Genomic DNA, 72,089 nt, shown 5'->3' on the forward strand with positions numbered 1-72,089 from the left:
AAATATTACTTCACAAAAGTCTAAGTACTCAAACACAGGATTTAAAGGGACTCAACGCTGGCAGACTCTGTGTGTGTTTGTGTGAATAGAATTCCCACTGGCCAGTGGTTAGCTAGAACCTACAATACCTAGGTAGGATCTTATAGTCAGTAATATCACTTTTGGGAAATTGTTGAACATTATTTTTGTATTGTATTGTATATTTTCGTTCACCACTCGTTCAGTGCATTTCAGGCAAGGCCTCCCACTGGCGGTTAAAGTGAATGAACACAAATCCTGTTTTCCTTTACTGAGCCGTTGTATTATATCATTGCATTTAATATTGGTATTCTGTTAATCAGTTTATCTCTTTTCAGGGCTTATTGCTAGTTCTAATAAAGCCAAGCTAAAAGTTTAAACAGTGTTTTGGTGTTACCTGGATCCAGGTGAGGGTGAGCCATCACTGGTGTGGGACAGAAGACCCGTATGTTACAGCAGCCCTTGCGGTGGTAACGCTAATGTGGGGGCTCATCCGGGAAACCTTCTGGTCCCTGTCACAGAGTGATGAATACCTCTACCAGCCAAGTCACCATGATGGACCCTGTCATTGCTGTCAAGTGGTGTGAAGAGTAAAATGGCAGGTTGGGGCTCTGTGTAATTATGAGTTTCACTGGTGCCACCTGGACTGAGAAACAGGTCCAGCAAGTAGTGTCGGCTTTGATGCCTGATCAGAAAAAATTCATATTGGACCTGAAGTTGATCAGACAGCCTCTCGCACCTATGCTTTGCTAGAATGGAAAAGAGGGATCCCGACCTGTTTCGAGGGAGTTAGCATACAGTTACCAGGGGATCTCAAAGCTCAACTTATACAGCCAAGTATGCTGGATGATCACCCTGAAAATGCTAGCTCAACATCAGGACCTGGTGTATCAGCTACTACTTCCACCTCAACTACAGGGTTCCCTCCTGCTACATTCTTTACCGATATGGGAAAGCTGGTGGAAACGTTGGCACAAAACTCAGCCACGTCTGCCAATTATGGATGTCGAAAGTTGTGCTTCTATTCCGGGAAGGTCCCTGTGCCATCTGGGGAAGAGGATTTCGAAACCTGGATAGATTAGGCAGTGCAGGCTGTGGAAGAATGGGAAGTCGCTGACACAGTAAAAAGACAAAGGTTAATCGTGAGCCTAAGAGCTCCTGCTTCAGATATAATCAGAAATCTAAAAAGGGACAAGCCAGGCTGCACAGCCACTGAGTGTATAGAAACTTTACGAGAGGTTTTTGGAGGGGTGGAGGATTGTGATGAGCTAATTTATATGTTCTCACACACCTATCAAAATGAAGGAGAAGAGTTATCCGCTTATGCCGGCGGCTGGATAAAATCCTTCATCAGGTCATTCTAAAAGGAGGCATGGAGCCGAGTCATGCAAGCAAAGCTTTGTTGGATCAAATTCTTAAAGGAGCACTCCCACTGGATCCCATAATGTTGAAATTTTGGACTAGAGACCAGAACAAGCCATTGACTTATTCCAAACTGGTCAACTATCTTAGAAGAAGAGGCTTTAATTAAGGCTAAAAAACCTGCTAGTGCTTCACATGCGGCTTTCACCGTAGAAGTAGGAACCATGGGCATAGTAGAAGTCCAGTCCGAAGTAATGGCTTTGAAAACTCAGATGTCACAGATGATGGAGTTGATGACATCGCTGTCTGCCAGAATTGCCATACCAGAGGGGGGAAAGACATTGAAACCAACCAGGGCAGAGGCAATAGAGAATGTTCCTGCTAGAGAACCCTTTAGTTCAGTGGTCTGCTATAATTGTGGGGGCATTGGTCACTATCAACGTGACTGTCCCAGCCCACCAAAGCCACGAAGAGTACATCATAAGCCAGCGGGAAACTCCAGAGGGCCCTGGTGAGGGAGCCAGCCGGGTGCCCATCTAAGTCAACTCGCTCCAGTTCACAATTCTTAAATGAGGGCGGGTAAGGCCTAAACCTTTGTACCAAGCCTTACCCAAAGCCTCAGTTAGGCTGCCCAAGCTGCTCTCAGAGTCGAGTCCCAGATCACGGGAGATCGGTGCACACCACAACCAAAACTGCCAGTCCAGACAACAACGGAAATGGGCCCAGGCCAAAAGAGGGATTCAAGCCCAAACAGCCGAGCAAGCTGCATCAAAACAGCCAAGCAAGTTCCCTGACAAGCTGGTGGGTCCTTCTCCTATAGTGCCAGTTCAGGTGGAAGGTGTATACACAAAAGCCCTTCTAGATTCTGGTGCCCAAGTGACTGTAAGTCACCGTGATTTCTATGATAAACACCCGAAACACCTGCCCTTGCAGAAGTTAGAAAGTCTAGAGATCTGGGGTATAGAAACTAAAAAGCTTGCCTATGACGGATATCTTCCAATCAAGCTTGAATATGGCCCATCTGTTGTAGGGCAGAAAGAGACTTCCAATACATTGGCCATTGTATGTCCTGGCCCCCCGGGGGCTAATCGGAGTTCCTTGATTGTGGGGACGAACACTGACTTGGTTCGACGGTTACTCACTCCTCAGGTCTCAGAGGGTGAGGATGCAGTTAAAAGTGTACATCCGATGTTGCGCTCAGTGTACCAGCGATTGGTCCAGGAACAAAAGGCCCCAACAGAAGGAGTGGGAAAATTGTGGAAGTTGGATAAGATGGAAAAGGTCTTGCAGCCAGGTGAAGTAGCATGTTTTCGGGCTTCAGTCAAACTGAATTGGGACCAACCTGGACCTTATGTTATCCTTGAAGGGGACCCACAGAAGACAAGTTCAGGTTTGGAACTGATTCCGGAAGTAATTTCTTTGAAGGCCTTACAGAGAACCCATGGAAAGGTTCCTGTCAGTGTTCGTAATGTTACTGATTCTCCAGTAACATTACGAACCCGAATGATGATAGGGCAGGTAAATTCAGCCACACCCAGCACACAACACGATGTAGTGGGGGAAGCCAAGGAAGAGTTACCAGAGGAGTATTTTTATCCAAAAGGCTCTCCTATGACATCTGAATGGAAAGAACGGGCAAAAACACAACTCTTAAAGTGGAGGAAAATTTTCTCTAAAAATGAGTTTGACGTGGGATGCGCAGAGAGTGCACAGCATCATATTTGTCTACAAGAGGATAGGCTATTTCGAGAAAGGTCTTGACGAATCCCATTAGTTGATTTAGATGACCTTAGAGAACATATACTGCGGAGTTGAAGAGGATGGGAATTATTCGGGAGTCCCGAAGTCCCTATGCTTCTCCCATTGTGGTGGTGAGGAAGAAAAATGGGTCATTACAGCTCTGTATCTATTATCTCACTCTCAACAAAAGAACCATCCCAGACCAGTACACCACTCCACAAATAGAAGATGCCCTGCAATGCCTTTCAGGAGCCAAATGGTTCAGCGTGTTAGACCTGAGAAGTGGGTACCATCAGATCCTGATGCATCCAGATGACCGGGAGAAAAAAGCTTTCATCTGCCCAGTGGGGTTCTTTGAGTTTGAACGGATGCCACAGGGTCTGTCTGGACCCCCTGCTACATTCCAATGCTTGATGGAACGGACTGCTGGTGATATGAACTTAATTAAAGTGTTATTGTACCTAGATGACATAATTGTCTTTGGACGGACTTTGGAAGAACATGAGGAGCTTCTAGAGAAGGTTCTGAAGCGACTCTATGAAGAGGAGTTGAAGCTGTCCCTTGAGAAGTGCCAGTTCTACCAGTCATCAGTCACTTACCTTGGGCAAGTTGTCTCAGCAGAGGGAGTGGCCACAAGAAGTTGGAAGCCGTTACCACTTGGCCCAGGCCCAGAAATGTGCAAGAGCTGAGATCTTTTCTTGGGTTCTGCTCCTACTACAGGAGGCTTGTGGAGGGGTTTGCTAAAATAGCCAGACCTCTCACTGAACTTTTGCAAGCTGGAGACGATGAAGGAGAGCAAGAAGTCTCAGAATTAGTCTGGCAAACTAGTGAAGTGAGAAAGTCTCGGGAGTCCATAGAGGGAGAGTGGTCTGATCAATGCCAACAACCTTTCCTTCAATTGAAACGGAGCTTGACCAATGCACCAGTTTTAGCCTACGCTTACAACCGCAAGCCCTATGAGGTCCACGTTGATGCCAGCAGAGAAGGACTAGGTGGTCTGTTTTACCAAGAACATGATGGACGTCTGAGACCTGTTGCCATGTGAGTCGAAGCCTTACTGTATCTGAGAGGAATTACCCTACCCACAAGTTGGAATTTTTGGCATTGAAATGGGCTGTCGTGGACAAGCTTAAAGAATACCTGTATGGTGCAGAATTCAAAGTCAAAACGGATAACTACCCACTCACATATGTCCTTAAAATGGCCAAGCTGGATTCCATGGCACATCGATGGTTGACAGCACTATCTGATTTCCATTTCAGCTTGAAGTACTGACCTGGAGTTGGAAATAGGGATGCCGATGCTCTGTCAAGGAGACCCTATGACCCGCTAACTCATAAGGAAGGGTGGACTCAACTGACGACAGAAGACATTCAGGCTTTGTGTCAAGGGATTGAGTACCAAGCCAGAGGAGCGACAGTGGCCGAAGTCATTGGAGTCACCACTGTTGAGATCCCAAAGCTCTACTATGACTTGACCCAAGTGAGGGATGAGGGACTGCCTACCCTTTCCAAGAAAGACTTGAGGAGGGATCAAACAGAAGATCCCCTTTGTTCCCTCAGTTTGAAAGCCTTGGAGAGTGGTTGCCCAAAACTTCTACTCACAGCAGACTTCCCAAAGGAGGTTTGATTGGTTCACAAGAAGTGGAATCGACTGCAGCTCTCAGATGGGGTGTTCTACCGAAGGGGCCCCTTGGATGATCCAGAGGAGAGTTGGCAGCTGTTCCTCCCGGAGAAGCATAGGGGGACAGTGCTGAATGCATTACATGATCAATATGGACACTTGGGACCTGATAGAGCATTTAAGTTATGGGGCGTACACACGGTCGGACTTTTCGGCTACAAAAGTCCGACAGCCCATCGACAAACATTCGACGGACTTTTGGCGGACTTGCGGCGGACTTTCTAACGAACGGACTTTCCTACATACGATCACACAAAAGTCCGACAGCCTAGTACGCGGTGACGTACACCAAGTCTGACGAGACTATAAAACGGAAGTTCAATAGCCCGTACGACACCCTTTGGGCTCCTTCTGCTAATCTCGTGTTTATCTCGTGTTAGTAGAAGTTTGGTGAGAGACGATTCGCGCTTGTGAGACTTGTATCTGCTTTTCAGTGCGTGTGGTCAGTTGGCATTGAGCAATCTTTGTCGCTCTTCACAGGCCTTGCTGTTCTTCAGTGCGTTCTGTTAAGTGCGTTCTGACCAGCCGACCGTTTTGAAGCCATGTTACGTGTACGTACTTGTCGTAGAGCTCGTGCATTGTATGTGCTTGGTGCTGTAGTTCATTCTTCAGTCCAAGACCAGTCCATGAACAGGGCGTGGAGGAGCTCATGGAGGAAGAATTGGTTGCTCCAGCGTGACCAATTCTGTCACATGCCATTGCTCGATGAGGTCCGTGAGAATAATCCTGAGGATTTCAGGAACATTCTCTGGATTACGGACCCCGTTTTTGACCGTTTGTTGGTTTTGCTCACCCCTTATATCAGCAGGCAGGATACCTGCATGAGGTAAGCCATCACTCCGGAGCAGAGGCTAGTCGCCACGTTGCGTTACTTGGCGACAGGGAGAAGCCTGCAGGACCTTAAGTTCTCGACAGGCATCTCCCCCCAGGCTCTGGGGATCATTATCCCTGAGACGTGTTCTGCCATCATTCAGGACCTGCAGAAGGACTATATTAAGGTAAGAATTTATATCCTTTATTAGCATCACATGTTATTTTATGTAATGTTTGATAATGTAATGTATTTCTTTACTCAAACACTACTTACCATCATTGCAATATAGTGTGAATGTCCCCTTTTTGTCCTCATGCATGCTGTAATTTTTTAATGCTCTTTTTTGTCCTGCATGCATATTTGCCTTCACTAACCTCCCCATCGTGCAATGCTGGGCCCATATCCACCTAGTCTACTCACTTTGAATGTATTTTGTCAGCTGCATTGTAGTTTTCTTCCCCTAAACTCCATCCAAATAGTGTGTGTGTCATTAACTCGATTTCCAATCCCCTCCCCCCCTAAACTCAATCCAAATAGTGTGTGTGTCATTAACTCAATTTCCAATCCCCCCCTAAACTCCATCCAAATAGTGTGTGTGTCATTAACTCGATTTCCAATCCCCTCCCCCTCCAAACTCCATCCAAATAGTGTGTGTGTCATTAACTCGATTTCCAATCCCCTCCCCCCCAAACTCCATCCAAATAGTGTGTGTGTCATTAACTCGATTTCCAATCCCCTCCCCCCCTAAACTCCATACAAATAGTGTGTGTGTCATTAACTCGATTTCCAATCCCCTCCCCCCCTAAACTCCATACAAATAGTGTGTGTGTCATTAACTCGATTTCCAATCCCCTCCCCCCCTCAACTCCATCCAAATAGTGTGTGTGTCATTAACTCAATTTCCAATCCCCCCCCTAAACTCCATCCAAATAGTGTGTGTGTCATTAACTCAATTTCCAATACCCTCCCCCCCTAAACTCCATCCAAATAGTGTGTGTGTAATTAACTCGATTTCCAATATCCCCCCCTAATAATTTGGTATAATGTTCTGTGGTGTTGATTTTAACAAAGCAAATATATGTTGCACTTTGCAAAATGCATTTGCACTCTGCAAGTGCATTTGCTCCAGGGCTTTAGTAAATGAGCAGAAGCTCTGCTGATTTCCATCATCCAATCATGTGCAAGCCACAAAGTTTTTGGATTAATTGCCCTTGCATGTGATTGGGTACTCCTTGCAACATGAAGCCTTTAACTTACCTCATTTACTAAGCAACTGCACTTGCAGAGTGCAACAACAGCACTTTTCAAACTGCCCAGTCTTGTAGCCTTTAGTAAATCAAACCCTGCGTGTCCTTAAACTTGATTTCTAATTTCACCACCCCCTAAAATGTAACAATGTGCCATCAGAGGGGGTGAGCAATCTGATAAGTGTGCCATTCAATATTATTTATTAAATAATATTTCAATTATTTAATGTTATACTGATGCTGGCCAATAATGTTTTTTAAGTGTAATGTTCTTGCAAAATTCTTTTCAAAATTACTGAGTTTTGGTTTCTTGTTTGATTCCCCAGTTTCCTTCAACACCACAGGAATGGCAGACTGTGGCATCCCATTTTGCCACCCGTTGGGACTTTCCCAACTGTGGAGGGGCTATAGATGGGAAACACATCCACATTGTGCCACTACCCCATTCGGGGTCATACTATTTTAATTATAAGGGGTTCCATAGTATTGTCTTAATGGCGGTGGTGTCGGCACAATATGACTTTCTGTATGTGGACGTGGGGAAGAATGGCCGGATGTCAGATGGAGGAGTATTTGCCCAGATGGAGTTCTACCAGCGTCTCCAGAGTGGTGGCCTGGGATTGCCACCTGATGCGGATAACGTGGAAGGACTTCCCTTTGTCTTCATAGCAGATGAAGCCTTCGCTCTGAGCATGCACCTCATGAGGCCATTCCCCCAAAGGAATGGAATGGAAATTAAAGGGTTTTTAATTTCTGGCTGGCCAGAGCAAGAAGAGTTGTTGAGAATGCTTTTGGAATTCTGGCCAGCCGGTTCCGCCTGTTTCAGACATCGATAAACCTTGCAAAATACAAACTTGATTACATAATTTTAGTGTGCTGCATCCTGCACAACTTTTTAAAGAAACATTCCCCAAATTATATTTTACCATTTGGGCCTGAGGTCGGAATTATTATTAGTGACAATCTGACGGGCCTGGATACTGTCCGTGCTGGCTTGGCCCCCCAAAGTGCCCATCAAGTTTGTAATCAATATGTCGATTATTTTATGGGTAGGGAGGCCATTGCAATGCCACAGAATATTTAATTTTTTAAAATAAAAAATCTTGATCAAATCTTGAATTATATTTATTGCTTGCCTTTCTTTTTGGCTTTCTCCGAGGTTATCGTAGAGCACTTGTAGTGCCAAGTGTATTTTCCTTTAGTAAATAAGCACCATTGCCACTGTAAACAACTATTACCTTTAAACAAACTGATAATGAGCACTGAAAGAAGAAGCCACACATTTTGTTCATTACTAAACAGATTTTTTAATATTCGGTGCACATTCACTTGTGCGTTTGTAAAAAATGGTCATAGTCAAAAATATATATATATTTAGAAATTTTCAACAATATAATTATGTTTTCTTTTTTTACATTATTTTATATTTTTTTGGTTTTAACAAACAGGCCTCAATATGATTATTTTTTTTTATTTTTTTTAAAAAGGCCTCTATGTTTTTTTAAAAAAATTTTTAAAACAGACCTCTATTTTATTTATTTATTTTTTTTGGAAAAACAGGCCTCTATTTTTTTTTATTTTTTTTAAAAAACGGGCCTCTGTATATTTTTTAGTTTTGTAATAAAAAAAAGCAGGCGTCCTTTTTTTTAATAAGTTTTTTTTTAAACAGACATATAATTTAAAGAATATAAAAGAGAAGGCCCAGAATGGGGTCAGCAAACAAGCAAATGAAGAACATGATCGATGTTTTTTTGGTTGAAAAAGGGCATTTAGATTCTCCCCAAAACATCGATCATGTTCTTCATTTCCTGCTGCATACGATCCAGCCGATTCCGCATTAAATCAATCTCCCTATTCCAGGCCATTATCTGACCAATTAGGCGTTGTGCACTGTCTGTGCTAAAAGGTTCACCCAGACCTAAAATTGAATGAAAAAAAGATGTGTTTAGAAATATGCAGCCATACATAGATTACCTTACCATAAGCTGGTGTGTCAGACACTGACCTGGTGGGGTGCCCATGTGCTTCATAAACATCCTCGGGGGTGGCGCTGTTGCTTGATTCAAGCACAACCAGATCACCTAAAATAGATGAGAAACATTTTTTAACAAAATATGCAGCCATACATAGATTACCATAAGCTGGTGGGGTGCCCACGTCGCCCAACTCTCTTTCCTCCACATCCTCTGTGGGGCTTGGGCTGACTTGAGCTGAGTCTTTTCTCCCCTATGTGAATGAAACAAAATATATACTTAGCATACAGATATTTTAGTACATGAATAGTAATCTTAAAACATTATAGTGAAGTGGTGTACAAATTGTCTGTTTGGGCAGAGTTCATAGTTGAAAACATAATAAAAATTCCTTTTGAAATATCTAGATAGATAGATATATCTACATCTATATATATATATAGAGAGAGAGATAGATCTCTCTCTCTCTCTCTCTCTCTCTCTCTCTCTCTCTCTATATATATATATATATATATATATATATATATATATATATATAGAGAGAGAGAGAGAGAGAGAGAGAGAGAGAGAGAGAGAGAGAGAGATAAAGATATAGATATCTATATCTATATCTATATCTATATCTATATATAGATATAGATTTATTTATAGATCTATCTATATATCTATAGATATATAGATAGATATATATCTATATCTATATAGATAGATAGATAGATAGATAGATAGATAGATAGATAGATAGATAGATAGATAGATAGATAGATAGATCTATATATAGATATAGATATAGATATAGATAGATATATATATATATATATATATATATATATATATATATTAAAATATATACATATATATAGATAGATAGATAGATTTAAAGATATAGGTGTGTATATATGTAACAATGTTTATTAAGATCGTTTCAAACGATATAAACTCGTACATTAAAGAAAAGCACATGGAGCAGTATACAAGGTAATAAACAGAATATGAACAAGTACTTACTTTTTTTCAGCACTTTACGGATCCGTCTGTACTGATCCGGCTTCCGGAGTTTGAGGTCGGACCATCTTTTCCGAATCTGATCTTTTGAGCATCATACCCCAAAAGAAAGATGCAATGTCTTCACCACCTTCGCCATTATTTTGGCTTTTCTAAAATTAGGCCGGGCGTACGGTCCATACTTCCCATCATAGTCATTTTTTCTCAGAATTGCCACCATTTCCACCATCTCTTTAAAGGACATATTGGAGGCCTTAAATCTCTGCTTCCCAGATCGGGACGTTCCGGGCTCCGGGCTTTCGTCGCTACCTGAGGTAGTACACACCTGCTGTGTCTCCGCCATTGTTCCTCCCACTACGCACCGTAGAAAGAAGGGGCGGAGAATATTCGTTAAAAAAGAACGTCAGGGGCGGGCGACGCAGGCGGAGTTTCACACATGCGCAGTGTATAAAGAGAGGTATTACGCATATGTCGTACGTACGTTCTGTGCGCAGAGACAAGGGGGCTGAAAATATGCGTAAAAAAAGAACGTCAGGGGCGGGCAAAGCAGGCGGAGTTTCACGCATGCGCAGTGTATAAAACGTTATTACGTATTGTGTCGTACGTACGTTCTGTGCGTAGATGATAGTGGACCGGGGCGCTATAAACGAAGGTAATGTAAAATTTTGTAATTTGGGAAAAACTTTGTAGCAAGCAGCCTATATGGCTTTACAGATTGATGAGGCCTATGTTAGGATAAGATGATGAGGGTTTAGCTGAAACATAAAGTGTTTTTTGTCTTGTGTCTTTATCTTTTACGGAAAATATGAATGCAAAATTTAAGGAGCCAGAATTTCTGTCGGCTTTTATTGATCAGTACAGGGAGATGAGGAATCTGTGGGAGGTCAAACACCCTCAATATTATCTAAAGCATGTAAGGAAGTCAACGCTGGAGAGACTTCTGACATTTGTGCAGACGTACATCCCAGAAGCAACGATGGAGATGTTGTTATCGAAAATTGGGATCTTGAGGAATATATATAAGAGAGAGCATAACAAGATCCAGAATTCCCTGAGATCAGGAGCATCAGCAGATGATGTATATGTACCCAGGCTGTGGTACTACAATAAACTACGTTTTCTTGATGACCAGACTGAAGCCAGGGCATCACTTTCAACCTTTACCTCCACCCTTCCATGCACTCTTCCATGCACCCTTCCCTCCACCCCAGCAGAGGCTGATGAGGACCAAGCTGGGTCTTCCATCCTGGATGTGACCATCTGGAGTCAGGTAAATTAATTTTATAAATATTTAGTGTCCTAATATTAAATGAAGTTAACTAGATGTTATAATTGATTCAAAGAATTTTATCCTTAAAATGATGTATACATATCAATTGACAGTAGTGGCCAAATATGTTTGTCACCTGCTTTAAAACATGATGGTGTCAGATTTCTATACTCTTTATTATTATATGTATTAACATTGGATTTGCAAGTCATGATAAGAAAATTGAGTGTCATTGATGAACTAAAAACAAACAACTAAAACTATGTCCCTTTTTTATACACAGGATGAGGTCAGCCAGGAGGAAAGTGGGGAAAGTGGCAGGCAGGAGGAGGCGGGGCCCAGGGACAGCCAGGAGGAAGCCGGACCCTGTGTCATCCAGGAGGAGGCCGGACTCTGTGTCATCCAGGAGGAGGCCGGACCCAGTGTCAGGCAGGAGGTGGCTGGGCCCAGTAGGCGCCTGACCCAATCCCAAGTGGCTCCCCTCCGCCTTCCCACAAAAAGGGCCAGGAAGGGGACGGTGACACAGGAGGCATCCCTGCGCCTCATGAGAGGCAACAAATTTTTTGAAGAGCCCCCCCGAAGCTGAAGAGGCCTATGGGTGTTATTTAGCCAGCAGGCTGCTTCAAATGGAGTGGGGCCCCAATGCCTCATTTGTGAAAAACTGTTTGCTGAAACTATACACAAGGGGCTGAAGGGCGAGCTAACTGCCAACACAAAAATAAATGAGGCAGCCCTCCTCCTCCTCCTCCTTCTCCTCCTGCCACAACTCAACCACCAGAGCCACAGCCTTCAAGGAAGGCTGCAGGGAAGGGTGCAGGGTAGCGTGGAGGGAAGGCTGCAGGGAAGAGAAGAAAGTGATGACCTGGGTTCAGTCTGGTCTGACAGAAGACGCAGGCTGTTGTAGTACCACAGTCTGGGGACATCTATGTCATCTGCTGCTGCTGTTGATCTCTGGGATTCCTGGACCAGATTGTGCTCCCTCTTATATGGACTTCTCAAGAACCCAATTTTCTTGTCCACAGACTTTTGCCAGCGTTGACTTCCTCTTTATTTTCTTTTTACCATAAATGAATGGATATTTCAGTTTATGAAAAGACTTTATGTGTTTTAATTAACATTATTTATTTAGAGACAATGTCAAATTAACAAGGGACAACAACCTCCTTTAGGTTGCAAAAACACTAAAAAAAAATATAATGTTCTAGTGGTAACTTTAACAAAATTAAAAAAAAAATAGATAACTAAAAAGGGTTCTTTGTGTTAACTTTATATACAAAGACAAATTAAAAATTTTAAAAAAAGTAATGGTTCTTTGTGGTAACTTTACAAAAAAAAATGTATTTGTGTTATATTTAGGAACTGCAAAATAAAAAATAAAAAAAAAAAATGGTTCTTTGTGGTAACTTTACAAACCAAAAAAATAAAATAATGTAGATAAAGATAAAATAATTTGGACAATAATCATAAAAAAAAATCTTGATGAAATCAAAAATAAAAGATGACTCCAAAAAAAAAATGTGTAAACATTAGTATGGAGATATAGCTTTTTAAAAAAATACTATATCATTCATGAGATCAAGAGAAATAATCCAGAAATCAGTTTGGGAGAACTCTGTGTGAATAGGAACAGCAAAACATCTTCGTTCTTATAGCATTATTAAAGAAGACATTAATGCACTGCATTCAACGATCACAGAATTTGCAGCGTGAGGAATGTGCTACCTAAAATACAAACACTAGTTTTACTAGACCGAGTGCTTCCGTTTAGTATTTGCTTCTGAGCATGCGTCGTTTTTTTGTCCGCCAAACTAGCATACAGACGAGCGGATTTCTGGGTCTGGCAGAGTTACGACGTAAAGATTTGAAGCAAGTTCCAAATCTAAAGTTGCAACTGGAAAAGTCCGCTGAGAGTCCGGGGAAGCCCACACATGATCGGATTGTCCACCGGATTTGGTCCGTCGACGTCCGTCGGACTTTTGTAGACAAAAAGTCCGACCATGTGTACACCCTATTAGTTAGGGATCGTTTCTACTGTCCGTGTATGCAAACTGAAATCGAAAGTTACTGTCACTCCTGCCTTCACTGCATCCAGAGAAAGACTTTGCCTTCCAGAGCTGCCCCAATGGGCCATCTACAGAGTTAAAGTCCTATGGATCTGGTGTGCATCGATTTCTTGTGTCTGGAACCCGACACGAGTGGTCAAGGGAATGTGTTGGTAGTGACTGATCATTTCACCCCGTTATGCCCAGGCTTATCCAACAAGAGATCAACAAGCTGCCACAGTCGCCAAAGTGTTAGTGGAGAAATTCTTTGTTCACTATGGATTACCTCAGAGAATTCACTCTGACCAAGTAAGAGACTTTGAAAGCAGGCTCATTAAACAGCTATTGGATCTTCGAGAATGACACCTTACCACTCTCAAGGGGATCCTCAACCAGAGAGGTTTAATCGTACCCTCCTTGACATGCTTGGAACCCTTCCATCTGACAGAATACAGAATTGGAGCAGGCACATTTCCGCTGTGGTTCATGCCTATAATAAACAATAGAAATGAACTCAGCGCTGACTCATTAATGGACAATGCAATGAGTAAATGCAAGCAAGCACAAAGGTAAATTCAACAAAGACCTCAAAAGATATATATATAAAGTGCTGCGCAAATAAATTGTCCTTAAATGATATAACAAGATTAAGCAGACGTAGACAGGAGATGGGGACACCAGTGGATAGTCAAAACGCCAGGGGTTGAATCAGGGGCGGACTGACCATTCGGTCACTCGGTCGCCGACCGAGGGCCCGACGTCAGGAGGGGCCCCATGAGCTGCTCAGTCAGCAGCGGAAAAAAGCCGCCCGTCGCACCGCACGAAACCCCCGTCCTCCCGGTCGCTGCGGCCAGCCCGCTGCCAGAGCAGACCTCGGCTTAGGATGAGAGAGGCTCTGTCAGCAGGGAGGGGCGGGGCAGGGAGCTCCACTGACGCTCTGGCCCTGCCCTGCCCCGCCCCTCCTCATGTAGTCTGAGTCTGTATAGAGCGTCTCTCCTGCACTTCTGAGAGCTCCGCTCTGGACCACAAAAATCCCCGCCCCTACCGACGAAAGCCCCGCCCCCTACCGACGAAAGCCCCGCCCCCTACTGACGAAAGCCCCTCCCCCGGACCTCTGAGAGCGGGAGGTGAGCCCGACTGGTCAGGTAGGTCCTTCTGCCTACCGTAGATACCCGGCCTGTAGACCCCTTTTTTTTTTGCTAAACCATCCCTGGAAATGTTGTTTATCCCCTGTATAGCTTTGCATTGCTGAAAGTTTGAATTTTAAAACTGGCTACCTGGTCATCTCCTGTAGTCTCATCCTCAGTCTGGTTATCTCCTATAGTCGCATTCGCAGTCTGGTTACTTCCTGTAGTCGCATTCGCAGTCTGGTTATCTCCTGTTGTCGCATTCGCAGTCTGGTTATCTCCTGTTGTTGCATTCGCAGTCTCTGGTTATCTCCTGTAGTCGCATTCACAGTCTCTGGTTATCTCCTGTAGACACATTCGCAGTCTGGTCATTTCCTGTAGTCGCATTGGCAGTCTGGTCATTTCCTGTAGTCGCATTCGCAGTCTATGGTTATCTCCTGTAGTCGCATTCGCAGTCTATGGTTATCTCCTGTAGTCGCATTCGCAGTCTCTGGTTATTTAATGTAGTCGCATTCGCAGTCTCTGGTTACTTCCTGTAGTTGCATTCGCAATCTGGTTATTTCCTGTAGTCGCATTCGCAGTCTGGTTACTTCCTGTAGTCGCATTCGCAGTCTGGTTATTTCCTGTAGTCGCATTCGCAGTCTCTGGTTATTTCTTGTAGTCGCATTCGCAGTCTGGTTATCTCCTGTAGTCGCATCCTCAGTCTCTGGTCATCTCCTGTAGTCGCATTCGCAGTCTGGTCATCTCCTGTAGTCGCATCCCCAGTCTCTGGTCATCTCCTGTAGTCGCATTCGCAGTCTCTGGTTATTTCCTGTAGTCGCATCCCCAGTCTCTGGTTATTTCCTGTAGTCGCATTCGCAGTCTGGTTATTTCCTGTAGTCGCATTCGCAGCCTCTGGTTATTTCCTGTTGTCGCATTCGCAGTCTGGTTATCTCCTGTAGTCGCATCCCTAGTCTCTGGTTATCTCCTGTAGTCGCATTCGCAGTCTGGTTATCTCCTGTAGTCGCATTCGCAGTCTGGTTATTTCCTGTAGTCGCATCCCCAGTCTGGTTATCTCCTGTAGTCGCATTCGTAGTTTGGTTATTTCCTGTAGTTGCATTCGCAGTCTCTGGTCATCTCCTGTAGTTGCATCCCCAGTCTCTGGTTATCTCCTGTAGTCGCATTCGCAGTCTGGTTATTTCCTGTAGTTGCATTCGCAGTCTCTGGTTATTTCCTGTAGTTGCATTCGCAGTCTCTGGTCATCTCCTGTAGTCGCATTCGCAGTCTCTGGTTATTTCCTGTAGTCGCATCCCCAGTCTCTGGTCATCTCCTGTTGTCGCATTCGCAGTCTCTGGTTATTTCCTGTAGTCGCATTCGCAGTCTGGTTATTTCCTGTAGTCGCATTCGCAGCCTCTGGTTATTTCCTGTAGACGCATTCGCAGTCTGGTTATTTTCTGTAGTTGCATTCGCAGTCTGGTTATTTTCTGTAGTTGCATTCGCAGTCTGGTTACCTCCTGTAGTCGCATCCCCAGACTGGTTATCTCCTGTAGTCGCATCCCCAGTCTGGTTATCTCCTGTAGTCGCATCCCTAGTCTCTGGTTATCTCCTGTAGTCGCATTCGCAGTCTGGTTGTTTCCTGTAGTCGCATTCGCAGTCTCTGGTTATTTCTTGTAGTCGCATTCGCAGTCTGGTTACTTCCTGTAGTCGCATTCGCAGTCTGGTTATTTCCTGTAGTCGCATTCGCAGTCTCTGGTTATTTCTTGTAGTCGCATTCGCAGTCTGGTTATCTCCTGTAGTCGCATCCTCAGTCTCTGGTCATCTCCTGTAGTCGCATTCGCAGTCTGGTCATCTCCTGTAGTCGCATCCCCAGTCTCTGGTCATCTCCTGTAGTCGCATTCGCAGTCTCTGGTTATTTCCTGTAGTCGCATCCCCAGTCTCTGGTTATTTCCTGTAGTCGCATTCGCAGTCTGGTTATTTCCTGTAGTCGCATTCGCAGTCTGGTTATTTCCTGTAGTCGCATTCGCAGCCTCTGGTTATTTCCTGTTGTCGCATTCGCAGTCTGGTTATCTCCTGTAGTCGAATCCCTAGTCTCTGGTTATCTCCTGTAGTCTCATCCTCAGTCTGGTTATCTCCTATAGTCGCATTCGCAGTCTGGTTACTTCCTGTAGTCGCATTCGCAGTCTGGTTATCTCCTGTTGTCGCATTCGCAGTCTGGTTATCTCCTGTTGTTGCATTCGCAGTCTCTGGTTATCTCCTGTAGTCGCATTCACAGTCTCTGGTTATCTCCTGTAGACACATTCGCAGTCTGGTCATTTCCTGTAGTCGCATTGGCAGTCTGGTCATTTCCTGTAGTCGCATTCGCAGTCTATGGTTATCTCCTGTAGTCGCATTCGCAGTCTATGGTTATCTCCTGTAGTCGCATTCGCAGTCTCTGGTTATTTAATGTAGTCGCATTCGCAGTCTCTGGTTACTTCCTGTAGTTGCATTCGCAATCTGGTTATTTCCTGTAGTCGCATTCGCAGTCTGGTTACTTCCTGTAGTCGCATTCGCAGTCTGGTTATTTCCTGTAGTCGCATTCGCAGTCTCTGGTTATTTCTTGTAGTCGCATTCGCAGTCTGGTTACTTCCTGTAGTCGCATTCGCAGTCTGGTTATTTCCTGTAGTCGCATTCGCAGTCTCTGGTTATTTCTTGTAGTCGCATTCGCAGTCTGGTTATCTCCTGTAGTCGCATCCTCAGTCTCTGGTCATCTCCTGTAGTCGCATTCGCAGTCTGGTCATCTCCTGTAGTCGCATCCCCAGTCTCTGGTCATCTCCTGTAGTCGCATTCGCAGTCTCTGGTTATTTCCTGTAGTCGCATCCCCAGTCTCTGGTTATTTCCTGTAGTCGCATTCGCAGTCTGGTTATTTCCTGTAGTCGCATTCGCAGCCTCTGGTTATTTCCTGTTGTCGCATTCGCAGTCTGGTTATCTCCTGTAGTCGCATCCCTAGTCTCTGGTTATCTCCTGTAGTCGCATTCGCAGTCTGGTTATCTCCTGTAGTCGCATTCGCAGTCTGGTTATTTCCTGTAGTCGCATCCCCAGTCTGGTTATCTCCTGTAGTCGCATTCGTAGTTTGGTTATTTCCTGTAGTTGCATTCGCAGTCTCTGGTCATCTCCTGTAGTTGCATCCCCAGTCTCTGGTTATCTCCTGTAGTCGCATTCGCAGTCTGGTTATTTCCTGTAGTTGCATTCGCAGTCTCTGGTTATTTCCTGTAGTTGCATTCGCAGTCTCTGGTCATCTCCTGTAGTCGCATTCGCAGTCTCTGGTTATTTCCTGTAGTCGCATCCCCAGTCTCTGGTCATCTCCTGTTGTCGCATTCGCAGTCTCTGGTTATTTCCTGTAGTCGCATTCGCAGTCTGGTTATTTCCTGTAGTCGCATTCGCAGCCTCTGGTTATTTCCTGTAGACGCATTCGCAGTCTGGTTATTTTCTGTAGTTGCATTCGCAGTCTGGTTATTTTCTGTAGTTGCATTCGCAGTCTGGTTACCTCCTGTAGTCGCATCCCCAGACTGGTTATCTCCTGTAGTCGCATCCCCAGTCTGGTTATCTCCTGTAGTCGCATCCCTAGTCTCTGGTTATCTCCTGTAGTCGCATTCGCAGTCTGGTTGTTTCCTGTAGTCGCATTCGCAGTCTCTGGTTATTTCTTGTAGTCGCATTCGCAGTCTGGTTACTTCCTGTAGTCGCATTCGCAGTCTGGTTATTTCCTGTAGTCGCATTCGCAGTCTCTGGTTATTTCTTGTAGTCGCATTCGCAGTCTGGTTATCTCCTGTAGTCGCATCCTCAGTCTCTGGTCATCTCCTGTAGTCGCATTCGCAGTCTGGTCATCTCCTGTAGTCGCATCCCCAGTCTCTGGTCATCTCCTGTAGTCGCATTCGCAGTCTCTGGTTATTTCCTGTAGTCGCATCCCCAGTCTCTGGTTATTTCCTGTAGTCGCATTCGCAGTCTGGTTATTTCCTGTAGTCGCATTCGCAGTCTGGTTATTTCCTGTAGTCGCATTCGCAGCCTCTGGTTATTTCCTGTTGTCGCATTCGCAGTCTGGTTATCTCCTGTAGTCGAATCCCTAGTCTCTGGTTATCTCCTGTAGTCGCATTCGCAGTCTGGTTATTTCCTGTAGTCGCATTCGCAGTCTGGTTATTTCCTGTAGTTGCATTCGCAGTCTCTGGTTATTTCCTGTAGTTGCATCCCCAGTCTCTGGTTATTTCCTGTAGTCGCATTCGCAGTCTCTGGTTATTTCCTGTAGTCGCATCCCCAGTCTGGTTATTTCCTGTAGTCGCATTCGCAGCCTCTGGTTATTTCCTGTAGTCGCATTCGCAGCCTCTGGTTATTTTCTGTAGTTGCATTCGCAGTCTGGTTATCTCCTGTAGTCGCATCCCTAGTCTCTGGTTATCTCCTGTAGTCGCATTCGCAGTCTGGTTATTTCCTGTAGTCGCATCCCTAGTCTCTGGTTATCTCCTGTAGTCGCATTCGCAGTCTGGTTATTTCCTGTAGTTGCATTCGCAGTCTCTGGTTATCTCCTGTTGTCGCATTCGCAGTCTCTGGTTATCTCCTGTAGTCATTTATGATATCTATGGCTATGCATATTTATTGAATCCATATTGAGCGCTATATTTGATTGGCTGTTTGCTTCTGCTTAGGCCTGGCAAACACGCACAATCGCACATGATGATGACTTCATCATCATGTGCGTGATTGTGATTGTGTGTGTGTGCCAAGCAGAAGCAGCCAATCAAATATAGTGCTCAATATGGATTAAATAAATATTGGGAAGAATGTTCCTTACATTGGTGATCAGTGGGAAGAATGTTCCTTACATTGGATGTCAGTGAGAAGAATGTTTCTATACATTGGTGGTCAGTGGGAAGAATGTTCCTTACATTGGTGGTCAGTGGGAAGAATGTTCCTTACATTGGTGGTCAGTGGGAAGAACGTTCCTTACATTGGTGATCAGTGAGAAGAATGTTCCTTACATTGGTGGTCAGTGAGAAGAATGTTTCTATACATTGGTGGTCAGTGGGAAGAATGTTCCTTACATTGGTGGTCAGTGAGAAGAATGTTTCTATACATTGGAGGTCAGTGAGAAGAATGTTCCTTACATTGGTGGTCAGTGAGAAGAATGTTCCTTACATTGGTGGTCAGTGAGAAGAATGTTTCTATACATTGGTGGTCAGTGGGAAGAATGTTCCTTACATTGGTGGTCAGTGGGAAGAATGTTCCTTACATTGGTGGTCAGTGGGAAGAATGTTCCTTACATTGGTGGTCAGTGAGAAGAATGTTTCTATACATTGGATGTCAGTGAGAAGAATGTTCCTTACATTGGTGGTCAGTGGGAAGAATGTTCCTTACATTGGTGGTCAGTGGGAAGAATGTTTCTATACATTGGTGGTCAGTGGGAAGAATGTTTCTATACATTGGTGATCAGTGAGAAGAATGTTCCTTACATTGGTGATCAGTGGGAAGAATGCTCCTTACATTGGTGGTCAGTGGGAAGAATGTTTCTATACATTGGTGGTCAGTGGGAAGAATGTTCCTTACATTGGTGGTCAGTGAGAAGAATGTTTCTATACATTGGTGATCAGTGGGAAGAATGCTCCTTACATTGGTGGTCAGTGGGAAGAATGTTCCTTACATTGGTGGTCAGTGAGAAGAATGTTCCTTACATTGGTGGTCAGTGAGAAGAATGTTTCTATACATTGGTGGTCAGTGGGAAGAATGTTCCTTACATTGGTGATCAGTGGGAAGAATGTTCCTTACATTGGTGGTCAGTGAGAAGAATGTTTCTATACATTGGTGATCAGTGGGAAGAATGCTCCTTACATTGGTGATCAGTGGGAAGAATGTTCCTTACATTGGTGATCAGTGAGAAGAATGTTCCTTACATTGGTGATCAGTGGGAAGAATGCTCCTTACATTGGTGGTCAGTGGGAAGAATGTTTCTATACATTGGTGGTCAGTGGGAAGAATGTTCCTTACATTGGTGGTCAGTGAGAAGAATGTTTCTATACATTGGTGATCAGTGGGAAGAATGCTCCTTACATTGGTGGTCAGTGGGAAGAATGTTTCTATACATTGGTGGTCAGTGGGAAGAATGTTCCTTACATTGGTGATCAGTGGGAAGAATGTTCCTTACATTGGTGGTCAGTGAGAAGAATGTTTCTATACATTGGTGATCAGTGGGAAGAATGCTCCTTACATTGGTGATCAGTGGGAAGAATGCTCCTTACATTGGTGATCAGTGGGAAGAATGCTCCTTACATTGGTGATCAGTGGGAAGAATACCCCACACATTGGTGATCAGTGGGAAGAATGCTCCTTACATTGGTGATCGGTGGGAAGAATGCTCCTTACATTGGTGATCAGTGAAAATGATATAAAGTTAATAAAAATAATTAAAAAAAAAATGTAAAGCACCCCCATGATCCCCACACATGCTCTATATGAAAAGCTTTACGTAGGATGAGCACATGTATGTAAACGTGTCTATAGACGCAAATGCTGGACACGGGAGCCCACCTGCAAGGTAACCCCCCGGGAGAGCGCTTCTCCTAGGGAGTTATCTGATGTGGGGAGGAGCCGCGAGAGCCACCCCCAGATGTCAAGGTTCGGGGCCATTCTGTGCAAAACGAGCTGCACAGTGGAGGCAAGTATGATATGTTTGTTATTTAAAAAAAGTGCAAAATGTAGGTGGGGATTTGTGTGGGTGTGGCTTGAGTGTGGGTGGGAACACATGAGCGGGGACAGGGGGCCCCAGGATCTCCTATTGCCCGGGGGCCCCATGAGTTGTCAGTCCGCCCCTGGGTTGAATCAAAGGTGACTAGAATCCCTTCACCATACATAGATGGCCCCTCACCTGCAACCTTCGACCTGAAACAGGTCACACAGCATAAGCAGACAAGCTGATCCAGGCAATAATGACTCCGTTCTTAGAATCCAACTCCCCCTCACGTCAGATAACTCAGGTGTTGTATATGCAAATAAAACATGCAGAATATAGTGCTCTCTGTACAAACTTTATTCATAAAAATGATAAATGTTAACTGGCGTGTGATCGCAAACACAGGCTGACAGCCGCGGGTGACGTCATGCGCTACCTGGCCCCCGTACGCGTTACGTCCGTGGGCGGGACTTCATCAGCGTGGGGCCCATGAGTGCCGGTATATGTGAGTGCACTTCATTTATCATTTTTATGAATAAAGTTTGTACAGAGAGCACTATATTCTGCATGTTTTATTTGCATATACAACACCTGAGTTATCTGACGTGAGGGGGAGTTGGATTCTAAGAACGGAGTCATTATTGCCTGGATCAGCTTGTCTGCTTATGCTGTGTGACCTGTTTCAGGTCGAAGGTTGCAGGTGAGGGGCCATCTATGTATGGTGAAGGGATTCTAGTCACCTTTGATTTAACCCCTGGCGTTTTGACTATCCACTGGTGTCCCCATCTCCTGTCTACGTCTGCTTAATCTTGTTATATCATTTAAGGACAATTTATTTGCGCAGCACATCATGCCTATAATAGTACTGAAAATGACGGGTTACTCACCATATAGACTGATGTTTGGGAGAGAATCTCTTCTGCCAGTTGACTTGGCCTTCGGTATCTCAATAGACAGAACTTCCACTACATCCTACATGGGCTATGTGGCTAGGCTCAGAAATAACCTAAAGACAGCCTATGAGAAGGCACAAGAAGCTTCTGGTGTTAGAGGTCAGCGGAACAGGGAGAATTATGATTTGAAAGTTAGGATTTACAGCCGGGTGACAAGGTGTTGCTGAGGAATCTGGGTCTCTCTGGAAAGCATAAGTTAGCTGACCGGTGGAGTTCTCAACAATATGTCATCTGTAAGCAACTTCCTGGTCTTCCTGTATACCAAATCTGGCCTGCAGGTCCCCTGAAGACCTGGCATCGAAATCATTTACAGCCTCTGAGTGAAACCGTCAGGGTACCTGTGAGAACTGAGGCTTCATTACCCAAACCATCTTCTTTCAGGAAAGTTCCAGTTACTAGGTCTCAACCTCTACTGCCAGATGAGGCCACAACAATAGAAGATGACAGTGATGATGATCTGGAGGTAGGATGGTTGTGGCCATCTGAGCCCATGGATGCCACTCCCTCCACATCAACTGCTAATTAGCCCTCAAGTGTGCTCCGGCCTGATGTATCAGAATTTGTGCCCCAGGTGCAAGACAATTCAGAGCAATTAGAGCAAGCCTACCAGTTAGTCCATGAACCTGATGAAGGGTTTCCGGATGGGAGTTCCTCTGAAATTGAAGAAGAACCATTTAAGGAAAGCCATCTTAAACCTGATGGAGAATCTTGTGAAGAGACTAGTCTTGAGCCCAAAGAACAGAGAGTTAAGAGAACAGTGAGACCCCCACTCAGATTAACATATGACACCCCTGGAACAAGCTCAGAAGAAGCTATTCCCACTGTTCGCAGACTTCCTGATTCTCAGGCACATTATATGGTGGTACCACTAATGCATTTGTTAGGAAATGTCATAAAATCAGCCTAAGATCATAGGCTTAAGTTGTTGGTCCATGTGTAAGGTTACTGTACATATGCTAAGTTATTAACTGCACTCATTTCTCTCTTCGGGGGACCAAAGATGTTTTAGAAGGGGGTGGATGTGGCACCGGCTTAGTATTGCCTTTGTAATATATGCAGAGTATTGCTCTCTGAAACATTGCATTGCATTTTCTGGCTATACTGATAGCAGGAGGAGAGACTCTATTGGTTATAGCTGCAGGATTGAAGGCAGATTGGGTTCTGCTGTAGCTAAGAAGGAAGCCCACCCCTAACAACAAAAACAAGGAAGGACAGGATTGGATAGCAGCCCAGGAGAGCTGTGATTGGGGAGAGAGAGGAGGACACAGGAAGGGAGACAGACTGGCATTGTGGCAGGCAGACAGAAAAAGTATCCCATGTGTTTATCTCCTGAGCACTTCCAGAGCCTGTGACTCTCCTAAAGGAAGGTGCACACTTGAGAGGGGAGTTTGCAGTGTGTTATTCTTCCTGATTACTGAAGATGTGCTAACAGTGCAGAGAAATCTAGAGATGAATTTCAGTACTGCAGCAATCATCATCATTATCCTGTTTGGAGGTTTCTGTGGCATGTGTTGCTCCCATCGCCATGCAGTTGACTGAGACAGCGATCAATCTACCAATTGCTGGAAGGAAGATATATCAAGTGCATCTAATGGTGAGAGATCTTCTGCCATCCTTGTGTAAGTGGATCTTGCTTAATTCTGCTAGGTCCTATTTACTGCTAATGCAGCTCTATCTGAAGGTAGATCACCACATCTGTTAATTTTTGTGACACTTTGCGAAGATACTCCTTTCCATTCTGTGGATACAAATATTACTTCACAAAAATCTGAGTACTCAAACACAGGATTTAAAGGGCCCCAACGCTGGCAGACTCTGTGTGTGTTTGTGTGAATAGAATTCCCACTGGCCAATGGTTAGCTAGAACCTACAAGACCTAGGTAGGATCTTATAGTCAGTAATATCACTTTTGGGAAATTGTTGAACATTATTTTTGTATTGTATTGTACAGTTTTGTTCACCACTCGTTCAGTGCATTTCAGGCAAGGCCTTCAACTGGCGGTTAAAGTGACCAAACACAAATCCTGTTTTCCTTTACTAAGCAGTTGTATTATATCATTGCATTTAATATTGGTATTCTGTTAATCAGTTTATCTCTTTTCAGGGCTTATTGTTAGTTCTAATAAAGCCCAGCTAAAAGTTTAAACTTTTTTTGGTGTTACTTGGATCCAGGTGAGGGTGAGCCATCACTGGTGTGGGACAGAAGACCCGTATATTACAGCGGCCCTTGGGGGGGTAAAGCTACAGACGTTTTTCTGCTACACAACTTGGTTTCATCTGCAAACACAGAAATGGTAGTTATAATTCCAAACTCTGTATCATTTATAAATAGGTTAAAAAGTAAGGGTTCCAACACTGTACCTTGGGATACACCACTAATGATGAATCATTAATCACTACTCTGTGAATATGATCTTTTAGCCAGTTTTCTATCCATTTACAAACTGAATTTTCTAAGCCTATAAACTTTAACTTACCCACTGACCGTGGGAAACTGTGTCACACACTTCTGCAAGGTCCAAGTATAATATATCCACAGCCACTCCTTTGTCTACGTTTTTGCAGACTTTCTCATAAAAGAAATCAGGTTACTTTGACAAGTTTAGTACTTTGTGAAATTATGCTGTCTATTGCTTAAAATATGGTTTTCTAGCAAAAAAATCTTTTCTGTGGCTATCTTTTATAAAGCTATTGGGTATCTGCGACTGTAGAAGTTAAGCCTATTGGTCTTTAGCTATTTGGTAAAGAGTTTGACCCCTTATGTAACTCCACAAAAAGAAAACTATATGTGCCTCAAAATGTATATAAAAGGAATTTAGGTAATGCTATTGCATGACAGAGTAATTGTCAGTCAAACTATCACAGTGCTGAAAACTATCAAAAAGAGCCTGGAAAGGAAATGGAAAAAGGAAAGAAAAAAGAACTACAATCTGGTATTAAGGTGGTTAAAGGAATATGAGAGCACGATATGGGTGGTCATTGATAACCAAATTCTGCAAATTTTGGTTTCCTGGCTTTCTTCGGCTTCAGTACTTTTTAAGTCACAGACCTGTTATAAGCATGCATATACTCTATTTCTTTGCAAACACATACAGGCAGCTAGCATCTTTCAGAGAAAGATGGTAATGAAAACCCTGTATTTTTATGACATTTGCTATATAGGCTCATTCACATGGACTCATAGGGATGTACAATGTAAAAACCTTCCATATTTCTGTGCCCAGGAGTCACAAGTGTACAGACACCTGTAAAAAGCAATGACAGGATGCAACTGTAGGCTGGTAATGCAGATCTAAGCATACATGTGTACAGATATGGATGTATGCACCAGAACACAGACTGGCACATGTATTATTGTTTATTAGACATGTGCACTTCGTCTTGTAACAAATCGAAATTCGGCCGAATTTTGTATCTGCAATTTGCATTTGCATGAAGAAAAAAATAATGAATTTCAATTAATACGAAAGAAATTATAGCGAAAATAAGGAAGAAAAAAAAACACGTGATTCGTTCATTCGTTAACCGCTTCAATACAGGGCATTTTCACCCCCTTCCTGCCCAGGCCAATTTTCAGCTTTCAGGGGCTGTCACACTTTGAATGACAATTGCACGGTCATGCGACGTTGTACCTAAATTAAATTTTACATTTTTTTCCCCACAAATAGAGCTTTCTTTTGGTGGTATTTGATCGCCTCTGCAGTTTTTATTTTTTGCGCTATAAACAAAAAAAGACAGACAATTTTGAAAAAAACACAATATTTGTTACTTTTTGCTATAATAAATATCCCATTTTTGTTTAAAAAAAAAATATTTTTTTTTCTCAGTTTAGGCCAATATGTGTTCTTCTACATATTTTTGGTAAAAAAAATCCCAATAATCGTATATTAATTGGTTTGCGCAAAAGTTATAGCGTCTACAAAATAGAGGATAGATTTATGTCATTTTTATTATTAACTTTTTTTTATTACTAATGGCGGTGATCTGTGATTTTTATCGTGACTGTGACATTGCGGCGGACAGATCGGACACTTTTGACACTATTTTGGGACCATTGACATTTTTAAAGCGATTAGTGCTATAAAAATGCATTGATTACTGTATAAATGTCACTGGCAGGGAAGGGGTTAACACTAGGGGGCGCTGAAGGGGGTAATGTGTGTCCTAGGGAGTGATTCTAACTTTGGGGGGAGGGGACTGATGAGGGGAGAAGACCGATCAGTGTTCCTATATACAAGGAACATACAATCAGTTCTCTTCTCCCCTAACAGGAAGTGGATCTGTGATGAGCAATCGCGTGTTCTCGGCGGACATTGCGGCTGCCGGTTACGAGCACCAGGTGGTCCCCAGTGATGTGGCGCACGCGCTCTCCACAATGCCAGGAACTTTGGGAAGACAAAGACGTCAAATGACATCTGCCCGGGGGCGTGGCCTGGACGGCAATGAGATAGGACGTGAGTGACCAGAGCTCCGCTCGTGGTAGATCCTGCAATCGATATCCTGGGCCCTAAACACTGGTTTCTTGCCCTACTGTTGAGCGACCGAAGCCTGCTAAAATTGCGTTATGTCTCCGCCAAAGAGGAACAATACAGCCTCCTCGACCCTGGATAGATACCGGAGAATGGAGCGGGACCAAGAGGGGCAAGATGGCGCCTCCTCACCAACACACACAGCTCCTCACACAGAGCATGAAGCAGCTGACACTGTAAAGTACTGGAAGCTATCTCCGTATGTCAATCCACCCTGACGACTAAGCTGGAGGAGGTGAAGGTGGATATTTCTCTGAATAGACAGGATATGACTAAACTCCGGGAGCGGGTCACAGAGACGGAGACCAGGATCAGCCAGGCAGAGGACACACTATATCCCCTCCAGCATTCCCAGGAAGATCTAAAGCGCCAAATACAACAATTGGCACAAAAGCATGATGACCTGGAGAACCGCGCCCGCAGATCCAACCTTCTCTTCATCAGCCTGCCAGAGGGCTCAGAAGGTACAGACCCAGCCACCTTTTTGGAAAAACTACTGATTAACACGTATGGCAGAGAGGCTTTTTCTGACACATTCCTGGTGGAACGAGCGCACCGCATGCCCGCACGTCGCCCGCCTGAAGGAGCTCCACCGCGCATGTTTATCGCGAAGTTACTAAACATCCGAGATCGAGATGCAGTCCTCTGGCTGGCCAGAATCAAGGGGAACATTCCATTCCAAACGGGCTTTGTTTCGGCATTTCCAGATTTCTCAGCGGAGATACAGAAACAACGGGCCCGGTTCACGGAGGTCAAACGGCGCTTGAGAGTTCATCATATTAAATACGCCATGGTTTTTTCCGGCCCGTCTCCGTGTAACAGGAGAGGATCGCGCTTATTTTTTTGAAGATCCGATGCAAGCGTCGCAATGGCTAGATCAGTGAGATGCAGAGAAAAATAGACCCACATAAAGAGGACTTCTACACGTCAAACTGTTTAGGTGAGACTCTATACCCTCTTACACACTTTTACATGTACGTGTAATATACCCCTGTTAAAACCACCACGATCCGAAAGCGTTGTGGGCTACCAATAGCTGAAGCTATGCTGTTCTAGTCTACCTGCAAGCCCCTCCAAGTTATATTTTGTGGTCTGGTGTGAGGTACATTGTACTCTTCGGTGTCCGGAGAAACGTACTTACGAACAAGACCTGTAGGATGTCATCTCCTACCTCGAACTTCCGCGATTGGAGACTTTACTATACTAAAGGAGGGTTATTACTTACTTGTCTTTTCCCCCATCCCAAAAAGCTCATGCATGACACAATCTCCCCCAAAAGGGGGAAGAGGGGTGAGAGGAGATATCATTAGGTTGTCTTTTGGTGGCTGACCTCAATAGTCTCTCAGGATGATTATAACTGCTATATACCACACCAGAGCCAAAGACTGGACGTATACAGTGAATAACTGGTATTTAAGTGTAACGTCTGTGACTCTCATTGTTGGGCTTATAACCAGCGGTTGATCGCCCCCACTAGTATGTTTTACTGTCACTGGCGTAGCCAAATAGGCACCCGTTGGTGACGGTATGTTGGATGTGCACTACTTTTGGTACCCAAGAGTAGTCGCACAGGTTTTGGGTTCAATGCCCCAGCCAAGTTTGGGAGGTTGAGGGCTGGGAGGGGGGGAAGGGAAAAGTTTAAGTCAAGTTTAGGAACATGAAGTATAATTCACTGCAATATTTTAGGAATGAGGACATGCTATATCAATCGAAGATAAGATGTAATACTCTTTATTATAATGTATGGACAGATGAGCCTGCCCTGGGCAGGTGTTACGAGCCATTTCCCCACAAGCATCTGCCTGACGAATATGGCTGATATCAAGTTTTTAACTTGGAACGTTAGGGGAATCCGTGATGGCATTAAACGCACCGCAGTTTTTGGACGCCTCAAGTCCTACCGTGCAGACATAATTGTATTGGTTGAAACACACATAACCGGCCAGCTTCAACTGGCGTTGAGGCGCCCATGGATAGGGTGGGTGTATCACATCACGCACACTTCTTACTCGAGAGGAGTGTCTATACTGATTGCCAAAACAGTCCCATTTGGACTTATTTCGGTGCGAACGGACCCCCCCAGGGCAGGTTCATTTTTTTGAATTGTACTATTTGTGGCTCACAATACCTGATTATGGTCTTCTACATTCCCCCACCTTACAACTCTAACTTGGTCACTGAGGGCCTGCTGTACATGGCGCAATACCCCACAATCCCGGCTATTTGGTTAGGAGATTTTAAGGTGGTTATAAACCCTATAATAGATAGATTACAGCTGAGTCAGAGTGATCAAATTCCGCGTACCACTCGTTTTGGGCGCTTGCTGCACAAATTTTTTCTTTCTGATACGTGGCGATATAAACACCTGAATACCCAGGCTTTTTCATGCTTTTCGGCAACACACACCACTATGTCCCAATAGATTTTATATTAATTTCAGATGTGCTACTACCAACGCTATCAGACTCAGGTTACCATACTAGATCCCTATCTGACCATGCCCCCTGTTGGGCTACCATGCGCATTGCCCCACGCACGGGACTCCATGCGTGGCGTCTCCATCCCTTCTGGCTGTCTGCTTTAACAGACCAGGAGGACATTCAGGGGGAATGGCATTTCTACTTCAGCACTAACAGGGGTACAGCCTCAGTGAGTATGGTTTGGGAGGCATTTAAATTACATGTCCGCACAGTTCTCTCCTCACGTATAAATAGGCTGAAGACTACGTCGAAAGCCATAATTCAACAAGCTTCTGAACAACTAGATTCAGATACAAGTGAATTTAGAATTGATCCCACACCAGCTAAAGCATCAGTACTCAAGCTCCAAACGCGAACCCTAGACCAATTACTTTTTGAACAGGCCAAACAAAAACTTTTTTCCTCTAAACAGCGCGTGTTTGAACAAGGGGAGCGCGCGGGAAAACTCTTGGCGTATCTGGCTCGCCAAGATGTAAATCCACCAGTGGTGGTCTCCCTGTTAGACTCACAAAATGTACTAATAACTGACCCAACGACGGTAACAAAGATATTTCGTACATACTATGCTGATCTCTACTCCTCCAAAGTGAGGGTCACCACACAAGAGACTCAAGCATTTCTCCACAACATAACACTCCCTAGAATCTCTGAATCCCAGATGCAGGAAATGGAGGCCCCACTCACGTCGGACGAGATCGCGGCCGCGATAGCGTCCTTGGCTCCAGCAAAAGCTCCTGGTCAAGACGGTATTCCTTTAGATTTTTACGCAGCCTACTCCGAGATATTAGTCCCCGAACTACTAAATTTATATAATTATATTTCTGAGTCCGGATCCCTTCCTGAATCTCTCCGGCAGGCGGTGATCATAGTACTTCCCAAACCAGGCAAAGATCCCAAATACCCGGAATCGTATCGCCCAATCTCGCTCCTGCAGGCGGATATTAAAATTCTAGCAAAAGCAATAGCTATCCGTCTAAACCGAATTATTCTATTATTCACCCTGATCAAATGGGGTTCATGCCTGGGAAAAACACAGCCATGAACCTACGTCGGTTATACATGAACATTCAAGCTGAACATGTGAACATAGGGGACAGAGCAGTAGTGGCGTTAGACGCCGCTAAAGCGTTTGACTCTGTGGAGTGGGGATACCTGTGGGAGTGCCTGAGGGGGTTTGGGTTCGGTCCCAGATTCATCAAATGGGTACAATTACTATATTTCTCACCAGAGGCCAGAGTGATGGTGAATGGGGGGACCTCGGAGCCATTCCCGCTGGGGCGAGGAACTCGCCAGGGGTGCCCGTTGTCCCCACTCCTTTATGCCCTAGCAGCTGAACCTCTGGCCATATCCCTTAGGATGCACTCGGGTATTCATGGTCTCCGGCTGGGGACCTTGGTGGAGACGGTGAGCCTTTACGCTGATGATATGCTCCTATACTTGGAAGATACTGGCCTCTCTCCAGGCTGCCCTACAGACCATTTAAGATTTTGGAAAGCACTCAGGACTGAGCATGAACTGGTCAAAATCACAAATTATGCCCCTAGATATAACATCACCTACACACAGCTCGGCTTCCCTCCCCTTACAAAGAGTGGCGTCTTTTAAATACCTGGGTATACAAATCACCAGAGAGCCCATGGAATATATCACCAAAAATATTGAACCACTATTCAGATACCTAAAGACACGCACACAATCCTGGGCAAGACTCCCGCTGGGGGTGATGGGTAGCATCAACCTTTTTAAAATGATCCTACTCCCAAAATTTCTGTATGTAATGTGGAATTCACCTGTACTTATTCCCCTAAAAATCTTTAAAGTGATAGACCACATTGTCAACTCCTTTATATGGGGACCAAATAGACATAAATTGGCATGGAATACCCTCAAAAACCCCACCTCCTCTGGAGGAGCGGCCCTCCCAGATATACATGCATACTATATAGCGGCACAACTTTCACATTTCTACCACCTACACAAAACAGACAACATTAGGTATCCAACTCAACATGTAAGAAATCAAATAAAGCTGCCTATTCTCCCCTACAAGTAATATTCAGAGGCAAGGGTGGCGGACGGGGTTTGGCTGCTCAGAATCCCCTACTATTCCATCACAGAAGTGTCTGGGAAATTGCGATCAAAATGACGGGGGGCGGATTTCTTCCACTCCCACACACCCCTGTGGCATAACCCCCAAATGAAGGAGCTGATGCACCTACCAGGTGCGACAACCTGGGCTGCTAAAGGCATTATGTTCCTATTTCAAGTAATTACCCCCCTGGGAGTGAGAAGTTTCCAATCACTTAGGGAAGAGTTTGAGTTACCTCCACACATGTTATTTAGCTAAATGCAATTAAGACATGCTTTGTATACCCAATTTGATGACGGAATCCCTAATACACAAATGTTACCAATGGTAGATGTGATCACAGGCACAGACCCAGCTAAATGAATATCCATCCTTTATAGTATTATACGTACACGTACGATAGCAGGAATCATCGACGCGGCTAAGATTAGATGGGAGGAGGACATAGGGCCAATAGATGATTCGGATTGAGACGAGATACTGGAAAATGTAAAGAAAGCGTCACCTAGACTTTCTGACCGCCTGACTCAGCTGTATGTTATTCATAAATCTTACCTTACACCATCAAGGCTAGTTAAATTCTGCTCAGATCAGAACCCAAACTGTCCAAGATGTTCAGCCAACCCGTGCTCGTTCTTCCACTTGATGTGGTCATGTCCACATATCCAGAGTTACTGGGTACAAATTATTACATTCCTACATGACCAAATGGGCTCGCCAGTACAGCTTGACCCCAAGCTGTGCATACTGGGATTGCTCCCAGACGCCACAATAGAAAAGTACTTAGCTACCTTCCTCTGCGAGACTCTCTTTTGTGCCAGGAAGGTAATTGCCAAACAGTGGATGAGGGCCATTTCCCCCACATTCCAAACCTAGATCGCTGAAATAAACAAGACACTACCTTACAAAAAGGTGTTGTATAGGCATAGGGGATGCCCGACCAAATACAATCGGATTTAGGATAAATGGCTAGCCTCCAGTGACACCTGTACGGAATAAATAATAATATTGGAAACTATAGGGGGGAAGAAAGGCCATGTTAAGCTTCCCACCTTGCCAAAATACATGTTATGTTGTTTTAAATGTTGGAGATATATGAAAAAGGTGAAAGGTGACCAAAGGACTCAATACCATGTCCTTATAGGAGATGCTATAATAGATAGCAAATGTAGAGTATAGTGTGAATATAACCTCTACATTGATATATTGCATACCTTATTCATGTTGTTGTATGTTAAATGTAATATACATGTATGTCCTATCTGTGAATAAACTTGTTCCTTTAAATAAAAAAAAAAAAATGATATCCGCCCGGAGGGAGGAAGGGTTCCTGCCGTCATAATTTTACAATACGGCGGTAGGCAAGTGGTTAAAGGTCTTATGAAACAGAAGGTCAACTCAGAGTAAATCTTAGTGCCGGTTTACACAGGGGCAACCTGTCGGGCGACTTTGCCGTCTGACAAGTCACGCTCCATGCATTGCAATGAAACCATTCTAATAAAAGCGACTCAAGTTGCTCCGACTTACAGTGGGGACGGAAAGTATTCAGACCCCCTTAAATTATTCACTCTTTGTTATATTGCAGCCATTTGCTAAAATATTTTAAGTTCATTTTTTTACTCATTAATGTACACACAGCACCCCATATTGACAGAAAAACACAGAATTGTTGACATTTTTGCAGATTTATTAAAAAAGAAAAACTGAAATATCACATGGTCCTAAGTATTCAGACCCTTTGCTGTGATACACATATATTTAACTCGGTGCTGTCCATTTCTTCTGATCATCCTTGAGATGGTTCTACACCTTCATTTGAGTCCAGCTGTGTTTGATTATACTGATTGGACTTGATTAGGAAAGCCACACACCTGTCTATATAAGACCTTACAGCTCACAGTGCGTGTCAGAGCAAATGAGAATCGTGAGGTCAAAGGAACTGCCTGAAGAGCTCAGAGACAGAATTGTGGCAAAGCACAGATCTAGCCAAGGTTACAAAAAAATTTCTGCTGCACTTAAGGTTCCTAAGAGCACAGTGGCCTCCATAATCCTTAAATGGAAGACGTTTGGGACGACCATAACCCTTCCTAGAGCTGGCCGTCCAGACAAACTGAGCTAACAGTGAAGCATGGTGGTGGCAGCGTCATGCTGTGGGGGTGTTTGTCAGCTGCAGGGACAGGACGACTGGGAAAGATGAATGCGGCCAAGTACAGGGATATCCTGGACAAAAACCTTCTCCAGAGTGCTCAGGACCTCAGACTGGGCCCAAGGTTTACCTTCCAACAAGACAATGACCCTAAGCACACAGCTAAAATAACGGTGGAGTGGCTTCACAACAACTCTGTGACTGTTCTTGAATGGCCCAGCCAGAGCCCTGACTTAAACCCAATTGAGCCTCTCTGGAGAGACCTAAAAATGGCTGTCCACCAACGTTTACCACCTGACAGAACTGGAGAGGATCTGCAAGGAGGAATGGCAGAGGATCCCCAAATCCAGGTGTGAAAAACTTGTTGCATCTTTCCCAAAAAGACTCCTGGCTGTATTAGATCAAAAGGGTGCTTCTACTAAATACTGAGCAAAGGGTCTGAATACTTAGGACCATGTGATATTTCAGTTTTTCTTTTTTAATAAATGCAAAAATGTCAACATTTTTGTCAATATGGGGTGCTGTGTGTACATTAATGAGGAAAAAAAATGAACTGAAAAAATGATTTTAGCAAATGGCTGCAATATAACAAAGAGTGAAAAATTTAAGGGGGTCTGAATACTTTCCGTCCCCACTGTAGAAAAAGGTTCCTTACTTTGGGGAGACATCGGAGTGGCTTGCATTGACTTCCATATAGAAGTCAATGCAAGCGCTGAAGTCGCGCTGTACAGGGCAGCTTCAGAGTCAGACGACTTTGAAGCCACGCCTGTGTAAACCAGCTCTTACATTCATTTGGTGCTGGAGGTTGGATTACTGGCAAAGTGAGAAGGGTGTTGTATTGCATTTGAGTATAGGAGAAGAGATATTGTCATTGTGTGTGTTAATGGATTCAATAAGCAAACAACTTTCCAAACTACGAATCATTATCACGAATATCGATATACATACAAAATGAATAGATTCGGTCTACAGAAATAACGAATTATCTGAAAACTAATTAACTTAACATAACAAATATAACATATTTTACCAATGAACACAAACCGAAACTAAACAAAATTGTCCGTTGTGCACAAGTCTAATGTTATGCTCAGATCTGCATAGTTCCCTCTGCAGTGCCACATCGCCAACAAGAACTAGGGACCTGAGTATTGGGCACCCTGTACCAATGGGTCAAAATCTTGTAACTGGTCTCTTGGATCTTAGTGGAAATGGAAGACTTCTGAGGCAAATTAAGGATTTTCTCTTTCTGCGAATCAGAAAATTGGGTGTCAAAAAAACCCTGTCGCCGGACGGATAAGGAACGCATATATCGTCAAGAGGCAATGACGGATTGGGTTACCTTCTATGACAGGTATTTTCCAGTTCTGTGAGCTGGCGAAGGATGCCTGGAGAGTAAGAACACCGACGGAGAAAATTATGGATCTGGAGACAGCTTCAAAAGTCTAGAGGAGGATCCATGGTGGTCGCCCATGCAGAGAAGGAAACCTGACCATCACATCTCATAAAATCATAGAAATGAAGGCGGCCACTCGAGAACAGTTGTTGGAAGCGAGGGTGCTGGAGGCCTGGTTCGAATTCTGGATTGCCTAGTATAGGCACCATGGAAGAGGGTAATGGTGACACTGAAGAATGTCGGAAGGCAACCCTGGCAACCATCAGCCTGCTACCAAGGGTACATTACAATAAATCTTAAAAAAATCAATGTTCTGTGTTAAAAGTTGGGGACAGAAGCCTACAGTCTGTATGATCTGTAGGTTTATATGATAAATGTGTCTGTACAATATTTTGGGTCTGTATGATGTGTTCGGTCTATCTGATCTATGTGTCTGTATGAACTGTGGGAGAACTGTGGGGTCTATTTGACCCTTAGGGTCTACATAACCTGTCAGTATAAGTGTCCTGACCTTATCCTGCCGTCAAACCCTGCCATAATTATAAATCTGTGAAATCCAAAGTACAGCCTGTTGAGGCATTAATAAGTTGATTCTGTAAAGCTGTAAATTAGATATTTTAGTTACAATTTGCATTGTGTTTTACAGTAGTAACCCACTTGCTACATAATGACTAAGCAAAGTCTGCTTTTTCATGTGTGCTATGCAGTCCATATAAAGTCGGACAGAATTGCTGGGCTGATCTAGAAAGTTACATCCAGTTTGTCTTTAACCACCAGTAATTGTTATTGTTATTATTAGAAACAACACATGTACATTGCCAAAAGTTTATTGGTTACAATTCCCTCACAATCCTAAATACAGTACTATTTGAAACCATGGTTGTATAGCGAGCATGTATTTCCCCTTCCACTCTTGTCTTTCATTTTGTGTGTGTGGGAACCACATGTTCAAGGAGAACCAGTTGATGTGTAATGTACAAGAGAGATAAAGGAAATAGGGGCTGGGGTATGGTAAGGGCAGGAAGGCATGGAGTGTAATGGGTGGGTTAGATCTAAGGGATGGTTGGATGATCAAAGGGAGAGTCAGATATATGAGGATTTTCCACTGATCAGCAGGTTCAGCCAATCGGCAGCAGCCACCATTTGAGAACAATTTTCCAACATGTCAGTTAGACAGAAGTTGATCAAATGATTGACTTCTGTCAAGCAGGGACTGTCACGCACTGATCAAAAATCTTTAGGTTCCTGCTATATATATATATATATATATATATATATATATATATATATATATATATATATATATATATATATACAGCACCTCACAAAAGTGAGTACACCCCTCACATTTTTGTAAATATTTTATTATAGCTTTTCATATGACAACACTGAAGAAATTACACTTTGCTACAATGTAAAGTAGTAAGTGTACAGCTTGTATAACAGTGTAAATTTTTTTTTTATTTACAAAAGTTTTATTTGGAAGTTCAAGTAAACAAACAAAGAGTATAGTTATAGAAAGCATATAACAGTAATACAAAATTTACATTAACAGTGTAAATTTGCAGTCCCCTCAAAATAACTCAACACAGTCATTAATGTCTAAGCCGCTGGCAACAAAAGTGAGTACACCCCTAACTGAAAATGTCCAAATTGAGCCCAATTAGCCATTTTCCCTCCCCCGTGTCATGTGACTGGTTAGTGTTACAAGATCTCAGGTGTGAATGGGGAGCAGGTATGTTAAATTTATCTGTTATCGCTCTCAATCTCTCATACTCACTGGAAGTTCAACATGGCACCTCATGTCAAAGAACTCTCTAAAGGATCTGAAAAAATGATTTGTTGCCCTATATAAAGATGGCCTAGGCTATAAGAGTATCGCCAAGACCCTAAAACTGAGCTGCATCATGGTTTGCCAAGACCATGCAGCGGTTTAACAGGACAGGTTCCACTCAGAACAGACCTAGCCATGGTCGACTAAAGATGTTGAGTGCACGTGCTCAGCATGATATCCAGAAGTTGTCTTTGGGAAATAGACATATGAGTGGTGCCAGCATTGCAACAGAGGTTGAAGGAGTGGGGGGTCAGCCTGTCAGTGCTCAGACCATACGCCGCACACTGCATCAAATTGGTCTGCATGGCTATCATCCCAGAAGGAAGCCTCTTCTTAAGATTATGCACAAGAAAGCCCGCAAACAGTTTGCTGAAGACAAGCAGACTAAGGACATGGATTACTGGAACCATGTCCTGTGGTCTGATGAGACCAACATAATTCCAACATGATAACGACCCCAAACACATCTCCAAGACGACCACTGCCTTGCTAAAAAAACTGAGGGTAAAGGTGATGAACTGGCCAAGCATGTCTCCAGACCTAAACTCTATTAATCATATGTGGGGCATCCTCAAACGGAAGGTGAAGGAGCTCATGGTCTCTAACATTCACCAGCTTTGTGATGTCATCATGGAGGAGTGGAAAAGGACTACAGTGGCAACCTGTGAAGCGCTGGTGAACTCCATGCCCAATAGGATTAAGGCAGTGCTAGAAAATAATGGTGGCCACAGAAAATATTCACACTCTGGGCCCAATTTGGACATTTTCACTCAGGAGTGTACTCACTTTTGTTGCCAGCGGTTTAGACATTAATGGCTGTGTGTTGAGTTATTTTGAGGGGACAGCAAATTTACACTGTTATACAAGCTGTACACTCACTACTTTACATTGTAGCAAAGTGTAATTTCTTTAGAGTTGTCACATGAAAAGATATAATAAAACATTTCCAAAAATGTGAGGGGGGGGTACTTAGTTTTGTGAGATACTATATATATATATATATATTTATATATATATTTATATATATATATATATATATATATATATATATATATATATATATATATATATATATATATATATATATATATATTTTTTTTTTTTTTTTTTTTTTTTTTTTACAGCAGTAATAAAGCGGAACTAAACCCATCATTTTTAAAGATTTAAAAAACTGTTACATTCCAGGAATGTAACTGTCACATTTGCTTGTGCTCTTACTTCATACTCCTCATGTTTCTCAACCTGTATAGGGTGAGGATGTGGCACCAAGGTAGTAAAGCGGTTGCAGACCAAAGGTTTCAATAAGGAGACATGACACACATTAGAGATGCGCATACTAGGAGGAAGGTCCAACGCGTAAGCCACTGGATTAATCCTGCGAAGGATACAGAAAGGCCCAATAAACCGAGGTGCGAACTTCAAAGAAGGAACATGAAGTCGGAGGTTGCGAGACGACAACCAGACTCTGTCCCCAACCTGGTAGGAAGGCGAAGGCAGGCGTCTGCGGTCAGCATGGAATCTGTACCTATCGTTGGCATGTCACAAAGCTTCCAGGACTTGTGCCCAAGTGGAACGAAGGCCACAGAGATGCTCCTCTAATGCAGGAATACTATGCGGAACAAACGAGGCATGCAACACGGAAGGTTGGAAACCATAGTTCGCCATAAACGGGGACAAACGGGAAGCTGAATTCAAGGCACTATTGTGAGCAAAGTCCACCCACGGTAAGAGGTCTGATCAGTTGTTATGATGGTCAGAAATATAGCAATGTAGGAATTGCTCCAAGGACTGATTGGCTCGTTCTGCGGCCCCATTAGACTGCAGGTGATACGCAGAGGAGAAAGCAAGCTGTATACCCAACTGTGCACAAAAAGCTCGCCAGAACCGGGACATAAACTGACTACCCCTGTCTGAGACAATCACCTTGGGTAGCCCATGTAAGCGGAAGATCTCCCAAGCAAAAATAGAAGCCAGTTCCTTAGAAGTAGGCAACTTCTTGATTGGAATACAATATGACATTTTTGAGAACCGGTCAACCACCATATGGATAAGTGTGTTCCCTTTGGAGTTGGGTAACTCCACAATGAAATCCATAGACAGGTGGGTCCAGGGCCTCTCTCCATTGAGTATGGGTTGTAGGTGGCCCACTGGAAGGTGTCGTGGAGTCTTACTCTGAGCACACAAGGAACAGGAAGCTACGAAGGCGATTACATCAGCACGTAGACTAGGCCACCAGAATTGTTGGGAAATGGCCCAAAAGAGTTGATTCTTCCCAGGGTGGCCAGCAGCCTTGGGAGAATGGTAAGTCTGGAACACAGCAGTACGGAGACTCTCAGGAACAAAGCAGCGCTCACAAGGTTTCTCAGGAGGATCATCGACCCGAGCAGCAAGAATTTTGTCACTCAAAGGAGAAGTAAGACTGGTGCAAACTGTAACCAGAATACGATCAGGAGGAATAACAGGAACCGGAACCGACTCCATCTTGGAAGTGGAGGAAAATTGTCGTGACAAGGCGTCAGCCCTTACATTCTTAATACCGGGTAAGAATGAGACAATGTAATTAAAACTCGTCAAGAAAAGAGCCCATCACGCCCTCCTGGGAGAGAGGCATTTAGCCTCAGACAAGAATGTCTGTAAGAATGAGAACTGGCACAGTGGTACCTTCAAGGAGATGTCTCCATTCTTTCAGGGCTAAAATGATCGCCAACAGCTCTCTGTCACCAATCTCGTAATTGCACTCTGCCGGTGACAATTTCTTGGAAAAGTAGCCACATGGATGCATATCACACTCAGAGTTAGGACGTTGAGACAGAAGGGTGCCAACTCCAGTCTCAGAAGCATCAACTTCTAGGATTAAAGGCAACGTAGGATTAGGGTGTGCCAACACAGGAGCAGAAACAAAGGCAGCCTTGAGACTCTCAAAGGCTTTAATGGACTCCGGAGACCAACTCTGTTGCCATCTTTCCTGTTCATATCAGTCAGGGGCTTGACCAGAGATGAGAAGTTATGAATAAACTACCGATAATAGTTGGCAAAGCCAAGAAAACGCAGCAGAGGACGTAAACCCACTGGTCGAGGCCACCGTAGGACCGCTGAAAGTTTCACTGGGTCCATCGAAAAACCAGCAGTGGAAATTACATAGCTCAGGAATTTAACCTATTCACAATGGAATTCGCACTTTTCCAATTTACAATAGAGATTGTTCTCTGTTAGTCTCTGAAGCACACGACAGACATCTGTGTGGTGGCTCTGCAGGGACTTGGAAAATATGAGGATATCATCGAGATAAACCACCACACATAACTGCAACAAATCTTGGAGGACATCGTTAATGAACTCCTGGAAGACTTCTGGAGCGTTACAAAGGCCAAAAGGCATTACGAGATACTCATAATGACCTGATCTGGTATTAAACACAGTTTTCCACTCGTCGCCCTCCTTAATCCTGACGAGATTGTATGCCCCTCTCAAATCAAGCTTCGTGAAAACTATTGCTCCCTTGAGGCGGTCGAATAACTTCGTAGTCAACGGAATGGGATAAGCATTCTTAATCATGAAACAATTGAGACCCCTATAATTGATACAAGGTCTCAGTTCACCACTCTTCTTCTTCACAAAAAAGAAACCAGCACCAGCAGGAGACGAGGATTTGCGAAAGAAACCTCAAGAAAGTGTGTCTGCAACATACTCCTCCATTGCCTTATCCTCCAAGTCCGACAAAGGGTAAACCCAGCCACGAGAGTGTATGGCCCCAGGTTGAAGGTCAATTGCGCAATTACGACCAGTGTGGAGGCAAAGTACTGGCTTGACCTTTGTCAAAGACATTGCTAAAATCGCGGTACTCCTCCGGCAGGGAGGAGAGTGAAGAGGTGCACAGGACCCTGGCTACTTTCTGGAAGCATCTCTCACTGCACTGTGGCAACCAGGACAGAACCTCAGCACGGAGCCAATCAAAAGAAGGGTTGTGCCTCTGTAACCAAGGATAACCAATAACCAGCGGAAACTTAGGTGAGGAAATAACTTGGAATTGGATTATCTCATGGTGAAGGGCCCCTACAGCCATGGACAACGGAACAGTCTCATGAGTCACATGGGCAGGCTGTAGAGGTCTTCCGTCAAGAGCCTCAATGGCAAGTGGAGTGTCAAGAAGCTGCAGAGTGCTTCAATACAAAGGCAGCATCAATGAACAGGCCTGCAGCACCAGAGTCGATTAGAGCCTGTATCTCGATGGATGACTCAGCCCAAGGCAGGGTAACCAAAAGCAGGGGCTTATCTTTCTGGGAAACTGGAGATGAAACAACTCCACCTAAGGTCTGTCCATGACAGGACCTCAAGGTTCGGGCGTTCCCTGGACGGGTAGGACAAGACTTCAAGAAGTGACCAGCCTGGCCACAATAAAGGCACAATCTCTCCCTCCTCCTAAGGGTTCTCTCATCCGGAGAGAGACGCGTGAAGCCCAAGTGCATTGGTTCATTTTCACAGACCAACTCGGTACCAGGAGGCATGGGAGGTGAGGGAGACAAGGGTGGGACTGCAAAGCTCGGAGACAAATGTACAGGAGGCTTACACCAGCGCTCCTTAAAAGAGAGTCTTTCTCTGAGTCTGGAGTCAATGAGGATGGCAAATGTGATCAACCTCTCCAGCTCAGTGGGTATATCTCAGGCTGCTATCTCATCCTTGATGTTATCCGAGAGACCATGAGAGAAGGCAGCCACGAGGGCCTCATCGTTCCAAGCAACCTCTGCTGCTAGAGAACGGAATTCAATGGCGTAATCGGCAACAGTTCTTGTACTCTGTTTGATGAACATGAGGCTTTTGGCAGCAGAAGCGGAGCGTGCGGGAACGTCAAATACCCTTTTGAAGGAAGCCACAAATTCTGGGTAACTCAGAACCACAGGTTTTTGCGTCTCTCATAGAGGGTTTGCCCAGGCCAAGGCTCTCTCAAAAAGCAAAGATATCACGAAACCTACTTTGCGTCTGTCCGTGGGAAACGTCTGGAGCATCATCTCAGTATATCTCAATCTGGTTGAGAAACCCTCTCCATTGAACTGGATCGCCCCCAAATTGCTGGGGAAGCAGAGCGGAACCAGACATACCTCTTATAGAGGTAATACTCGAGGCGGGTGCCTGTACAGAGACTGGAGCAGCAGCAGGGACGGCCTGGAACACAGGTTGTACCGGAGCAGCCATAGTGGAAGATTCCAGGTGAGCCATGTGACTCAGGAGCGTTTGTAACGCCAAGGCAAATTGACCCATGCGGTGATTCTGGTCATCCAATCTGGAAAAAATATTACCAACAAGTGGACTGACTGCATGTTCTGAATTCATGGCCTGCACCTACTGTCAGGAACCATGAATCAGCTTGAGACAGAAGTACAGTTAATCACACTTGTTTAATACTAATAAAAAGGTAAACAGAGTAAGCGTAGTCAATACATAGCCAGTAACCAGATCGGGTAGTCAGCCAATGCCAATGTCAGAGAGCCAGAGATTAATGTATTACTACAGCAAGCAGGATCAGGAGCCAGAAGGGACGTCAGCTGAGCAAGTCTTCAACAGGATCGCAGGAGAAAGTCTCTGAGATGTGACCAAAGCCGAAGGCAGAGATGAAGTGAGCTGGACGGCTTTAAGTAGCCAGGACTGACGAGCAGATCATCAACAGCTGACTCACTGTGGAGACAAAGGAGCTGGCAATTAGCCGACAGCTGAGCGGCCAGCTCAGAGAAGGAAGGGCTGAGCCCAGCCCTGACACTCATACACAACATCATACACTGGTTATCTGAGAAAAGGTTTCTGTTCAACCAGATATGGGCAGAGCTCCCACTTGGGCTCCAGTTTGCTGTCCTTGGTGTGTTTTGGGCTGTGCACTAAGATCCTGTCTCCAGATCTCGATGGAAAAAGCTTGATTGCACCTGCCTCTACCAGGTTTTGATGTCATTCGAGCACTTAGGTCAAGCAATTTTAAAGGTCCACTTGTCAAGGGTCCTCACTGTTACAAGTTTAGGACTTTCCAAAAGTAAGTTTTTAAGCAATGACCAAACATCAGGGAATAGGTTGAGTAGCCTTTGGCTCTGTGGACTGTCTAGTTATAGACCCACCCAACATTTCCGACATACTGAGCCCAGCATTCTCAGTGTTCTTTCTCCATAGTGCCAATTAGCACCAGGAGAGTATGGTTAAAATACTCATAAACCCAGTTTATTTGTGGATGATGAGGGGTGGTTTGCAGATTTTGTGTACCGCTAAGGCATAACAGCTCAGAGAACACTTTAAAGTTAGGACCTTGGTCTAACTGGATCTGCTTTGGACATCTGTAGAGTTGAACTGCATGTATCCAGAAAAGCTTGCCAGTAGTGTCAGCTGTTTGACCTATTACTGGCACCACCATGTCAAATTTTAAAAAGTGATCCGCAAACAGTAGAGCATAAGATAAAGAATAAGAAAATATGATGGACTGCCTGCTCCTGGTTACCGTTCAGTGAAATAAACCAAAAATGTGACAAAACAGTGCGTAATTTTACATACAACTTGCTTAAAGGCACCAATATATCAATCCATGAAATAGTGTAAATCATAAACAATGTGAACAATAGTGACAACACATAAGCTTAGTCCATTTGAGCTCTAAATATTTAACCGTGAATAAACATCAGTGCTCCCAAGTTTGTTATATTTAACATTTGTGTGTTGCAGGATCTCCAAAAGGCATATTCAATTGTGCCAAAAATTACCATGTAGAAGGAACACTTCTAACTATGTGTACACCACCCCTCTGTGCTCACATCCTTCTTAAATGACCCAAAACCCAATTCAGGTCATAAAGTCATTAATAATAGTTGAAATGGATCAGTTTCCAGTCTCCTGACTTCACCAGACCTTCTGCTAGTGTTAGCAGGTATATGCGGTATCCATCACTCATAATAAATAATGGCCACGGTTTTTCAAAATGGGAGTAATTTAAGTAACATAAATATAGGAATGCTGATTGGCAGCACAAAAAAGCTATACAGAAATAATAGACAGATCTGTATTAAGAAGTCTAAATAAAAAGGGATACAATTACTATCACAAACTACAAACCTAAATAAATAGAGATCTAAAAAATGACCAAAAAATGTCCCTAAAATGGCAGAGGATAATAAAAATTAGATACCAAGGAGGGCTAAAACATAAAATCTAAAACCCACGACAAGAACACTAAATAAAGGGGCAGTATGCACATGCGAGGGCAGGAGGAGTTTTGCTGATAGCAATAAAAAGTTGGTACGACGCTAGGAAAAATGCATCGCAAAGGAAGGTGACTATGTAGAAAAGTGATGTAATTTGTTTTTGAAATTCTTATTAAAAAAAGTTTAAAAAAGTGTGGAAACTTTTTGAAGAATCCTCTCCATAATAGGGCTCCCACAAAGTTGCTTTTTTGGGTATAGAAACCTATAAAAGAAGCTGGAGGGAAAAGTAATAAGATTCGTACACTCAGCCAGCAGGAGTCCAAATTATTATATGAGTTTAGGACCTTGGCACCCCATGGCCTTAATATCGGATTCGATCTCAACTGTTTTATTAGCAATTTCTAGCATGTAGTGGGCTAGTTATTTATATAGTTTCCCTTGTGTACTGTATCTTGGCCAGGGGTATTTGTTCTTTAGTTAGGCACACTCCTCTTATAGTGAACACTTGAGAATCGTTTGAGCTGTTAACTTTGGACTTTCTCACTGTAGCTAAAACATTTTTTTAGGCACTGAAAATGTAAAATACTCCCCTGCTACCCTACCAAAAAGGATTGAACAAAAACAGTGAATCAACTTAAGACTATAAATCAATTATACAAATAAAGTGACATAACACAAAATCCAAAATTAACATCCAAGGCAGCTGCTGACATCAACATGCATTTTCACATGCATAATCACAGATAAAGAATAAAAAAGATGCTGTGCTGTCTGTCAGGGCTGGGCTCAGCCCTTCCTTCTCTGAGCTGGCTGCTGAGCTGTCGGCTAATTGCCAGCTCCTGTCTCTCCACAGTGGCTCACCTGTTGATGATATCCTGCTTGTCAGTCCTGCCTACTTAAGCCACCAAGCCCAGATGATCTCTGCCTTCGCCCTGGACACATCTCTCCTGTGTTCCTGTTAAAGACTTGCTTGGCTGACATTCCTTCTGGCTCCAGATCCTGCTTGCTGTTCTACTATGCTCATCTTTGGCTCCCTGACGTTTTGGCTTGTCTGACTATCCGTTCCGGTTCCTGAACGCTGGCTATGTTTTGACTATGTTTACTCTGTTTACCTTTTTTTATTATTATTAAACAAGTGAGATTTAACTGTACTTCTGCCTCAGTCTGATTCATGGTTTCTGACACTGCCCCTGGTTACTGTTCAGATCAATAAACCAAAAATGTGATAATACAGTGCCATGATTTTACATGCAACTGAGCTTTTAGCACCTGTAGCACCTTTGTCCTAAACAGGGCCAGTAAATTTAGTTGTGCTAGGTGGTAACTAGCCTGGCTAATTTGAAGTCTTTGATCAAATGGGTTTCTCCTAATCTTGGCTTTAACTGTGGTTTCTCTCTCCCTCTTGTCAATAGGTGGCACTGTTACCTTTGGCATTAGCATGATAGATTACAGTGAATTCAGGTTATGAGTGAATATGCTTTTTTCAGCCAATCAGCAGGAGTTTCTTTGGCCACTGAGGCTGCTGGGATAGTCTATTTATTTGAAGTGAGTCAGGTGATTGGGGTTCTTTCCATCTGGGCTGCGGCCTGGGTGGGTGTGTGTGGGGCAACAGCCAAGGTGTAAGCCTGAAGCCTGGGGCCTAAACATGCCTGAGGGGAGCCTGATCGCTGCCAGGTGGCAAGGGAGAAGAAGCTGCCAGAGGGTCAACCACTCTTGTTGCTGGAGGCAGGTGTAAGGGGATGGAGTTCTGAAGGTGTACCAGAGGAGATTCTTCGACAGCCGGGGACTGTGAAGTAGCCGGGAAAGCTTCAGGGGAAAACTCATCAAAGAAGTACAGCAGGTAGCTGTGTGTAAAGCTTGAAGGAGTACAGCAGGTAGCTGTAAGTAAAACTTGAAGAGAAGTACAGCGGGTAGCTCTGAGATAAGCCTGAGGGATCCAGCGGGTAGCTTTGAGTCCGAGGAAACCAGCGGGTAGCTGTGGGTGAAGCTTGAAGAATACAATGGGGAGCTGTGAGTTAAGCTTGAAGAGTTCAGCAGGTAGCTATGAGCTAAGCTTGAGGATATATAGTGGGATCCTGTGAGTAAAGTTGTTGCTATAGGAGACAGCAATTGCTACAAATAAATTAAATAGTTTCAATCATGAACAATGTTAATAATAATGCCAACACATACTTACCCACTATGGATAGGGCCATTGAGAGCAGTAGTATATCTGTAGTCCTCAGGATCCCTGGAGAGTTTGAGCATACGTGAACTTTGACCACTAGATAACTGGCCGAACAGCCATTTAGAGCTATAGTTACCACCAGACAAACTGGGATCATCTTAAGATCACATTAAGAATGAGTGAATGTACTTCCCACAGGTTTCCCCCCTTGCCATGACAACCTCTAGTTTAAAGTCATGGGTGGAACAGGCTTGGCTTTTTCTCCTTCACAGTTCCCAATGTGTCCCAAGTGTTTGCACTTTTGACATCAGTGTCAGGGGCTCTCCAAAGGGGGTTGTACCCAGATGAGGGCCCAGTGAAACCATGTTTGATGGCTGTTAATTCTTGCCAAAGGAGGCCACAGACTCAGCTAAATCTTGTACATCTTTTTCTAAGGTGAACTGTGTTGAAGGCAGGGGGCAGCTGTCTCTTGGTACTCCAGTGGCCACACAACCCCCTGGGTGACTGTCACCTGCTCTTAGCCTCTGTCCTCTTGTGTTTCAGTTCCCCTTGTTCCCATTCAATGATCTCTTGTAAGACAATAAAGAATTTTACTGTGTTGTCAGTCCTCACTCAATCCCTTAGGGATCGCTTCAGAGGGACAGAAAAATGTACTAATCAGGTATTAGCTGGTTTTGTGCTAGAGGAATTTGAATTAAGTGGGCTGAATTCTCCAGCCTCTCAATCCAATCTGCCAGGGAGACATTTGTGCCATTAGTCTTTGGCATTAGTGCTAAGGCCACCTCATAGGTGCCACAGTCATCCCTCTAGCCACTTCCACCACTGTGGATGATGGTTTGGCTGACTACTCCAAAATGTGGGCAGCTACCATGCTTTGCTCACCAGATTTGCAAAACGGGAGTATAAAGGCACAGATCACTTGCTTACTGTATAGTACCCCTGCACTTTGTAAACCCAACTCTACTTTTTATTTTGTTATTACATTTTATTTTGTTGTCCCACAGAGCAGAGTGCCATACAATTTTTTAAACCCCTTTTATGTATATATAGAGGATAATGCGTCCCCTCAGACTTTAATAAGAATATGAGACATCAACAAGGTTGCCTACATTTATACCGGTCACTCAGCACCAAATGACTACTCATATCTTTAGAACATAATGTAGAAGATGCGCTACCGTTTCTTGTAAAATACACAAACTGAGAGGAATTGAGCTGACCAGAACAATACCAATGGATGGAATAATATTTATTATAATAAATTTGACATCAAATATATGTTCCTATATAAGCAAGCTTAGGGTGTTAAGCAAAGACTTGCAACGCTTCTGTGTTGTTATAAATGTCATGTCTTAACATTATTATGTAGAACTAACTCTAGACAATTACCACAAACCCTTGCATTATAAGGCCATTTGAAGCTGTTGATAAGCTCTATGACCATGTAAAGCACAAGCTGCAGTTCCTGTAAAGGGCATATACGTTTAATTTAACCATTTATATTGTTTTATTTCACAATAACATTTTTATCAGATATATGATATCCACCTTTAAAAACACAGACTGCCACAACCATGCTTACACTAACAGAATCCTGCAATGATAGTCACCCAGTCACCCTGATTTATATTAATCTTGATAGTGATATACACTGACACACTATATGCACACAGACAACATTACCCATCTAACCCTAACAGCAATTGTGCAGGAGCTCAGGGAGAAGACAGGAAAATGGACAAATAGGAAGTTAGTGTATCATAACTTCCTTTTACTATACTATCTCTCTAAACTGCAAGTTAGCAACAACCAGCAATGAAGGTCTAAGAATAGAATGTACTGCAGAGATTCAGATTTTAGAGCGGTTGCGGATACTGTGTCAGTTATGATGACAGCAGTGAGGTGAGAGGCCTCTTGCTGTATAAATATTGCATTCTGATGTCATAGTGTGTTGTTTATACAGCTGTTTTAGAAACAATTGATAAAATAGTATGGGAGTGCTATCCAATGCAAAGGATCATTGTGTTTAAATGTTTTCTTGAAGTACTAGAAGAGTCTAGTTTTCCAAATTGGTGATATTGAATTACTATTGCAGGAGAAACACTATGCTGAGTAGAGAAATGCAGCTGGAGTGAGCTATCTTTCTGCATTGCCTCACCTATCTCCTGTACTGTGCTGAACTGAGCTGTCAAAATAGCAGCTCAGCTCTGCAGATTACACTGTGGTGGCCCTTCCAGTGAAATCATTGAACCTCTGATGTCAATGTGACATGTACTTGCTTTATAAGAGCAACGCTGACAGTGCTCCTGATAAACATTGCAAATTGGAACAGCTGTTGTAATCTACAGTGCTGGGTGGTCAGTGCAACAGCCAAGTCTTACTTTTTATTCACTTATGAATGAAAGCTGCCTCTGTAGCCTCCATTCATAAATAACGTTATGTAATGTTATGGTCTTCAATCTTAAGAGGACCTGGTACCAACATTGCTCTACAGCAATCAAGGAGGTTAAACTTTTTTGGGTGGCATTTTACATTGCATATTTTATTCTGCCTGTTTTTGTAGGGCAACAATGTTACAGTTTCAGACATTAAAAAAAAAAATTTCAAACCAGTGTGCTGTGCTAATAAAGAATGTGTTTCCATGTTTTTAAATATTGGTGTACTAGTTCTTCTAGTGGTTGTTCTAGGTCCTTGTTCTGTAAAGCACAAGCCATGTACCTGTAGCGCTATCCCCGCAGGAGCAGCTTGGTAGATCTGGTCCTCTGTTCTTCTGCTTCTAAGAACAACCTCAGTCCCCTGACACACCAAGTTAGGAAATGGATACTGCACTGCTACTGGAAGCACAAATATAGATACCCCGCACACACCTAAGGTTCAGTATCAAAAAGCAAACATTACACTGGTTAGTGGTAAATTAACCCAATATATTGTCAGGGGCTGCAGTAAATAGCAGTGGCATTAGAAATACTAACAGCAATGATAATGAATACTGCGAAAACTCCGCTGTAAACAGTAGGCTATATCCACTTTAGAGTGCACTCTATATGAATGGCAGAGATGAAACTTAAAACTACCTAAAGAGGAACCTTTTACTATAGACAGTAGGTTAGGCTCCTGTGAAGCAGATTTCTGAGTGAGCAGTCTTTAGTCCTAGTTCTTCAGCCAGCATGCTTTGGGAATTGTCCATCAATTAATTAATTGCTATAGTAGTATTTTATTCCCAAACTTCATCTTCCATGATCCAATGCTGCCAACCATCAGGTCTCTTGAGCTCCTTCTGCTTGTCAGCACCCCCTGATGGGTGAAGGTGAGATAGTGTTAACCTATTCAGCTGAAGTTCATTGGGAACACAGAGAGTACTGCAGCTGCAGCATAGTGTCCTAAATCTTGCTCTCTGTCTCTAGTTGCACACTCTCCCCCACAACAAACATATGGTCCCCTTAGAAGGTTCAGAGTCCAACAACATATAAAGTCCATAACTTTAGATAACAGGGATAAACAACTAAAGGCAAACTTTAATGCCGCGTACACACGAGTGGACTTTTTGACCAGACTGGTCTGACGGACCGAGTCCGGCGGATAATTCGACCGTGTGTGGGCTTTATCGGACCTACAGCGGACTTTTTCAGTCGAAAATCTGATGGACTATAGATTTGGAACAAGTTTCAAATCTTCAGGTCGGAACTCCACCAGACCCAGTTCCTATCGAAAAGTCCGCTCATCTGTATGCTAGTCCAACGGACAAAAACTGACACTAGGGCAGCTATTGGCTACTGGCTATCAACTTCCTTATTTTAGTACGGTCGTACATCATCACGTATGAATCCGTCTGACTTTGGTGTGATCGTGTGTAGGCAAGTCCATTCGTTGGGAAAGTCCGTTGGAAGTCCACCAAAAGTCCGTCGGATAGTCTGTCAGACCAGTCCGGTCTAAAAGTCCGCTCATGTGTACGCAGCATAAGTCAACATTAACACAAAACCAGATGATTCACACCAGCATAAGAAGTTTTTAACCTTCACCATTTATTAGACAGAGAAAAGTTGCCTTGTCCATAAGCCACTGATGTTGGGATGACCCACTTAGATGTCTTAAAGAGTTCATTTTTGTCACCATCTGTCAGGTCCCACACTTACCAGACAGATGAGTCCACTTGGGCAGAGGGTAGGCTCCCTTACGTATCCGATTCGGGGCCCCTGGTAGAGTAGACAGGAGGCCCGCGAGTGCGGAATGGTATGAGGGCCTGAAGTTAGAGTCCTGGAGCACAGTGGTCTGGCAAGCAACCGGTAGAGCTTCAGACTTGGAAGAGCAGATGCTGAGCAGGAGTTAATCAGGCTTGGTCACACACAGGCAGAGGTCGGCAACGGGCTGGCGGCAACGGTACAAGGGAGAAGGCAGAAACGAGGTCAAACAAGCCGGGGTCGGGTTCAGGCAGCAATCAAGGAAGGTCCAAGGTAAGCCGGGTCACAACGGGTAAACACTACGAAGATACAGGAACACAGGATGATCACGGAACAAGACACAGAGCTGTTTGATCAGGCAGCACCGAGTCAGTGTAGAGGCAGGCTTCAAATAGGCTGATTGGCGCCAAACGCCACGTGCGCGCGCCGATTCGCCAAAGCGCGCCGCGCCCCCGCACGCGCCCGAGCGCGCCCCCGACACCAGCACGCACGCCCACACCACCGGGCATGTCAAAGGCAGCGCCCACAGGCGGACGCGCGCTAACGCGGACGCGCGCTAGCGCGAACGCACGAACGCCCGGACGCCACCCCGCACGCCACGGCCGGTCATCCCAGACGCGCCGGCGCCCCCAGGGACACGCGCCCCAGCACGCACAGGGACACGAGCACCAACGCGCCCCGGCACGCACCGGCGCCCAACCAGGTAACCTCTCTGACAGTGCCCCCTCCTCAAGGGCAGACTCCGGATGCCCAGCTGGGCCATCTTTGAGGCATGAGAGGTTTTAAAGGATTGCAGGAGTTCCCTGGCATGTAAATTGCTTTCCGGCTCCCACGAATTATCTTCGGGTCCATAGCCCTTCCATTTTACCAGATATTGCACCTGATTGTGCCTTCTTCTGCAATCTAGAATTGCTTCTACTTCGAACTCCTCTTCGCCATCAACCATAATAGGTTTGGGTGGACCAATGCTGCGACCAGGAAAGAAGTTGGGGGTGACCGGCTTCAGGAGGGACACGTGGAATACTGGATGTATCCTCAGGGAGTTAGGAAGGTCAAGTTCGTATGCCACGTTGTTGATTTTCCTTTTGATCATGAAAGGACCCAGGTATTTGGGGCCAAATTTCCTGGATGGGCAGGCCAACTTGAGATTAGCAGTAGACAGCCAGACAGAATTGCCAGGTTCAAGAACAAGTTCCCCCCGTCTCTTCCTGTCAAAGATCTTCTTGTAATCTTCCTGAGCCTTGGTCATGGTCTCCTGCAGCAATTTATTGTTGTTAGAGAAGAAATCCAAAGTTTTGGATACTGCAGGAACAGGACACTCGGGGAATTATCCAGGCAAGAAGGATGGATGGAAACCGTAATTGGCATAGAACGGAGACTGGTTAGTAGCTGAATGTAGAGAGTTATTGTAGGAGAATTCTGCGATGGGAAGCAGGGAGGCCCAATCATCCTGGGAGAATGCAGAAAAACAGCGGATGTATTGCTCCAAGGTCTGGTTCGTCCTCTCGGTTTGTCCATTTGACTGAGGGTGGTAAGCTGAAGAAAATGACAACTCGATTTCAAGCGCACCACAAAGGGCCCTCCAGAATCTGGAGGTGAACTGGACGCCCCTGTCTGAAACTATATTGGTCGGGACTCCATGCAGTCTGACGATCTCCTTAATGAAGATGGAAGCGGTCTCCATGGCTGAAGGGGTGCCCTTCATGGGGAGAAAATGGGCCATTTTAGACAGCCTGTCTACCACAACGAAAATGGACGAAAAACCTTCTGATGGTGGAAGCTCAACAATAAAGTCCATTGAAATCATGGCCCATGGTCTCTCTGGGACTGGCAATGGTCTCAACAGGCCCCATGCTCTTGTCCGGCTAGTCTTGTTTCTGGCACACGTGTTACAGGACTCCACATATTCCTTGCAATCCTTAGTAAGACGAGGCCACCAAAAGGTGCGTTGAACAAGGTCAGTTGTTTTCCGAGTGCCGAAGTGGCCAGCAAGTTTGTGATCATGACACAAGCTTAACACCCGTACCTTTAACTCCTCAGGGACCACAATCTTATTCTTGAACCAGAACAGTCCATCTTTGGTACAGGCTTCAACAGGTGGAGACATTCCCATAGAGGCACGTCTGATTTGGGAAATTAGATCCTCCTGAAGGATTAGGAAATTTCCAGGGGGAGGATGGTGTCTGGGGACACGGTTCTTTCAGAATCGAGAAACATCCGGGAAAGGGCATCAGATTTAACATTCTTGGATCCGGGTCTGTAAGTAATGTGGAAAATAAATCGGGAAAAAAAAAGTGCCCATCTGGCCTGCCGGGGTCTCAATCTCTTGGCTGTTCTTAGATATTCCAAGTTCTTATGGTCTGTGTAGACCAAAATGGGGTGTGCTGCGCCTTCCAGGAGGTAACGCCATTCCTCCAGAGCCGCTTTAATGGCCAAAAGTTCCCGATCACCCACGTCATAGTTTTTCTCGGAGGGAGAGAGTTTGCGTGAGAAGAATCCCACAGGGTACAGGAGTGCTTTGGCACCCTGTCTCTGAGAAAGTACAGCTCCGACTGCAACCTCAGAAGCATCCACCTCTAGGACGAAAGGCAAGGCAGGGTTGGGATGCTTAAGAATGGTGGCTGACGTGAACAACGCCTTGAGTCTTTCAAAGGCCTTTTGTGCCTCAGGGGTCCAGCAGAACCGGCATCCTTGTTTTGTAAGCTCTGTAATGGGAGTTATGATTGAAGAAAATCCTTTAATAAATTTCCTATAAAAATTGGCAAAGCCAATAAAGCGTTGTACTCCTTTTTTGTCAGTCGGTGCAGGCCAATCCAGAATAGCGGATACTTTCTGTGGATCCATTTTAATGCCGTCAGGGGAAATGATCAGGCCCAGGAACTGGATAGATTGGAGCTCAAATTCACATTTTTCAAGTTTGGCGTACAGCCCATGTTGTCTGAGCCGGGAAAGTACATTTCGTACATGTTTGCGGTGCTCCATCAAGGAGGCAGAGAAAACCAGGATATCGTCCAGGTAAACGATGACATATAAGTCCAGTAAGTCATGAAAGACATCGTTGACGAAATGCTGGAATGTCGCCGGTGCGTTGCACAGACCAAAAGACATGACGAGATAGTCCAAATCGAGTACGAAAGGCCGTCTTCCACTCGTCTCCTTCTCTTATGCGGATCAAATTATAGGATCCACGGAGGTCTAGCTTAGTAAAAACGGTAGCAGATCCCAATCTCTGAAATAGTTCAGGAATCAGGGGTAGCGGGTATCTGTTTTTAATAGTGATTTTATTGAGCTCCCGATAGTCAATGCAAGGACGTAAGGAGTGATCTTTCTTTTCCACGAAAAAGATACCTGCCCCAGCTGGAGACGTGGAAGGACGGATGAACCCTTTCTTCAGGTTTTCATCTATATAGGTTTTCAAGGTGCCCAGCTCCTGCTCAGTTAGAGGGAAGATCCTCCCAAAAGGGACTTCGGTACCTGGTAAAAGTTCTATTGGGCAATCATAGGGTCTATGTACTGGAAGGGTTTCTGCCCCTTTTTTACTGAACACATCCAGGAAATCCCGGTAAGGTTCGGGAAGATCTTGGTAGGACTTAGTTTCTGAGTCTATGCACAGGCATTGGGAGGAGGTTAATGGGGTCCCCCGTAAGCAATGTTGTCTGCAATATTCAGAAGAAAACTGGATCTTGCCTGTTGACCAGTTGATACTTGGATTGTGAGCCTGTAGCCAAGGTATTCCTAGGATGACTGGGAAGAGAGGAGAGGAAATGACATCTAGGCGTAAAAGTTCCTGGTGTTCCGGGCCAATGGTGGCCAAAAGAGGAACCGTTTCTTGGGTGACGGGTCCGGAGCGGAGGGTGGAGCCGTCCGCTAGGAAAACTGCCAGTCCTTGGGCTTTAGTTTGAGTGGGAATATGATGGGTTTCGACGAAGGTCCGGTCAATGAATCCACTGCATGCTCCCGAATCAATGATGACCGGTACTGGGATGCTCCTTCCAGGTAACTGTAATACAATGGAAAAAGTTAAATGGTTACCGGCACTAGGTAGGACAGGTGCACACAACGAGGAAGACGGCAGACACTTACGTCTTTTATTGGGGCATGCTCTTGCAAAGTGACCAGACTCCCCACAGTACAAGCACAGGTTGAGCGTGCGTCTGCGTGTCTTCTCCTCAGGAGTCAGAGAGGGACGGAGCAGTCCCAACTGCATGGGCTCAGAGACCTCCGGGCCTGGGGTAGATGAGACAAGCGGAGCTTGGTTTGGGGCACTAGGGGCCCTAGGCAACATCCAGGTGAGGCGTGGGTGACCAACAGATCTCTCAGAGCGTCTCTCCCTGAGGCGGCGGTCAATTTGGATAGACAGATTGATTAGCTCTTCTAGAGTCTGGGGTACCCCTACTCGTGCTAGTTCATCCTTTAGGGGATCCGACAACCCCAGCCGATATTGGTGACGCAAGGCTGCGTCATTCCAATCCGTATCCGAGCTCCAACGCCTAAACTCCACGGCGTAATCTTCAGCAGCTCTGCGGCCTTGTTGGAGGGAATGTAAAGCAGCTTCTGCCATGGCTGTTAGCTGGGGGTCCTCATACAGCTGAGACATAGCTAGGAAAAAGTCACTTAGGGAGTCAAGAGATTGAGCCTTTTGCTCCAATAGATGGTGGGCCCAGGTTTGAGGCTCGCCGGTCAACAAGGATATGACGTACCCCACTTTAGTAGCTTCCAGGGAGAATGTACGGGGTTGCAAAGTGAAGTAGAGCTCGCATGCGTTACGAAACGCCCGGAACTTACTGCGTTCTCCGGAAAATTTTTCGGGTGTAGGTACCCTGGGCTCTGGTGGAAGCATCACTACAGAAGGCGCTGAGGCAGGGTTGGCAGAAACTGCTCCTGGAGGAGAGGCTGAAAGGGCCTGGACCTGCCCTTCCAGTCTGGTATAGCCTTCCTGTAGGCTTTTAACGGCTTGAGTAAGGCCCGCTAGGTGCCTGCACAGTTCATCCATGGGGGAGGCCCCCTGCCCGGACTCAGTCATGGCTGCCTGATACTGTCAGGTCCCACACTTACCAGACAGATGAGTCCACTTGGGCAGAGGGTAGGCTCCCTTACGTATCCGATTCGGGGCCCCTGGTAGAGTAGACAGGAGGCCCGCGAGTGCGGAATGGTATGAGGGCCTGAAGTTAGAGTCCTGGAGCACAGTGGTCTGGCAAGCAACCGGTAGAGCTTCAGACTTGGAAGAGCAGATGCTGAGCAGGAGTTAATCAGGCTTGGTCACACACAGGCAGAGGTCGGCAACGGGCTGGCGGCAACGGTACAAGGGAGAAGGCAGAAACGAGGTCAAACAAGCCGGGGTCGGGTTCAGGCAGCAATCAAGGAAGGTCCAAGGTAAGCCGGGTCACAACGGGTAAACACTACGAAGATACAGGAACACAGGATGATCATGGAACAAGACACAGAGCTGTTTGATCAGGCAGCACCGAGTCAGTGTAGAGGCAGGCTTCAAATAGGCTGATTGGCGCCAAACGCCGCGCACGTGCGCGCGCCGATTCGCCAAAGCGCGCCGCGCCCCCGCACGTGCCCGAGCGCGCCCCCGACACCAGCACGCACGCCCACACCACCGGGCATGTCAAAGGCAGCGCCCACAGGCGGACGCGCGCTAACGCGGACGCGCGCTAGCGCGAACGCGCGTACGCACGAATGCCCGGACGCCACCCCGCACGCCACGGCCGGTCAGCCCAGACGTGCCGGCGCCCCTCAGGGACACGCGCCCCAGCACGCACAGGGACACGAGCACCAACGCGCCCCGGCACGCACCGGCGCCCAACCAGGTAACCTCTCTGACACCATCCACTAAATATGCAGTGGGAAGGGTTGGAGTTTCATGAGTCATTTGAGTGGTTAAAATGGCTTCTTCAGAACTCTCTCCTAAGGTGTTGTAAGTCATTCACTTGGGGGGCCAAATTGTTAATTTTGCTCTTTACTTTTTCAGCTCAGAGGATCCTTCTCCAACCATCCTTCCGGTTCTATGGATGGCTGAAAAGTATCTATGTCCTTTGTAGTCAGGGAAGTTGGAGGGTCTTCTTGACTGTCCAGTGATTGACCCTGGGGTATAAATTCTGGAGCCTCAGGTCTGAGGGTTCCTATATTTGTTTCCCCAGGAGGAGGAGATGTAGTGGACTCTAAAAGTGTACATGGCCACAACCAGTACATATAAGCATCCTCTTTCCCCATTATCTGCATCTGGTGGCAAAGACACAGATCTAGTCACTGGGCATCTTTTGATAAACAGTCTGAGCGGGCTGTGAATTTAGTTTTTGAAGCACATGAATGGCTTCTGCTAGTGGCAAGAGGTGGACATGATGCCAGGTCTTTAATGGGCCTGTTCTTCCTTCTGAGCTAATCTGGTGAAGCACCCTCTAGTGCAGCCTTTTTCAACCAGGTTCCCTTCAGGTTTCTTTAGGGGTGCCTTGGCAAAATTAATACAATTGCCCCAAAAATGTATACAAGCCAGTGGGTGGATGAAGGCTGCCTTTTAGTTACACAAAGCCACAGATTTCATTGTGCACCATTACATAGTGTTCTTGTTTGCCCCTTCAATGCCCCTCTCCGTAAGCACTGGAGTCACATTAGCTGGGCAAGAGAGAGAAAGTGAGGGAGAAGATAACATTGGAATACTAGTCAGTACCAATGTGCAAAGGTGTATTTGTTTTGGAAGAATAAATCACCTCTAATGTTGGGCATCCTATGTGTGTGTATGCTGTTGCATTATGTAAAACTATAAGTTTGTTTTTTGCATTTTAGAATGGGGTGCCCTGAGAGGTCAATCAACAGGATTTTAAAGGGCACCTTGACTGAAAAAATGTGGAGAAACAATGTTCTAGTGTGTGCTAGGTTTGTTAGTGTAGGAAATTGTAACTTGGCTCAGGGCTAGGCCTGAACTGTGAATCTGGGTCAGGGTTCAGTGAGTCAGGACTGGGTGACTCATCCTGACAGTTCCTCTGGTGACTCTCCCTGGTCTAGAAGGCTGTAGAAACTTTTAGAGCTAGTGGGTGGAGATTGGGGGGAGCTATTTGGAATATGTATGAGGACTCAGCCAATCCCCAGTAAAGGGGGCAGGCCACTTCATAAAAAAGGCATGAACCATGCTAATGTGGGCAGTTGGGTGGCAGATGGAGATGGAGTGGTGAGGAGGCTGTTGGTGGCCTTCAAGGGCGCCCCCTAGACTGAAAGGGGGTGACCTTGGGCCCGGGCTCGAGTGCTGGAAGGATCCTGCCATAACACACAGAGGAAGCCCTTCCTGGAGGCATGGGAGCAAGGAGAGAGGAAAGCAGGAGCAGGTCAGCACTACTGGGAGATCTCCTGAGAGTCAGCCGGGTGGGCTGGTGAATGTCAGTCTGGAGGACTGTGGAGAAGTTAGCCTGGAAAGCTAGTGAAAGGGGCAGCTGCAGCCAGGTGGGTTTGCAGTGTCTGAAGAGGTGGTGCTGGGATCAGTAGCCACAGGAGGAGATGTGCAAGCTGTTTCACTGTATCTTTGCTACACTACAAGGGCCCTTGGGTTCCTGCCTGTAATAGGCCATCACTCAAACATCTAACTGAGAGTTTGTCAGATATCCAAACAGTGTTTCATCTGAGGTCTGCAAGCAAGAGTGTGCTGGTGGAAGAGGTTGGAGCTGTATATAGAGACTGTATATAGTAAGAATGTCCCTGAAGTTTTGCTAAAGTCAAGTGGGCATCCCATAACTTCCTAACCCTATCCAAATTATTAACCCTCAATAAATAACAAAAACAAAGTCACAGGCTGTTCTCTATCTCTGGAGTGTCTGTGAAAATTTGGTGTGCCCGGCTGTGCAGGGTACGGGGTCCCAGTTTACTGCGGCTCCTTATACACTGGTATACAGGCAATTCAGGAAACTGGATAGAGATGAGATAGGGCTGTGACTTCCACCTAACTTATGCTTCCTAGGGACACCCAGATTTCTCAGTATTCGATCACCGGGTTGCAAGTCTTGCACTCTTACTCTCAGATAAATGTTTCTCTTATTTTGCTGAGTATGGATGTCTGAGGTCACCTGAGCTTTCTTGTATGCTGTCTTCAGATTCCTCTTCAAACGATTCACATACCCCTTATGGGATGTGGCAGAGATTCGGTTCATAGACGTGCCAAATGCTAGGTCAATCAACTGCTGAGCTTCTCTACCTAAATCTGGTAAGTATGTTCAAACTTGTACATGAGATTGGAGGCCTTCTCTGTTCTTCCAAACACATTTTGAAGAATACTTGAGTAGTTATAGGTGGTATAGTCCCATTTGCTGAGTTATATCAACTAAGGTTCAATATCAAAAAGCAAACATCACACTGGTTAGTAGTAAATGAACCCAATATATTGCCATGGGTTGCAGGAAAAAGCCATATGCACATAACTGAGTAGGTAGAGGGTTAGATTAATCACAGTTCACGAGACGATATGTTCACTAGGCTATAGCAGCATAGATGGACTTCTATGCAGCTAAATTAAACCTGGTAATCCACAAAATCAGCAATAGGTAATGACATTAGAAAACAGTAACAGCAATGATAATCAATACAGTGTATACTTTAGAGTGCACTCTATGTAAATGGCAGCGATGAAAGTTTAGATTTCCTAAAGAGATACCACTTACTATAGACAATAGGTAAGATTCTTGTGAAGCAGCTATCTGAGCGGGATGTCTTTAGCCCTAGTTCTTCAGCTGGCTAGCGTTGGGGCCCAGTCTTTACTGTTGTGCACATGAGTACAGTCTCTGTACAGTCTGCAAGCAGTAAATACTGCTACTAGTTAGATGACTAGTCCCTATATGATCAGTCTGTGCTAGCAGTAACAGGTTAATGGCAGCAGTGTCCTCTCACCAGTCCTAGTGATATAGCAAATGGGGTCTCACTGTTCAGATGTCAGCTTACTTCTGGATCTGCCTGCAGTGACTCTGGTCCTCAGCACACAGCCGCAGGCTTGTGGTGGGTTGATGTGCACACAGGAGCAGCGATGTGCACACCTCGGTCTCCTCGCAGGAAAGAAAGAGTCTTTCAGTATTCAGCCTGTGAAATACAACTCTCTCTCTCTTTATACCTGGCTTGCATTGGTAATCATAGTCCAATCCTGCAATATTAAAGTTTCCCGAACTTCATGTCCAATGATCCAATGCTGCCAAGCATAAAGTCTCTTGAGCTCCTTCTGCTTGTCAGCTCCACCTGGTGGATGGAGGCGAGGTAGTGTTAACCCATTCAGCTAAATGCCATTCCAAGCAAAGAGAGAACTTCAGCACAGTGTCTTAAAACGCTTTCTGTCTTTAGCCAAGCACCTAGCTGCATACTCATTCGTGGAGTACTACATATACAGTATCTCACAAAAGTAAGTACACCCCTCACATTTTTGTAAATATTTTATTACACCTTTTCATGTGACAACACTGAAGAGATAAGACATTGCTACAATGTAAAGTAGTGAGTGTACAGCTTGTATAATAGTGTAAATTTGCTGTCTCCTCAAAATACCTCAACACACAGCCATGTCTAAACCGCTGGCAACAAAAGTGAGTCCAGCCCTAAGTGAAAATGTCCAAATTGGGCCCAAATAGCAATTTTCCCTCACAGGTGTCATGTGTCTTGTTAGTGTTACAAGGTCTCAGGTGTGAATGGGGAGCAGGTGTGTTAAATTTGGTGTTATCGCTCTCACTCTCTCATACTGGTCACTGGAAGTTCAACATGGCACCTCATGGAAAAGAACTCTGTAAGAGTCTGAAAAAAAGAATTGTTGCTCTACATAAAGATGGCCTAGGCTAGAAGACGATTGCCAAGACCCTGAAACTGAGCTGCAGCATGGTCGCCAAGACCATACAGCAGTTTAACAGGACAGGTTCCACTCAGAACAGGCCTCACCATGGTCGACCAAAGAAGTTGAGTGCATGTGCTCAGCGTCATATCCAGAGGTTGTCTTTGGGAAATAGATGTATGAGTGCTGCCAGCATTGCTGCAGAGGTTGAAGGGGTGAGGGGTCAGCCTGTCAGTGTTCAGACCATATGCTGCACACTGCATCAAATTGGTCTGCATGGCTATCATCCCAGAAGGAAGCCTCTTCTAAAGCTGATGCACAAGAAAGCCTGCAAACAGTTTACTGAAGACAAGCAGACTAAGGATTACTGGAACCATGTCCTGTACTGTGGTCTGATGAGACTAAGATAAACTTATTTGGTTCAGATGGTGTCAAGTGTGTGTGGCACCAACCAGGTGAGGTTGGTTGCCTACAGTCAAGCATGGTGGTGGGAGTGTCATGGTCTGGGGCTGCATGAGTGCTGCTGGCACTGAGGAGCTACAGTTCATTGAGGGAACCATGAATGCCAACATGTACTGTGACATAGTGAAGCAGAGCATGATTCCCACCCTTCGGAGACTGGGTTGCAGGGCAGTATTCCAACATGATAACGACCCCAAACACACCTCCAAGACAACCACTGCCTTGCTAAAGAAGCTGAGGGTAAAGGTGATGGACTGGCCAAGAGTGTCTCCAGACCTAAACCCTATTGAGCATCTGTGGGGCATCCTCAAACAGAAGGTGGAGGAGCGCATGGTCTCTAACATCCACCAGCTCTGTGATGTCATCATGGAGGAGTGGAAGAGGACTTCAGTGGCAACCTGTGAGGCTCTGGTGAACTCCATGCCCAAGAGGGTTAAGGCAGTGCTGGAAAATAATGGTGGCCACAAAAATATTGACACTTTGGGCCCAATTTGGACATTTCAACTTAGGAGTGTACTCACTTTTGTTGCCAGTGGTTTAGACATTAATAGCTGTGTGAGAGTTATTTTGAGTGGACAGAAAATCTACACTGTTATACAAGCTATACACTCACTACTTTACATTGTAGCAAAGTGTCATTTATTCAGTTTTGTCACATGAAAAGATTTCATAAAATATTTACAAAAATGTGAGGGGTGTACTCACTTTTGTGAGATACTGTATGCATAGCATTAATCAGTCTTTATCTCTGCAATTTCAGGTTTCCTTTGTGCCGCTTAGGCTTCTGAGCTTCTTTTGGGCCCTTTTTTACCTGTTGGGGCAAGTTCACACTATCATGTCAGCAATAATTTGCTGTTTACTTCGACTAAGGTTTATTATAGAGATTATTCTGAAATTCTGTATGTCCAGTTATTACAGCCTACATTTAAAGGTTTAAAAATGTTCCCCATTACAATGAAGAATATCTGGTGCAAAGAAGACGTTATATATAGGCCAAGCCTATAACTTCAAAGTCCTACTGTATACCCTGAAAAAAAAGTTACGCCCCTGGCCAAAAATAATCAATTTGTCGCCCACAGCTTTAAAAAAATACAGATGCCACCCAATGTGCAATTGGCTTTTTCACCAAACTTTACCAACTTTGTCATCTGACTGATGTTTAGTTACATGACAGAGGAATAAGTTACAAGGCCACAGCCAAGAAATTGAACTCCCTAGTCCCTGGCATGGCTGGCACTCATATATGCCAAGAATCTCAAACACATGGGATGCAACTTCTGCAGCTTTTAATGCATTTGTTTATATTCTTTATTACTTTACATAATGAGCCATAAAGCTTGGCCATAAGCCCAAACATGTCTAAAGTATTAAAGGAAGTAACAGTGTTCCAGAATGCTTGCCAAAGATGGAAGAGTGTGTGCCACTGTTATTTACATCACTTTATTTAATAAGCTTTATTTTACAAGTGCCAGTTAATACAAAGAAAATATATTGCATGTTCCTTATACCAAAGTAATATATCTTTTACATCGGTGCTGAGCTTGTGCATTGGGGTTTATAATCAGAGGTTGTAGCCCATAAATCTTCTGCCTAACTGCGTGCATCAAGCTGAAGACATTTCATTTAAACATTTCTTAAATGCGTTGCAGATATAATAGATATAATTAACACACAACGCTCAGCTCACCAAATAAATAAATGATTTTTTCCTTTTTTTTTCACACAGAATTTGGATCCCTATCCATGGCTCCATTTCTCAAAATATTACATTGTCTGGACCAGGTGAACAGATTAATTAACACCACACAAGCGTGCCAGCTATTAATAGTTACATCCCAGAGCCATTTCCCTGGCAGGATGAGAACCACGTCGATGTCTCTCCGGCATTCACGTCCTTTGTCATTCACTTCCTCTTTAATCTTGTTTGAGTATCCGGCTCACTCGTCCTTATTTTATTGACTCAATCACAAGGAGATCTGTCACTTTTTATAAAAATGGTCACCGCAGAATCACATCAAGCAAAATCGTGATTCTGCACTCTATAATTTAGTACCTTTATGAAATTGCAATTTCAGGCCTCACTGCTTGTTTTTTTTCCGAAATGTACTTTAAGAATTAGTCAGTCCATCCACAAATCAGCTGAATTTATGCACAGTTGTAATACAGTTTATGGCCTCATGGTACATTGCTTCAAAAACAGCAGATGTGAAATTATGATAAATATAATGAGTGTTTTTTTGCCTGATGTAGTGGAGTAAGGGATGGTCTGTCCTGTGTTTACCTATCCCATACAGTACATTTAATGTCTTAGTCAGGGCTGCTGACAAAGTCTGATTAATGGCCTCATCTCTTTTATTAAAGATAAGGCTAGCACTGCATTCAGGAGATAGCAGACACACCATTAATCTTGGTAAAATGAACAGTCAAATAATCACAAGTCAGAAATGAAATCTACATACATTAACGCTGACACTCAGCCTAGCATAAGAGCGACCATAAAACAAGAAGTGTGAATCAAGGCACAGCAAAGCTTTTCATTTTCTCTCTCTTTCTTTCTATTTAAAGCCGCAGTCCGAGATTTAAAAACAAAGACGTTGTGTTTCATTGCCCTTTCTCAGCACGTTGTTGCCTGTTCAGCCTTTTTTAGCCTAGCTTTTAACATAGCACTGATTGGCTGTCTTATGTTGCCACAAAATTAGGATTTTTACCAAAATAGCCCTACAATCATAAAGGGTGGAATATTTATTCAAATGCACACTGTTTTATTCCAATTCATGGCATTAAATCACAAGTAATCTAAACCGTGATGTATCCTTGTCTGCAAGCGTTCTTTAAAAATGTTTCTACGTTACAAAACAGTCAAAAGGCAAATAAGGAAGCCAATACCTTTTCATACTATTAATCTATTGATATATTTAGTCTCCGGCAGTCACCATCCAGTACATTCACAATGGGTGCTGCAACCACACATAAAATTTACAAAACCATAATTGAATAAGAAATGAAAATACCAGTGGCCTGGTCTTCATTTAGTATGTGTTGTGTTGCATCTAATTAAGCCAAAGGCAACTCCCAACACAGCACATCCACATTACAGAAAAAATATACATGGCTACACAATTATTATTATTTGTATGCAATATATTTCCATTTTTGTGGATTATGCAAGTAAATGATGGCTAAATACTACCAATATGCATATAAAATTTCAAAGGGAATTCTGTGCAATGACTAGACTCAGCCAATCAAGGATAATCTTTCATTGGTCTGCCTACACTATACTTCCAAAACTTGGTTTGGGATTGGTTGATCTTGGTAACAGCACATCATGCTCTTTCTGTTGCTAAATCAGAGGCTTTCTTGGTGTGCCCGGTCTTTATTGCAAATGATATTCCTAAGTAGGCCTATGGAGCATATTTTTAAAAGCCACGTGAATCCAATCACACGGTCCATCTGCATTTGCCACACACATGCTTACATTCACTCTTGTTATTCATTGAATTTAAATCATTTTTAAGCGCTGGCTGCAGAGGATGAAAGCAGGTGAATGCACTTGAATATTCTTGGTTTAGTCTTTATTTACAATGTGCCCAATATCTAGTAAATGGACCCAGCTGATCGAGCTGTGTGGGTTTTGAAAAAAAAGTTGTGAACAGAAAATGTTAAAGCACAGCATTTGCCAGCAAATGTGTTATTCGCCACTGAGCCTGAATTTCCCATTTATAATCGGGAAAATAAAGATGTGGGTGAATGTGAGCACATCTCCCAATTTGGCAAATGTGTTTTATGAATGCAGTGAAAGGGGCTAATATTAGTGCCGCTTTAGAAAATAAGCCCCTATGTATTTTATTATCTGCATTGGTAGGTAACATTTAATAATTATTCACAATTATTTTTTGCTCTATTCTCTACATACACAAATTATCTTAAAAAAAAAAAAAGATTCAGTTCGATTGTTCGGCCTTCTACTTCTTCTAAGGAGCAATAAATATTAAATGGACAAAGCTGTTCAGATTCCCTGTGTTTGTCTCTGGAGGAATATGCAGTTCCAGTAACCCACACAACGAAAGTGCCATTTAATAAAACCCCAAGAAGCAGATGCAGCGTCGATATATTAAGAGCACAGAGCAAGCGGCAATTAAGTGATGCACTGGAAGGTCATAATACTGATCTATGCTCAGAATTAATCACAAAATACATTAGGAAATCACAGTGACCTACAAATTTTTGACAAAATAATTTTTCATCACGTTGGCAATTCTTTAGTCTAATATGCCTGCTAGGTACAGGGTTCAAAGCTGTCATTTATTCCCCATCTTCTCGTGACAAGCGGCAACCTGTCTTCAAGACAAAATGAACATTAGGCGCGCTCACTACACATTAGCCAGTCTTAGCGTATAACTAATGATAATAGGCAAGCTGAAATGTTCAAGTCTGAAATAATGTTCTCTTTGTTTAAGAAATTTCATTCAGATTAGGGAAAAAAAGGCCTTTTTGAAATAAGTTAAATGACGACCCTATTTTTTTTATATTATAAGTCGCAGGTTTTAAGTTTGCCACTTTGATTATTTTTGCATAATTACTTTTCCCCTTTTTTTCCATACACCTCTCGTGTCGCTGAATGTTGGGTAACCTTTGTGCATTGTATTTTGTTGTCTCTGCGTGGAATGATTCTGAGCCTGTTTACTTAGTTTTGTGGGGTAGGATTATACTGTTTGCGGATAAAGAGTAATAGGAATTTCCTGGATTCATAAAGAAGTTCAACCACATTATTGAATTTTGAGAGGTTTACTGAATGTTGACACAGAGTATACAGGAAAAATGAAGTAATTTAAACACAATTGTACAAGCAGAGGGTCAGTAACACAAGACCTTCAGGTTAGATGTGGTTGGGTTACATTCTATGTTCTATTTGATCCCAGTGTAGTTGGACTGGGGCCACAGAAGACTTTTAACAATGACAGCTTGCACAGTGACATCTTAATCTCAGTCCAAACATATTCTTGATCCATGTTGGTAATAATAAAAACAAAAAGTATTTAACTTATATGTAAGAATATGCACACCAAGACCATTCTAATTCAATGTCTAAACATTGTACATTATATAACCTGGCTGCTATAAATACATTTGTCACTAACCTGGGTAACTTTTTTTAAATGTATTTTCCATTTTAAACTGCAGACAGCTATATTCCTCTATAATTACACAAAATGCAAATGTTGCACCCTTGTAAACATGAAAATACTAGTGAAACTCTGTGCATTAGGGTTGATTTACTAAAGGCAAATAGACTGTTCAACTTATATACTGGGGTATGGCGCTCCCTTTAGGATAATGGGGTAGTGTGGTAGGGGGGGTTTATGTGTAATTCCTTGTACCTAGGACCAGTTTTGACTTCAATTATACCCCTATTGGTGGTACAAAATACCCTCACCCCTATAAAGTGCAGAAACTTAATGTGCAATAGTGCAATCTTCAGTGAACCATTTCATAATTCATACATGTGATCACGTTAAAAAATATATATAACCAAACTAATATTTGGGGGTTATGTGCTGAACCCCTAATTAAATATTAGATTTTCACCAACAGGCCAGCATAAATACTGACTTATCCGCAAAAACCATACATACACCTTAAACCAATAATCGTAATCCTAGATGTGCTAAAATAATGATTTCCTGCAAACCCCTATATCACATGCACTCAGTGCAAAGTCATAGGCAAACATTTTTCATCAGTTTGCTTCAGGCAGGAGGAATAATTTTCTCAGGCTGCTGACACATTGATCAGATTGCAACATTGGAGGGGAGTACTGGAATTTTTCACCAGGAGCACAGGGAGCCATTGAGAACATACCTTAAATAGAACACGGTGAGCGGAGACCAATCCGGATACCCCAGATGATCGCGGTGGAGAGGAGTCTGTGGCCGTGATACCCTACGCTGTTTGCCCCTTTTGGGGTTGTGGGAATCGGTGAGTGGGGACCCGTGAGGAGGAGCACAATAAGTCACTAATATCATCTGAGAGCACCCCAGTCACAGCTTTGGAGATAATTCTGAACATCGGATTTGAACATTTTGATTGATTATTATATGGACTATAATTTTATTTTTTATTTTTATTATCATTTACTACTTATTACTAATTGCTTTGCACACACCTGCACTGAGTGCATGTGATATAGGGGTTTGCAGGAAATCATTGTTTTAGCACATCTAGGATTACGATTATTGGTTTAAGGTGTATGTATGGTTTTTGCGGATAAGTCAGTATTTATGCTGGCCTGTTGGTGAAAATCTAATATTTAATTAGGGGTTCAGCACATAACCCCCAAATATTAGTTTGGTTATATATATTTTTTAACGTGATCACATGTATGAATTATGAAATGGTTCACTGAAGATTGCACTATTGCACATTAAGTTTCTGCACTTTATAGGGGTGAGGGTATTTTGTACCACCAATAGGGGTATAATTGAAGTCAAAACTGGTCCTAGGTACAAGGAATTACACATAAACCCCCCCTACCGCACTACCCCATTATCCTAAAGGGAGCTCCATACCCCAGTATATAAGTTAAGCATTTTGCGGAGTCTCCTTAGGGAAGCTCTTTTAGGGGGGCTGCATACCTTACACCCCGTCCTAAGCGCAGCGGCCTCATATATACTTAAATAGACTGTTCACTTTGCAAGGAAAGTTGCACTTTGCGAGGGAATTATCCCCAGAGTGTAGTGAATGTGGTGTAGCTCTGCTGACCTCTATTATCCAATCATGTGCAAGCAAAAAGGTGTTTTTTTTTTTGTTTTTTTTCCTTGCATGTGATTGGGCATTACTTGCAAAGTGAAACTTCACCACATTCACCAAGATCTGGGGAAAATTTCCTTGCAAGTGAACAGCCCGTTTGTTTTTAGCAAATCAACCACACTGTTCACAAAACATAACCAAAATACAATGTTCTGCTCACGTGATTCATGCGCTTTTATAGAAATTCTTCTCTTGTTAAAACTATGGAAATGATCACGTTATCATAGTGGGCAGACATTACCAACCAGCTTTAGTCATTTTGAAGAAGGTATTTCTTGTCTCAGTATATACTGAACAGAAGCAGGTAAGAATCCAGTGGCGGCCCGTGCACTGTGGGAGGAGGTGGTACTTTTTGAAGCACCTGATTAGAGCCAGAGGCTCTAATAGGCTTCAAAATAGGGTGGGCTCGGGGCGCAGAGATTGCGCCCTATTCCCACCCCATTGTGTGATGATAGTGAATTAATTTTCGCTAATTTCACACTAACCTTCCTCCCCGCCAATCAGGAGGCAGGGCGTCAGATCTGTTTTCTATTTGACCAAAGCACCAGGCCACCCTATTGGATGTCTGGCGCTTAGGAAGAGGAGCGGAGCAGACACATGCTGGAGCAGAGATCTCTGCCACTCTGGTGCACTGAGAGGAGATGCTGCCTGCTGGTAAGTGCCAGGGGGTCCGTCTGTCAGAGCCACGTGCAGGGGGGGTTGGGGTTGCTGCCAGAGCCACGAGCCACGCGAGTGGGGGGGTCAGTGGGCACAGTGGTTGCATATGATGGGCACAAGTGGCTGCATGTACTGGGAACAAGTGGCTGCATATACTGGGCACAAGTGGCTGAATTTGACGGGCACAAGTGGCTGCATATGATGAGCACAAGTGGCTGCATTTGATGGGCACAATGGCTGCATATGATGGGCACAAGTGTCTGCATTTGATGGGCACAAGTGGCTGCACTTTATGGGCACAAGTGGCTGCATATGATGGGCACAAGTGGCTGCATATACTGGGCACAAGTGGCTGCATTTGATGGGCACTAATGGCTACATTTGATGGGCACAATGGCTGCATATGATGGGCACAGTGGCTGCATATAATGGGCACAGTGGCTACATGTGATGGGCAGAGTGGCTGCATTTGATGGGCACAATGGCCGCAATTGATGGGCACAGTGGCTGCATTTGATGGGCACAGTGGCTGCATTTGATGGGCACAATGGCTGCGATTGATGGGCACAGTGGCTGCATTTGATGGGCACAGTGGCTACATTTGATGGGCACAATGGCTGCATATGATGGGCACAGTGGCTGCATATGATGGGGACAGTGGCTACATGTGATGGGCACAGTGGCTGCATTTGATGGGCACAATGGCTGCAATTGATGGGCACAGTGGCTGCATGTGATGGGCACAGTGGCTGCATGTGATGGGCACAGTGGCTGCATTTGATGGGCACAATGGCTGCAATTGATGGGCACAGTGGCTGCATTTGATGGGCACAATGGCTGCATTGGATGGGCACAGTGAGGCTGCAATTGATGGGGGGGGTCAGTATTTTTTAGTTTGTTTGCACTACCTCAAAAATGTTGAGCATCAGCTACCACAGTAAGAATCTATAATGAAAGTAGATACAATCATTACAATGTATGTGGCCAAGTTGAAGGGGGGAGCTTTGTTTTTGTTTAAGCAAAAGTGAAGATTTACCTAAAAAACTAATACCTGCATCACCATGAGCCTATTAATGTAATTGCAACATTTCATTTTAGATTCTTATTTGTCAAATTTACTAGACAGCCATTTTATCAATTTATATTAAGTAAACAATAAACATTGGGTTGGGTAGGTATAAGATGAAAAAAATTTAAAGTGATAATAAAGGCAATATATTTTGTTTTAAATAACACACGTTATACTTACCTGTTCTTTGCAGTGGTTTTGCACAGAGCAGCCCCGATCCACCTCTTCCCTCCCCGATCCTCCTCCCCCACCAGCACTCTTGGCCCCTTCCTCTTGGGAGCACCCAAGCAGGCTCGCTCCCAAGCCGCTGCTCTGTGTGTTCATTCACACACAGAGCTACAGCTTGGCCCCACCCCCTCTCTCCTCATTGGCTCACTGGCTGTGTTTGACAGCAGTGGGAGCCAATGGCTCCAGCTGCTGTCTTAGCCAATGAGGAGGGAGAATCCCCATAGAGATGGGGCTCAGGTTAGTATTAGGGGGGCTGGGGGTTGCTGCACACAGAAGGTTATGTTACCTTCATGCATACAATGCTTAAAGGTGAAAAACCTACTGTCTTTAGAACCACGTTAACAATATACATACATATACACTACATAAGATGTAGTTGCATTTTCAGTGCAGTTACACCTATTATGTTAACAACCCCCAGGATTTTGCTTGGAGTACAAACTCTCCATAGGATGGAATGGATGGAATGGAGAATGGGGATTGTGACTGTGGTTGGCTGGCTGAGGGGGCCGTGGGCCAACCCCACCCCCCCAAGAAAACTGAGCACCAGCCGCCACTGGTTGAGTATAAGACTGACAGTCGAGCTGAAGGTTGTTGTTTTTGTAACAAGATAAGTGTAATGCCACGTACACGCGATCGGATTTTCCGACACAGTCGGCGGAAAGTCCGACTGTGTGTATGCTCCATCTAACATTTGTTGGCGGACTTTCCGCCAACAAATGTTGGCTAGCAGGTTCTCAAATTTTCCAATGTTTGTTGTCGGACTTTCCGATCATGTGTACAAAAGTCCGTCGGACAAAAGTCCATGCATGCTCAGAATCAATTACGAGCCGGAGATATAACTAGTGTTCGTAATGGAGATATCACGTATGTCTTGTATGTCAATACGTTCGTAATTGTTGGCCAGCATTTGTGTGACCGCGTGTAAGCAAGACAAGTTGGAGCAAACATCCTTCGAACAAAAATCCATGGTTTTGTTGTCGGAAAGTCCAATCGTGTGTAGGGGGCATAACTGTACTGAAAGTGAAAAAAAAGTCAGTAAATTGTCAGTATTGTGTGTTTTACTCAACAGTGTCTCTAAAATCTTACATAGCTCCTCATGCTGTCTGTCCATGGGCTTATATACTGTTTGCTCTTTAACAGAAATATTGGGAGACTATGAATTCTGCTGCCAGACTCATCTACCTCACCATTCATTCAGTGTCTGTCAACGCTCTTTGTCAATCCCTCCACTGGCTTCCACTCGCCCAACTAATAAAATGTAAAATACTAAAAAGCCATCTACAGCTCTGCCCCAAGCTACATCATCAGCCTCAGCTCAAAGTATCATCCAAACCATTCTCTTCATTCCACCCAAGAGTTCCTGCTCTCTAGCTCCCTATTCACCTCCTCCCATGCTCATCTCCAAGACTTCTTCAGAGCCTCTCCCATCCTCTGGAACTCCCTACCCCAATCTGTCTGGCTGTTTCCTACTCTGTGTACCTTTAGGAGATTCCTGAAAACTTGTCTCTTCAGGGAGACCTATCTTGCCTTTAACTAATAAACTGTATTTTACTTTCTCCATCAGCTCATCTGTCACAGTTAGCTACTTTTTGTATTACTTAACCTCCCACTTTAGAGTGCAAGCTCTCAATCGCAGTACCCTCTGATCCTTTTTGTAATGCATTGTGTTGTAATTGTATTGTCTCCCTTTATTTTAAAGTGCTTGTTAAGCCACTATGTGATGTTTATACCATCCCTTCTGTTAGATAAGAACATGTGTCCTAGTGTCTGTGCTTTTTTAAAAAAGCCGATTTCTATCTGATTTCACAGCGCTTCCCGGCGCTCACGTGACTCCTCGGCTCTCTCCTCTCCCCGTCTGACAGCTCCAGCGGGGGCGGGGCAGAGAGTTCCTGCTGACTTCAGTTGGGGAGGCGGAGAGGGAAAGAGAAGAGAACAGAGCAGTAACGTGAGCGCCGAGAGGCGCTGTGAAATCGGGTAGAAATTGACTTTTTTTTTATAAAGCACAGACACTAGGACACATGTTCTTTTCTAACAGGGGGGATGGTAAAAACATCACATAGTTTTGTAGCAGCAGGAAGGGGAGCAAAGCAGTGCTAGTGAGAGCTGACAGGAAGGGAGGGGAGGGGGGAGGAGGACAGAGGGAGACAGAGGAGAGCTGTAAATAGCAGCGGATGCCGGAGGCACTTAAACTGACCACTGTGTCAGGGCTCAGTAGCCATGATAAACCGTAGCCAGTTTACAGGGGGAGGACAGAACCAGGCAGGACAAGCCAGGTATTTCAGGTGATAGAAAGGGCCAAATTACATGGCACAAGCACTGTGCTGTATAACATGCTTTAAGGGAACAGGATCCATTTTTTTGGGGGGGGGTAACAAACACTTTAAGCGCTGCACAAATTGTTGAGGCTATATTAGTAATATTAACATTTACTGTCACTGCAGTTTATGTAAATCAGTAAGGAAGACATAAGTCAAAACCTTATTGGCCAACAGCAGTGTAACAGAGGTATTAAATAAACTTTATTGAGAAAAATATCAAAAATACAATTTCACCATCGACACCATGGTATTTAAAAATCCTCAAACCACCATATTAAAATCAAGAATTGAAAATGTTGTCACCTTCTAGCTAATTGTGTCCGGGCCACCATCACAATCAACCACACTGACACACATACAGTAAACAGGGAAATATCGGTAATGGGAAACCTGACAGGGGTTAAAACCCTCCCTTGCTCTATCCAAAATGGAAAAAAAAATGTTGCCTATACTTCTACTTTAAGCTGGAGACACACGATCTGAATATCGGCTGGTTCAGCAGGAGACGGCTGACACAGACTTCTGTCGAATGGCCATGCTGGAAAACCAGCATTTAACTAGCAGTGTGTTCTGGTGGGAGGCAGTCCCACTGGCAGATTACAATAGCACAGTGGGGGAGATCGCCGCACCAACATCACTTGTGTTGGTAGGGCGACTTGTCAATTTTTTTTTCATTCAGCCTCCTGGGTTAAATGAAAAAATACAAAGTGCATGTACCCAGCTTTAGTCTCTGGATACATGCAGCTTGATCATTCTGTATTTAGCTCTACTGGATTCCACATCATTAAAATGCAGTATATAAAAGTTCATGAAAGGTGATTTCCAGTATATGACCTGGATCTTGGGCAAAGCTAATGGGA

The sequence above is a fragment of the Aquarana catesbeiana genome, linkage group LG13, assembly GCF_042186555.1.
Source record: "Aquarana catesbeiana isolate 2022-GZ linkage group LG13, ASM4218655v1, whole genome shotgun sequence".
Lineage (NCBI taxonomy): Eukaryota > Metazoa > Chordata > Amphibia > Anura > Ranidae > Aquarana > Aquarana catesbeiana.